Here is a 72,089-nt window from a genome sequence, read left to right as displayed (position 1 = left end):
GTTGCCGGGGATTTGTTTATAAATTTGTTTTTAGTGTTTTTTTTTTTATTTGTTCCTTTTTACGCCTTTTGGTATTTCTTGTTTGCTTTCAGATTTAGAACTGAGCTAAAGAAAAGGGGACAAAGTGCTGAAAACAAAAGCGAAGCCAAAGAAAAAAAGAAGGAGGAATCCAAAAGGAGTGAAGAAGAAATTTTTTGTATATATATATTCTATTTTTTATTTTTATTTTTTTTAGAAACTGTAATTAAGTTTTTTTTTTTTTTTTGTAAAGTTTTTTTTTGGACATTGGACATTTTTATTTTTTATTTTTGTTTAAAACCCTACGGAAGGGTACTTTTAAATAAACTGTTTGCAGAGAAGGACGACGATTACGATATCGCCTCGGCCCCTCGGGTTCGTACATGACATAGGAGTCGTGGTCCGAGTCGACTTCAACGGTTCATCCCCCATCTGCAACGGGAGGTAAGAATTCTAAACACCCGCGAATCCCCTGTCAGCAGGTTTACTGGATGATTTTGTATGCATATATGTTGAGGACCTGAAATCGGATTTTTTTCTAGTAAAGGGAAAGGCCTGGCCAAATCAAGATAAGGACTCGGATTTCATCACCGTTTACTTCTTGCCCGCTTTAGGAACACGTAACCTACGCGAACCTAAGCCTAAAATTTTGACTAGAAAGAGACCGATAGGGTAACGAGCTTAATAGGAAATTCTTTCGAGAAATATTGGTTACTCTTTTAAGCATACTTCGAAGTTCATGATGGTTTCTGTGAGTTGAATGCGTGACTGCGCCGCCTTGTAATGCGGTGAGGCCTTGGGTATCAAAGCTCCACGCAGCTTCCCTCGCCTCTATTCAACTTACTTTGACTCAGATTGATTCCAGAGGGGTTTGCTCAAATTGCAACGAATTCCCTGTCGAAGGATTAAAAGCTGGTCTAGAAACAATCTAAGTGGAGCCATCATGCTTTTTGTTTGCTAGATAAAATAGGCTTGTTGTGGTCGAGTCAGCCTTCTTTGTGTTTGTTTAGAATTCCCTTGCAGTTAGGATGTCGAACTGGTATTATAATAGCCAATACAATGAGTATCCGACTGAGCAGCTTAGACATTATCCTTTTTTATAACCATAGTGTGAATAGTTATTGGGAACGCGAAACATTTGAAGGTTATGGTCCATACCATTTTGAGCCCAATTACTATCCACATACCCACAGGTCATACGAGCAAAACAATCCTTCTATTTCTCTAGAAGAGTCTCTCAAGAGTTTCAATGAGTCAGCACGGAAGTTATTTATGAAAGATACTTATAATATTCTTCTCCCAAAAGAGTCCATAGAGCGGTCAACTAAGATATCTCTAGAAGAGACCCTCAAGCAATTTACTGAGAATACAAATAGGATTATGGAAAAACTTGCTCAGGATAGTCTTAATTTCCAGTGTAGTTTTCCCAATACCACCCTCGAAAATAAGGATAGTTTTTATTCACATAATCAAGATGACGAGGTTAGAATTGGTAACACTACTTGTTTTGATAAGGTTCGATCATTTTCATGTTATTATAGTGATGATTATGATGAGGATAGTATTGATGAAGAACATGAAATATGTAGGCATAGTGATCAGGAATTTGTTACTCCGATTGAGCTTTATAATGATAGTGTTGTTTCTAATACAAATCCAAATAATTTTAATAATTATTCACATATTCAAAAGGATGTGGATTTGACTAGAGATACCACCGTTTTAGACGGTGTAGTTCATGATCCTTTAGCCTGCAGTATGTTGGATAATCCATTATTTGATGTGCCTATCAGTGAATCGGAGGAGGTAACTATGATTAAAACCTTAGTTGATGAGCCTTTATATGAAACTTTCTCTGATAATCCTTTATATGATTGTGATGATGGTTTAGAGGAAAGAGTTTACCCTGAGAATACTGTTTTAGAATCTAGCGATTTAGAAACACTAGTCTTAGAAGATGATAAACTCGTAGAGATGAGTGAGGATGAACCAGACTTAGAAGAAGCAATTGACCATTTTCAGGAATCTGATGACCTAGAAATTAGGGAACTTGTGACTAGTCTTTCTAGAGACACAGAAAACTCTAAGTTTGGGGGTGATTATCATTCTCCGTGTGCTTTAACTCTTAGAAAGTACCCTCCTGTAGGACTTGACATGTGTGCCTCAACCATCTTACAAGATTATCTTCATACACGTTTTCCCGAACCTAATGATGTCCAAAAAGAATCTCAGTTGTTAGAAACCCATCCTCTGGTTTATGTGGTTAACCCAGGCTATGATACCAAGATTGACTTTGTTTCCCACCAAAAACTTTTCTTCCAATTGTGGGAACTTTTGATTTTAAGATGTGTCGGTTATTAAGTTTTGAGACTAAACCTAATCACTTTAGGATATTAGGGTCGACACATTTTCTTAAGGAATACCACCTCTTTCATTGTGGTCAGCTGTGTGAGTCAAATCTAATTGACTTAGAGGATCCCCAATTATTCAGGTTGTTGTTATGTGCTTCTAAGTTCTTAGTTGAGTTTTTCCAGACTCTAATACCTGAACCGGATCTTAGCTTTGAGGAAATCCAACCGATGAAAACCTGTTATCTAGACCCAGTTATAGAACCTGAACCTGAGCCACAACTAGATGTAGTTGTCTTAAACAAGGGTATGTTCGGTATCTTTTTGGTCTGTTGCAGTTTCCTCTTCTTGTGGGTAATACTTTTTGATCCAGATGACCCACAGTTATTCCGGCTACTTCTATATGATTCTATGAGGTGACTAATTCTTCAAATGTCTGGCTGAAGACTTTAAACTTAGCACTTCTTGGGAGGTAACCCAATATTCTTGCGACACGGTAATATCTTTCCTTATCTCTTTTGCTTCAAGTGGTAACAATTTCTCCTTGTTCATGCTTTTAATTTTATCTTTAGAACATTGAGGACAATGTTAGATTTAAGTTTGGGGGTATGGGAGAAATATTTTAGTCGCATTTTTGAAACTTCTAGCTTCACATAGTACCCGGTTAGCTAAGTTTACATACTGTTTCTCACCGAAAATATAGAAATTGGAATGCTAGAGATAACAACCTATTGAGACATTAGAGAAAAAGACATTGAGATCCTTGAAATTCAGGAGAGAACTTGTTCCTTTTAGAGGGTAACCGTGATGGACCTAACCATCCATGATGGAAAGGCGAGTAGGTCAGGAGGAAATGCCAGAAAGACAAAGCAACCTCACAATGTAGTCTTAGTTACTGGATTATTACGACTCTCTCTCTCAGTAGAAACTTATCATCATCAACAAGCGGAGCGACATCAAAATATATGAAGAAAGTTGAAGACGTTTAAGGTTTAGAAGTAACAATAGAAAAGAATATTTCAAAAATCAAAGTTGAAGACTTAGTTACAAAAAGTTATAAGAACAAATGATATAAGTTGTTGAAGTTCATGATACCAAGACATCACAAGTTGCGAAGATCCAAGTTCTAAATTCCTTCTCTCATGGCCATTCAAATTTTTGTCTTGTTATTTTTGTCTACAAAAAAAATGAAAAAAATGAAAAAAAAAATGAAAAAATGAAAAAATGAAAAATGAAAAATCATCGTTACGTTTTGTTCAATAAGGCCAAAGGGAAGTAGAAATTTATAAGTCAAACAAGAAATTGAAGAGAAGAGTTAATTGTCAAGGTTCTATGAGGTTCGATAGTTTATCATCAACAGTTGAAGACTGAAGAAGACGTTGTTTCTACTGAGCACTATGAGAGAGTCGAAGAAAGATACATTTGGTTGCTTTGTTAGTCCGCTTTTCATCTGGCACAAGATCTTTCCAGCACTGGTTCAACTCATCACACGTAATTAGTCCAGCTGTGTAGCAGATGTCCCTCTCATCTTTATCTCTCTCCTAATCTTATCCAGCTGTAAAGCAGCGGACGCATCTTACAATGTTTATCTAGCTGTGTAGCGGATATCTCTTTATCTAACAGTCTTGCGGATGTGTCTCCCATTTTCTTCAGTCAGCTTTAGAGCTGACACCTTTAATTTCTCTGGCATTCTAGTTACTTGGAGATAGGTTGAGAATATGTATGTCCTCGTATCTCTTTGGATACTTGTGACCAATTAGAAGTAATGGTTTTGTGGGTACACCTCTGGTAAACCCTCCCGAGATTAACTCGGTTTTATTTTTATTAGTTTTGCTCGAGGACTAGCAAATAATAAGTTTGGGGGTATTTGATAGACGCATTTATGTGTCTATTTTGTCTTCAATGTTTCGTATTGTTAGTACTCGTTTTCGTCCTTATTATGGTGTTTTGTGTGTTTGTAGGTAATTTTTGGAAATAAATATTGTTGGAAAATTCGGATCGAAAAGTTGCTCGAAGCGCCCCCGGATGACTTTTTCTATACGGGCCCCCACTTTTGCTATGTGTCACCCACGGCTATGTGTATCCCATTTGTCCACAACACCCATTTGTTATTCGGCACCCAGGACGTTAGATAAGGGCTACCCATCTTCTTCATTTTCAAATATGAGTTTTGGCGGGAATTCTAAGTCCATCAATAGCAGAACTAGGGTTGCGACTTTAAGCTTGTTGCAGTAAGACTAAAGGGCTAGAATCAATTGGGTGTGTTACTATGGGCTAGACAGGGATGGTATATGAGTTATTTTCGATCCAGTTTGGCTGGATATTCCGCGAGGAGAAATCAGGACACCGGCAAAACATGTTCATGGCAGCATAATTTAGGGTTTGCATTTTGGTTGTGAAACAAGGAGACTCAATGGATGGGATTTTCCTGGATGAATTGGACGTACCAAAAAGGACTGGTATGCCAGCCGGATTCGTCTAAATTTGGCTACAATCTCGCGTGGAAGCAAACAGAGTACACGAGTTCTCCACGGGTCTGTGTGTGTTGGAGTGTGATGAATCGAGACAGAGGCATTGAAGAGTGAAGAAAAAATAGTGTACGAATAATTGACAACTTCATATGCATGGCGCAGGCAAGAATGGAAAGAAAAAATTCTCCAGAATATTTTCATTGACTGCCGAGTTATGGCGAGATTATATGGAGTTATTAGGTCATATTCTCGGTCGAGTTGGGTATATAAAGGGTCTACGGGAGTCAGTAAGAGGGGGATGGAGAGTTAGGGGAAGAAAAGAGAGGAGTTTAATCGAGTTGCAGAGTTGGTTCTGCTGCTGCAGAAACCCTAGAACACGAAGAACAGACTGCCAAAGACAGTCGTTTTTCTACAGTGATAACGACTCACATGCGAGGGTCGTACATCGGGGCAGACTTATTTGCTACAGAGTTTGCGACACAGAGCCGTGGGTCTTAGAGAAACAGTAACACATATAACTGTTACAAAGGCCCTGTTTTATACCTTTTCTCCTTGTAAACACCTTTTTGAGCAATGAAAAATTCCTTTGAGTGTGTTTTCACCATACGGAGCTAGACCCCATCACTGGGACAACGGAGGAAGCAACTTTTCATGATTGTGGTAAATGAATTAATTCTTTTATTGACTTTTTGCATAGATTTAATTGTTTTATGATTTCTATTAACTATTTGTTATTTTTTTAGATGTCGCATGCTTAGTTTTAATTACTTTAGATGCGTCATGCTTTTAACTTACAAATAATATTTTACGAAATCTATTTTTGGCAAAGAACTAGAGTCACAACTTCTTTTGTTTGAGTTATATTGTCTAGAGTTAATGACTGAACCACAACAATATGAAAAGTAGTGAAATCCCGAGTCCCGGTCTCTCTTCATCCTGTGACAAATTTTGTATATATATTTTTCCTTATTTTATTTATTAAGTCTTCAAACAAATTCTCAAAAAATCTGAGTGAACGAATCATCTTACTACAACATCATTGAAAAATACCATCATCTTCTGAGCAAGTTTCAGCTTCCTTGCTAATCGATATGCTCTTCGTTGAAGTTTGCTGGCGTTCCTTATTTGGTGCTTGTATTTGTAACACCTTGATAGTTCGTGTCCCTTCATCGAACAAAACGAGCACGTCAAACTTGGATAGTATTCAGACATCTGAGATGTGCACGCGGACAGACATATAGTTGATCCTGAAACATCACTGATAGGGTTTCCAGTTATCGGATTCAGTGAATCTTCCAGTTTGATTGGGTTTACCTCTTCTCCGAACCCATTGAGGTTGATATATGTATTGCTACAAGTATCAAAATCGATGTTTTCACAAAGAATCCCTACACTTGATTTCCTATCTTCGTCGAAATCATAAGTTTCAGACATTTCAGCAAGTGTTACAGCTAGACCTTTGTTTCCAGTGTATTTTCTACGATTTGGGCATTCGTTAGCAAAATGGCCAAAACCGTTACACTTAAAGCACTGAGGCATGTCCTCGTCAACAGCCTCGTCAGCATCCATGTTTTTAGGAGGTACGCGACCGTGAGGTTTGTCTGATGACTTAGGTTTGTCTCTTGAAAACCGTTTACTTCTCTTCAACAGAAGATCCCTAAATTGTCTTGTGATCAAGAAAACTGATTTGTCAAGATCTTCATCCGAAAAATCATCCTCAGACTGATCGTCCTCAGAGACATGAACACTCTTACCTTTGACAAGTAATTTAGTGTTCTTTTGTTCTTTAAAGGAAACATCCTTACTGACTTTGGATGTATGCTATGGTCAAAGATCTTAGTTGTTGTTCCACGAGTTATTTATGTCGAGCATATTCAACTAAATTAATCATCTTGTTTGGTTATTTAGTTGTTGCTCTGTAAGTTTTCTTATGATGAGCATGACCAATTAAATTGATTACTTTTGTGATTAGTTTGGTTGTGTATTTCGATTAGATTAATTATGGGTTCTCTTGTGATTAATCTAATTGTATATTTTTGAGTCTCCATAAGTTCATTTATGTTGAGCATTTTCAATTGATTTAATCATGGGTTCTCTTGTGGTTAATTTAATTGAGCTTTTTGGATTCAAGTTCATACTTGTATGTGATTTGTTATGTCCAAAGAAATCCTTCTTTTCTTTCGAAATTAAGGTCGCTCTTGTTGTTCTTTCGGGAATGACATTTTATGGGGGAGAGTTCTTAATTGAACTTGTGCTTAATTGCCAAATCTTTGTGGGGAGTGCGGATGTGGAATATTATAGGGGTTATCTTGTATCTTTATAAACTCCTTGATGAATGCATTTAGTTTCGGCTATATGATTGAATCTAAATAAGATGATATGTGTTTCTTTCTTGTGGTCATGAAATGTCTCTTTCGGAAATTTCATTAGGATCCCGTTCTTGTACCTTTGCCAATTTTATTAACAAAAGGGGGAGAATTAATATGTAGTTCACACTACAAATACATATGGTTTTTGGATCATTATGTAAGGGGGAGTGGTTTCCATGTGAGATGGAGTATTGACTAAGGGGGAGTGATACATATCACCATAGTATTGTTGTTGAAGTTGTGATACAATTGAGCTTTGATGTTGTGTAATGATACTATGACAATGTATAACAATGATTGAGAAATCTTGTTTTCTCGTTGTTATAGCTACGTATTTTCAACAACGATGATGCTGAACTTACAACCTTTGGGGTCATTGGAGTACTTGGAAGTGACGAAGATTTCGAGTAATGTTGAAGATTATACATGTGGAATAGGTCCTGCAAAAGTTAATTTATCTATTTTTTGTATTGCATATGTATTGATAGTTTTATCACTAAAATTGACAAAGGGGGAGATTGTTAGAGCATTGCTCGGTCGAACTCGCATGCGTTGCTATCTCAAGCATGTTTGTCAATGTTAGTGATCAAAACTATAAGTCTTGATTTCTAGTCTACTATAGCTAAGGTCTCGTCTAGGATAGAAAGTGTAGTTGAGCTCAAGTACTCCATGGCAATCATCATACAAGACGAAGGACTACTCAAGGAACCGGTGGATCTTCATGGACTAAAAGTTATGTGGAGACTTGAACTTATCTATCACTCAAAAGTCTATTTATCTCCTATCTTGAGACAAAAGTCGTTTTGCTATATAGACTTAGATTATACACATTTGTTATTTTGAGCCGAGTTTATCTCGCCTATCTATTTCTCAAAATATGTGTTGGTAAGCTTTTTCTTTAGCCAAGTTCATCTTTACCTAGTGAAGAAAGTCATGACAAGTTTCAATCACTTTGAAAATTGCTTACTTTGACGAAAAATAGTTTGTGAATAACAACTATAGAATATCAACGTCCTCTAAGAATGTTTTAATGATTGAAATGAGAGGTTAGATTATATAACCATTGGAGGATATAAGCATTGTTGTGGAAACACATATATGTATAAGTCCTTATTCCTTGGACCGAAGATTGCGAACTTTGTTGATCAAGAGAACCGGTATGGTGGCGTGAGCCAAGTCCGCGAACTGGCGGAAGTTCTCGACCCGAGAAATTCTGCTGGAGTTTGTGAACTCCGTCCGGGAACTTAAGTCCGCGAAACCAGTCCGCGAACTTGAGTAGGTTATATCTAAAAAAGATGTTTGTGAACTTATTCTTATATAAACTAAGGAATGCAAATTGCAAACCATGACTATATAGTTCATGAACCGATTCGAGTAAATCAAATCGTTTTTGCTTCGATTGTGTCTTGTGTAGTTACATGAGATTTCCTTGCAATTGAACAACTCTCTAACTAGTTCATTTGAGTCAGTTGAACTAGTTATGGTGAAGAATAATATGGTTGGTATGAAAGTGATCATATGGCTAACCATTTGGTTGACTATTATTGAACCAACAAATGTACAAGTTTGGGTATGGTTACACAAACCTAGAAACATGCATTTCATTTGTGTGTAACAAGCTAGTTTTCGATCTAACGGTTGAAATATTTTTGCTTGAATCTAATCAGGTTTTCATCTAAAGGTGAATATTGAATGCTTTATTACCAATCTAACATTGATTGGAAACCCTGATTTGAAAGACTATATAAGGGAGAACTCTAGCAACTGGGAAAACTAATCCATACACCTTCTGTGTGATACTAGTTGTGCTAAGCTAGAGTCAATTCTCCTTTAACCTTTGGTTTCTTCTTCTAAACCAGGTTAACGACTTAAAGACTTCATTGGGATTGTGAAGCCAGACCGATACTACTATCGTACGAGTACAATTGTAATAATTGGCTTGAGATTGATATCTCCGATAGTCAAGATATAAAACAAATCACAAACACTCCGTCTCATCATTTGTGATTCCGCAATATCTTTTTTCGCTGCGTCGATTAAGATTATTGTGAGGTGATTGATAATACTATGTTGTTCTTCGGGAATATAAGTATGGTTTATCAATTGGTTCATGTTCACCTTGATTTATCAAAAGACGGAACAAAACTCGTAGGTATATTCGTGGGAGACGGATTTATCTATTACTGTAGACTTTTCTGTGTGATACAGATTTGTTTATTAAAGTCTTCAACTTTGGGTTGTAGCAACTCTTAGTTGTGGGTGAGATCAGCTGAGGGAATCAAGTACGTAGCATCCTGTTGGGATCGGAGACATAGGAGCATAACTGTACCTTGGATCAGTGTGAGATTGATTGAGGTTCAACTACAGTCCAGACCGAGGTTAATTTGGAGTAGGCTAGTGTCTGTAGCGGCTTAATAAAGTGTGTGTTCAATCTGGACTAGGTCCCGGGGTTTTTCTGCATTTGCGGTTTCCTCGTTAACAAAATTCTGGTGCCTGTGTTATTTCTTTTCCGCATTATATTTTGTTATATAATTGAAATATCACAGTTGTGCATTGTTCAATCAATTAGAATATCCGACCTTTTGGTTGTTGATTTAAATTGATTGACACTTGGATATCGGTCTTTGGTATCATCCAAGTTATCTCTCTAGTATTTGATAAAGACTCGCAGATTTCTATTTGCTTGAGTATATATCAAATCTAGAGATTGAGATATAAACTCTTTGATATACTTTTTATCTAGATTGAGTCTGACTGTCTAGTTGATTCTCTAGAAAGTATATTGGAGTTTGTCCATACAGATTGCTAAGCGAAATATTGGGTGTGGTTGTTGTACCCCCGCTTTTTCAAAAAGCCAGTGCTAGTCTCTCTCAAACAAAATTGTTAGAGAAAGAGCGTAATGTTTCTCTTGAAAAAATTCACTTCTTGGAAGAGAAACTTGTTGAATCTGATGCAAGGACTAACTCTCAACAAAAGAGTTTTGAAGAGAAAGAAGGTGTATATCTCTCACGAGAAAAACGCCTTGAGGCTGATCTAGCCGGTGCTCTTGATAAAATCAAGATGTTGGAAGAAGAAAATTTGTAACTGAAAAAAATCCAACGAAGGCTCAAACAAGTTAACTTCAATGTTAGAAGCAAGTAGAAATCATCGTGACACACGAGGATTGGTCTATAAGGGAAAAAATGTTTCAAATATTAGCAAAAAGGTAAAAAAAATTAACGCTACAAATTCTTCTCAATCAGAGGCTTCCACTAATGACAAAGATGCTCATATTTATTGTAAGGAAGAGAAGTCTGTCAAGTCTAAGAATAGTGTTCAACCAGCAGTAATCAAAGAAGGAATTTCTGCTAATGTCAAGAATGCAACAATGTTGAACAAAGAAAAGAAGAAGAAGAAGAAGAAGAAGAAGAAGAAGAAAACTCGTCGAGATCCAATGCAAGAGGATCCACAAAAAGGTAACATCAAAACTCATACTTCGTATATTTATTCTACGCATTGTTATTATTGTGGTAATAAAGGACACTTGCAATGGGGATGCAAAGTTCGTAAGATGCAAGATGCATTTTATTTTGTATCAAATGAATTGGCTAGGTTTTCTCCTCATAAGAACTCAGGTCGTTATTGTCCTAAGTTTAGGCAAAAGAATTATTATAATGATAGTTCAAATTGTGCATATCACTCGACAAGGTCATCTCATAAAAGACCCAAATATAGAAAGAGACATAGCTATGTAAATGCAAAGAGAATATATGATGTTCCAAATTGGAGAAAATGTATTTTGCAAAATACTCAAAAGGACAATGATCCTAATGGTATGAAGGAGAAGGCTGCTCCTGGAAAACCCGACTCTAAATGGGTCCCGAAGTCCTCTATAGCCAAGAAGGGACCAAAAGTTAGTCACAAGAATGACTCTCAGTTGTTAATTGTTGGTGAAAATAATTACAAGAGTCTTCTTGAAAGGCTAAAGAAAGACATTATTTCTGAAATCTCTTGTACTAGTAAAAGTTGTGATAATGACACTCTTCATCACAAGTCAAAGAAGAAAAACAAGAGATGGAACAAGAGAAAGCAAACCAAGCAAGAGGTCAATAATGATGATTCTGTCTTAGTCACTCGTGACGAACAAGACAAAGATCAACTCAACACAACCTAGTTGTGTTAGAATGTGCATACTCACCTGGGTTCTCAATTTTTTGAAAGGTGAGGAAGCACATGAAACTGAGCACATGATCTCTCGATTATTATATGACTAATTAACATCTTTAGCAGATTTCTTTTCTTCTATACCCATACTTTCTCTATTTGGGTTTTGAAAGAAACGGTAATTGTGAGTTTATGATGTTTATATCTACTGATCATATATGTGTATCTCTTGTTTTTACGGTTAAAACGAGCCAAAAATCACTGAATTCGGACATCGTATGCAAAAGTTATGTTGAAAATAGTTTAGTGTTGTGATCTGTCACAAGTAACTCTTGGGAACAGATCCTAGTACCCTGTCATAGTGAGGGAACCGATCCTAGTACCCTGTCATGGTGAGGGAACCGAGCCTAGTGAGAGGTCCCCTTACGAAGATGTGTAAAAACGTTTTTGCACATAACTTGTTCGTCCGAACTCGGAATGACCTCATTCTTTTTGCGTTGGTTTCGTAATTCAATTTCCTAAAAGATTGAGGTAATTGCAATACTTGATTTTATGTTGAATATTTATGGTGTATTGCAAATTGATTTATGGGATGTTTAATTTCGGTTTTACTACCTTAATATTCGATCTCATATGTTGTGAACCCTTATGGTTTAGGTGACTTTTTGGTTTAGCAGGATTAAGTTCTAGCCCATGTTGGTAGGCTTTATCAAAGAATCATGAGGGGTCCTGGTAGAAATTATATGTGAAAAAGTCACAATATGTTGAATCGGTTTTGGTTAGCATAAAAGCATATATGTTTCGACGGTTTTCAATTCTTGCTTGCAATTGTTAAAACCGATTTTCAACCTTTCTCTGTTAAAGGTTGAGGGTTGTTGTTATTCTCTTGTTTATGTATAAGGATGACAACATGATGATATTTCGACATCAATTCTCCCTGGACGAAGATGCAAACATACTAAAGAAGTGGATGCGAAATTTGAGGTAACAATCTTGTTAGTTAATTGTTGTCATGTTTAAGAAAAGCCTGAGTTTATATTATATATATTTGTTGCTTTTGCTTAACAAAATTTCAGTACAATTGATATTTATTCCATGATGTGTGTGTGGATGTGTGATTCAATTGGTTCCGGTTAAGAAAAGTTATTGTTATCTTGCTTTATTGTGTGGTATCAATTGTTTAGGCTTACAAAATTTCGGTACAATTGATGTTGTGTGTGATTCAATTGGTTCCGGTTAAGAAAAACTATTGTTATCTTTCTTTTGTATGGTATCAATTGTTTAGGCTTACAAAATTTCGGTGCAATTGCGGTGCTTTTAATGTCTATGTTGTTTCAATTGTTTTCGGTTGAGGTGAATAATTATGCAAGTTGATTTATTTTGGTTTGTATGAATTATTTATGGTTTAACGAAATAAAAGGTGTACGGGATGAGTTGTTTAGTCCAATTCGATTCTGGATAAGAGAAACTAAGTTAATTCTGATCTTAGTTAGACTTATCGAAGTGAGGTTTCTGTTATTCAAGTCTAATCGAATGCCTTAACAAGAAATGCTAGTTAACTAACCTAGTACTTGTCTTGTTTAAAATTGAAAGGTCTAAGTTTATGGATAATTAGAACCTGATGAGAAAAATAGAGTTTATCTTTATTTTGGTCTTATCGAATTAAACGTTGTTTTTAAACAATCGGTTAGCAAAGGGACTAAAGTGCTTAGTTGATTTTTGGTTTGCTAAACTAAATTGGAAAAATTGTTTCGGACAATTGTTTCCTTGATAACATAGCAAAATAAAACTACTTATAGTTTCGGTTTTGATATTGGTTATCAGAATATGATGTGTGGAACCCTCGTGCCTAACTCTACAGGTTTGCAAGTCTATTTTGAGATTTGTAAGATTCTTTTCGTGTTGTCCTTTATTTTTTCGTTTCTTTGTCATTTTTGTGACAAAAAGGGGGAGAAATATATGGAGTAAATAGGTGATACTGGCATTGATTTTATATTTATTGGTACCGCTAAGGAAAAGAACATTGGTGCTTGAACGTTTATCTAACGAAAGAGTGAAAGCACAGACTAAGGTAGAGTAACATGTCATATGAATTGGTATAACAAAGACGTACGGATTTAATATCTACCTATCTTCCTTAGGGGGAGTATTAGCTTTATTATTATAATGTCAACAACGACATTTTCAAGGATTGAATGTAAGCAGTTTTACTGTGCTGTTGAATCGGGAATCAAGCGGATGTGTAATGAATTGTTGTAATTTGTTTATCCATATGATGTAAGAGTTTTATCACTAAAATTGACAAAGGGGGAGATTGTTAGAGCATGGCTCGGTTGAACCCACCAAGCGTTGTTATGTCAAGTTTGGTTGTCATATTTTAGTGAATCAAAACTCATGTTAAGAGTCGCTTGATTATGTACTACAGTCAACTTCGTATAGGTTAGCTTGAAAGTATTAGGATATGAGACATTACAAGTATTGCGAAGTCTTGAAGATGTGAAGAATCAAGGAGCTACAACGACAACAATCATCCTTCCACTTGAGGTTAGTGATATTTGACTTGAACTGTTTCATTCCCTAACGTATCTTTCAAGTCGTGCATATTGAAAACATAACTGCGAAGCATATTTGAACTCTAGATAGACATAGTATTAAGGAATACAATACGAGGTTTATTGCTTAACCATTAAACTTTGTAGATAAGACATCGCCATAATCATTTGAATGATATTGTGATTATGTATGGGTATGAGGTGAGGATTTCATCCGAGGGAACAATGTTTACATGTGTTCTAAGGAAGTAAACTTGTTTGTGAACCGAAAAGGAAATTGCCAGGTGTTATTAGTTTTGTTATTCATTGCATATTTTATGAACAACCAATATGTTTGATTGAGTATAACCGCTCACAACTTGTTTGTGTTCTTGGTAGAACTATTCACAAAGGCCTGATTTATGTATTGGTATGACTTTTATTAGTGAAACTGATCTTAAGTAATCACCTGAGATGGTATGATCGAGTTTGTGTTTTGTCAGACCAAATATGGGAAAGGGGAACCGATCCTAGTAAGAGGTGCAATACATCACAAAGGGGAACCGATCCTTGTATGGGGTGCAGCAAGGTTTATATCAGAAAGGGGAACCGATCCTATGGACATGTGCAACACGTTTTTAGGAAAAGGGGAACCGATCCTATGGACATGTGCAACACATATAAGTTAGATACCATGTATATGTGGGGAACCGATCCTAGAACCTAGTCAACCGAATTTTGGAAAGCTAGCGTGACTATGCACAGTACTCACATGGAGGTAGAACCAAAACTTGTTTGGTAGAACTGTTAAACCCATGATTGTGATTGAATGTTGGTTTGATCAATCACATAGTTCTTGAAGTCAGATGAAAACTTGTTTGGAAGTGTGGAAAATCGGTTTCAAGGTTGTAAGTGTGAAAGAGAACTTACAAAGTAAGGATGTCGACATACTCTGAACAATAGATGTGAATGTTTATTTCTTTAATTGTTCAAAGATATTCCTTAACGGCTAAGGGAAGAAAAACCCAGGATCGAAACATAAGTAATTTAAGAATCTTTTAATAAGGTTATTAATTTCATTTTGTAAGCAAATTCCAGAATTAGTAATGTGCATTTACTAATTAGATTTTCCGAGAGATTTCATTATTTTTGGACAGAGCATTTCCAGAAATTAAGGAAACCGAATTTGTGCTTTAATGAATATCTTGAGAATATTTTAGGTTCTGGAAATTCCTTGGTGTCCAAACTTCCTTGTCTATAAATAATTGAAGTTTGCCTTTCTAGCAAACTAATCCTTCGTAACAACAAACTTCCTCTTTTGTTGATGTTACTGGTGTAGCCGCCTATTCGGAGAGGAGAGTAACCTAATTAGGAGAAATCTCTTACGGCCGCTCAGTTTAAAGTCTTCTTTGGGATTGAGAAGCTCTGGCGTGTACCGTTGGTGGGAAACTAGATAATTGTGGTTTATCTTTTGTTTTCGATTGATATTATTGACTAACGGTGGTTGAAATCTGATTGCACCTAGTTTGTTTATTATTGAGAATCTTCTCTTCTGATATAAGATTCACTCAAACTAGTTCAGAGTTTCGACAGGGATCTTTAGACTGTTGTGAGTTCTAAAGAAGATCTTGTGATAATCCATTGTTAACAGACTCCGTTCTGTGCGTGATTGATCACAAGAGATTCAAGTGATTGTGTGCAGGTTTTTATTGAAGATTTAAGAATATTTAAAGACAAAGAAGATATTGAAGATCTGACTTAGTTTTATAATCTTTGGTGTGCACAATACTTGTTTTGGTAAAAGAGGATCCAATTAATAATCGGTTTATCCTTGTGATAGATTGGATTGATTAATTAAGTAGATCGGATCAACACAATTCTTTGGATTAAGAGTGTTGTTGGCTTAATCTTAGATGATTACTTCAGTAATTGAACATAAGATAGATCTAAGGACCTGACAAAGGAGTTTATGTTAAGATAAACGGAAGAGCCTTTGTCCGACCCATATCACTTGGTTGAATAGAGTTGATACCAAACAGATTTGTTATTCCTTTATTATTTGGAATACGAACCAAAGGAATTGTTCCAAGTAGGTGACTTATTTATAAGTTGGAGGCGTGGGAATACATACGGAACTAGGTGAACTATAGGTTTAGTTGCTTGGTCTCAACTATACGAAGTTAGGTGTAATTTTGTGTAGCGGCTTAATCCTGAGAGTATTCAATACTGGACAAGGTCCTGGGGTTTTTTCTGCATTTGCGGTTTCCTCGTTAACAAAATCTTGTTGTGTCATTTACTTTATATTTCCGCATTATATTGATTTATTATAACTAAAGTAAATCGCACAAACGTTAATTCCTATTTACTTGATAAGCAATCCTATTGTGTTTGGTTGAGTCCGAGCCTTTGTATCAAGTAAACATACTTTGTTGTTGTATTATCTCGATCTCGTATCCATAGACGATCACACGAAGTATGAACCTATTAGTTGTATTGTCTCGACTCTGTCCATAGGCAATCACTTTCGGAGAAAGGACTTATAGGTAGGAAAAGTTTTAGCTTGAGGTATATTTGGGTACCCTCGCCTTTTCACTACCGTTGTGCCAATTCAACTGTTGGTGATTATACTTAACCATATATGCTACTTATAAAATCATAAGTTATGATTATTTTCAAATCTTTTCCATAAATCTATATTATTCATAACCAAAATATTCGATTCAAAAATAAACCATGAATCTACGTTTCACGATTCAACATACGATTTGATTCGTAAAAATAGAAAAACGATTCACGTTTCGATTCACGATTTAAAAACCTTGCTTGCAGTTTTATAATTAATAATTTTTATAAATTAAACTAATGTTCATTAATAACCTAAAAAGAAATTACAACAGATTATTCGATTAAAAGCGTGTACCGCTTTGCCCTCGTTTCTTAACATGGTGGATGATAGGTCTGAACACATTAAATGTTATTATTTTTCCTGGTGTGAGATTCAATGATCACTGTCGTTTCGAAATGATAAAACTACTCTCCTCTCCAAGCTTTATATACATCTTGTGCAGCGAACATGTCCCCTCTGTACCTGTCGAGAAACTCATTGTACTTGATGCATAATTTCCTAACTTGACTTGTCCTGGAACAAATGTAGGATGGTTCATAATCAAAGCGTGGTTTCTTGCCTGTCTGTTAAATGAAAAGATCCCAACCAACATCAATCCAAAATATAGTATGATCATTAGAATCTTCAGGAAGATCATCCTTGAGAAGGTAAAAGTTTCAAATCCATTCCGTCTCTTCTTCAACATCCTTTAACCTTGCCTTTAGTTGGAATTGTTCTTGACCTCGTTTCTTTTATTTGAGTTTTTCTTCATATTCTGTCGCAGCCGATGATGAATCTTTGGTTTCTTTTGTGGATTTTGGTTTGCTTAACACTTCATCCATCACATTAGTTAATTTGGTAGGTGATGAAGACGTTGTTGCGTTCGTAGTAGCTTGATCTCCTCTTTTCCATATCTCTTTTTCCATTGCAGCAATTGATTGAGTGGTTCGCTTGCATCTTCTAAGAATATCTGAGACTGAGTTAGTAGTTGTTGATTGATTTGCCATTGAATAGATATTTAGCTTTGATTTTCACCTCAAAGATTGATAGTGCAAATAAGAATGGGTAGATTGATGCTGCAAAGAAGAATAGGTAGATTGATGTTGCAAAGAAAAATGGGTTATCTTCCTTATACAGGATTCGTTCCCAACGGCCATATTTCTTAGAACTCGTTCGCAACAGATCTATTTATTAGAACTCGTTCCCAACAGCTATATTTCTTAGAACTCGTGTCCAACGGCTCTATTTCTTAGAACTCGTTCCCAACAGCAATATATTTCTTTCTATAAATATAGGACATTTTTTCTAACCAACAACAATCTCAATTCATTCTCAAATATAAACCTTAATCATGTATTCTAACAGTTCGAGTAGAAATGGAAAACAAATAGTATGTGTGGAAACAAAAGAGGTTTGTCCATGTTGTTTCATGGATAATCATAGTCTGCTTCAATGCCCATGGCTATATACAAAATGTCCACAACGAGGTTTCACCGGCACTAGGAAGGTAAAAGAGTCGATACCGGAGAAGATAAGGTATTTGGAATGTGAGTATGCTAAATGTTCGGGAGAAGCACAATGCTTGGAGGATGCAATGAAAGATGCAATCAAACAAGAAAAAGTTGACGAAATCTGCAATAACTTGAAACTAAAAGGAAATGTGGAGTTTGAATGCACCATGGGGATTCCCTATGAAACTGAGGGTTGTAATTTTTTATGGAAATGCATCGGTCAAGTGCAAAGAAAACATATGGAAAACGGTGGCTGATAGACACATTTTTGTGTCTTGTATAATCTCAATTGTATATATTATTAGTGCTCGATTTTATATTTATTATGGCTTTTTATGTCTCTTTGTAGGTGTTTTTGGAGAAATAAGCTTTTGCGGCGAAATTGGCTCGAAAAGTTGTTAAAGGCACCTGGGAGGACATTTGCTATTCGGACTCTCACTTTGGATAAGGGGTAACCTAATTACTAAGGGGTAACCTATTTACAGGCAGCTGCTAAAGGGAGAACAGCACAGGATAGGGGGAATTCCTTCTTCACGTTTCAAATTAGAAAATTGGCAAGAAAAAATGAGTTCACGCCTGGCAAATTTGGACTCGATTTTTGGAGCTGTTTCAGGGAGATTCAACACTGGAAATTGATTGGGATGGACTTGATATGACTTAACAAGTTCATTAGAAGCAATTGGACCGATCGAATTGGGCTGGAATTTCCGGAAAAAGGAAACAGAGAAAATAAGGAAACAATTCCCTGTCGAGTTTGTTTTTGGACATTCAGAGAGATTAAAGGCAAGAAATTCGTTCCAAAGATACATGCTCTATCTAAGGAAGAGTTTGATATAATTGGGAGAGCTCAGAAACGCGTGAAACGAATTAGGGAAGAGATTATTGCCGTGACTGCCAAGGAAGGAAAGAAGAGATTTCGAAGCGATTTGGGAAAGATTCAATGACCCTTTTGTGTATAAATAGGATTCTTAGGTCCCCTAGAAGGATGACGAAGTTTTTGGAGTAGTTTAGAGCACTCAGGAGGCGAGAATCAGAGTTGCAGGAAGTTACGTGTTTCTGCTGCTGCTGAAGAACAAACGTTGCAAGGAAGAACAGCGTCTCAAATTCGCAACATCACTTCTCTGTAACAGCTGAATTGTCCGTTACCTTTTCTTTCACTGTAACAATTGAACAGCGCCTTTGCATCAGTTATTTCTGTTGCAATTTTTCTGTTTTATTGTTTCACCTCTTGTAAACACTTTTTGAGCTATAAACATATATTTGAGCAAGTGATTAATATGAGGAGCTAAACCCCATTGCTGAGGCGATAGAGGAAGCTATTTTTCCAACAAGAAGTGGTATATTCTATTTTATTTATTTATTTGCAATTATTTTATGATTATTTTCCTTGGTTGAAAATTGTTTGAATGATCCTTGTTAAGCAATTGTGATTTCTTTTGATAGAACATACTTGGACCTAGGTTTTGATGTTCTATGCTTCGGATTTACACTTGTTATTTTGAGAATCTACTAGTTGCAATAAGTTAGAATCAACTTGAACGAGAAAATTGCATAAATATAAATATTGGGATTAAATCAGTTTGAACTTGGAAAATAGTGGAATCTTAGCCTCAGTGTTCTTTTAATACTGATATCATCTTTGATTGAGTTTGTGACAATTTTTAGTTTGTTTTCTATTTTAGTTTTAGAATTTAAGTCTATATTTTATCCTTCGCAAGTCTGAGAATCGAACCACTTTTACCACTATCTCAAAACTACATCAATTTTTGGCGCCGCTGCCGGGGATTTGTATTAGGTTTTAGGTTTTAGATTTATTTTATTTCTTTTAGAATTTTTGTTCTCTTTTACGCCTTTGGTATTTTTCGATTCTTTTCAGATTTGGAGCGAAGCTACAAGGGAAGAAAAAGTGTTATAGAAGGAAAGCATCGCCAAAGAAGGAAAGAAAAGAGGAATCCGAAAGGAATGAAGAAGAAGATTTTGTATATAGTTATTTTGTTTTATTTTTAGAAACTGTAAATAGGGTATTATTTTTGTAATTTTTCTTTTCCTTTTTGGACATTTTTATTTTTGGAATTTTTGGACATTCTTGGACATTATTTTTAAACCCTAAGGAAGGGTTAAGATTAAATATAAACTGTTTGCAGGGAAGGACGACATTTACGATACTGTCTCGGCCCCTCGGGTTCGTACACTGACATCGGAGTCAGTGGCCTGAGTCGACTTCAACGGTTCATCGCCCGTCTGGTACGGGAGGTAAGACTATATCCACCCACGAAACCCCTGTCAGTGGGTTTATTTTGTGTGACAACTCACACCCCTGCAATAAAATGTCGAACTGGTATCACAATAGCCAATACAACGAATATCCTACTGAGTTTCAAAATGGACGTTACAATTTTAACCATAGTGTGAATAGTGATTGGGAACATCAACCTTTTCAAGGTTACGGCTCATAACATGGTGAGCCCAATTACTATACACACACACAGCGGTCATACGAGCAATAAAATAAGGATTATTATAGTATTAGTTTCTCTTCTTTGGACAATATAATGAAAATGTTGAAAACTAGTCCCTATTATGATCCTTCTGAACCTGTTCTTCCTCTAGAAGAGTCTCTCAAACAATTAACTGAGAATACAAATAGGTCTGTGTTAGAAATGAATAAACAAAATGCACCTTCTATACACGATACCATAAGGAAGTCATGTGAGTCGACTCAAAAAATGTTGTTAGAGGCCCAGAACAGAACTGCTCAAGATAGTCTTAATTTCCAATATAGTGTTTCCAATAGTACCCTTGAAAATGAGGATAGTTATTTGCATAATCCATATGCCGAGGTTAGAATTGGTAACACTACTTTTTTAGATGAGGTTCAACCATTTTCATGATATTATGATGATTATGACGAGGATAGTGTTGAGGAAGAATTTGAAATATGTAGGCATAGTGATCAGGAATTTGTTACTCCAAATGAACTTTATGATGATAGTGTTATTTATGGTTCAGATCCCGATAATTTTAATGATTATTCACCTATTCAAAAGGACGAGGATTTGACTAGAGATACCCCCGTTTTAGACGATGTAGTATTTCCTTTTGACTACGAAGCCGATAATGGTTTGGAGGAACGAGTTTTTTCTGAGAATATTTTTTTAGAGTCTAGCGATTTAGAAACATTAGTCTTAGACAAAGAAAGTGAACTCGTAGAGATGAGTGAGGATGAACCATACTTAGAAGAATCAATTGACCATTTTCAGGAATCTAATGACCTTGAAATTAGGGACATTGTGACTAGTCTTTCTAGAGACACTGAAAACTCTAAGTTTGGGGGTGATTATCATTCTCCATGTGCTTTAACTATTAGAAAGGTCTCTCACTTGGGACTTGACATATGTGCCTCAACCATTTTACAAGATTATCTTCATACACGTTTTCCTAAACCTAGTGATGTCCATAAGGAAGTTCAGTTGTTAGAAACCCATCCTCTGGTTGATGAGGTTAGACCAGGCTATGATACTAAGATCGACTTTGTTTTCCCACAAAATACTTTTCTTCCAAATGTGGGAATGAATGATTTTCAAATGTGTCGAATATTAAGTTTTGAGACTAAGCCTAAGTACTTTAGGAAATTAGAACTGACACATTTGCTTAAGATAGACCACCACTCTCATTGTGGTCTGCTGTGTGAGTCAAAACTGATTGACTTTAAGGATCCACAATTATTCAGGTTATTATTATATGCTTTTAAATTTTCACTTGAGTTTCTTCAGACTCTAATACCTGAACCGGATCTTAGCTTTGAGGAATTCCAACCCATGAAAATATTTTATTTGGACCCAGTTATAGAACCTGAACCTGAACCACAGCTAGATGTAGTTGTCTTAAACAGGAAACTAGACAAGGGTGTGCTTTATTTGTTTATTTTCTTGACATGTTGCAGATTCCTTTTATTTGTGATAGCTCTATTTGGTTTTGATGACCCACAAAAATTTCGGCTATTACTGTATGATTCTATGAGGTGACTAATCCTTTCTTAGTCTGGCTGAAGACTTTAAACTTAGCACTTCTTGGGAGGTAACCCAATCTCATGCGACACGGTAATATCTTTCCTTATCTCTTTTGCTTCAAAATGGTAACAGTTTCTCCTTGTTCGTGCTTTTAATTTATCTTTAGAACATTGAGGAAAATGTTAGATTTAAGTTTGGGGTTAGGGGAGAAACTTTTTAGTTGCATTAATAAACTCCAGAGCCTAGAAATTTATGTTTATTAAGGATGGCACTAACCAATCTAAGTGGATGGAAGCATTTTGGTTGTAGGAGTTGAGGAACCAATCTGATTAGATGGAAACATCTAAAGAGTCTATTCATAAAAGCACAGAGCTCAGGTGTTAGAAATAACATGATAGTTTCACCATATCTCGTTGAGTCCTTTTCACTTCTATTTTTATTTTGTTTTTAAACTATGTTTCTCTAAGTGATTAGGTGGGGCTCACGATTCAAGTTGTTACTAATGCTAGGGTGAATTAGAGTGATTGAGATACCAAAAAAAAAAAATGGTAGTTACCAAAAAGTTGAAAAAAAAAATTGAGACCAGACCATTTGACCAAAAGGAATAAATTCAATAAAGTCGACCACTGGTACCCTTGTATATGCCAGTTGTGTTGACCTAGAGTTAGGTTATCGACCACTGGTTCCCTTGTATATGCCAGTGTGTTGATATTAGTCAGACTAGTATCTCAATCCATTAGGATAGGTTCATTTTGGCGGAGGCCTTCAGACAGATATGGGAAACGCCGTTCACTTAGTAAACATCAACACCATCTATGTTTTTCTATATCCATCTTCTTGATCTATCCATGTGATTAGTTTTGACTCCGAATATGATGTCCATAGTGCAACTATCTGAGTAGAGCTCTGTCACTTTATATGAATTTTAGTATGCTTGAGTGCAAACTCGTGTACAACAATTGGAATTTCGCATCAGGGTACTTCTTCCTGTAGTCAATAAGTATGCCAACCAAGGAGATTCTTTAGTGCCTTCCAAGGTTCCGCGTAGATAGCTAGGGTCTGGAGTATTAAGGTTTTGTGGGTATATCTCTTATAAGCCCTCCCGAGACTATAACTCGGCCACTAGGGACACCTAGGGGTTTAAAGTCTTATTGCATACGCTAAATGCAATCGACGATGCCTGCGACAGTGAGTTAGGATTTTATTTTCTATTTAATTTGCTCGACGACTAACAAATAATAAGTTTGGGGGTATTCGATAGGCACATTTTTGTGTCTTATATAATCTCAATTGTATATATTATTAGTGCTCGATTTTATATTTATTATGGCTTTTTATGTCTCTTTGTAGGTGTTTTTGGAGAAATAAGATTTTGCGGCGAAATTGGCTCGAAAAGTTGTTAAAGGCACCTGGGAGGACATTTGCTATTCGGACTCTCACTTTGGATAAGGGGTAACCTAATTACTAAGGGGTAACTTATTTACAGGCAGCTGCTAAAGGGAGAACAGCACAGGATAGGGGGAATTCCTTCTTCACGTTTCAAATTAGAAAATTGGCAGGAAAAAATGAGTTCACGCCTGGCAAATTTGGACTCGATTTTTGGAGCTGTTTCAGGGAGATTCAACACTGGAAATTGATTGGACTGGACTTGATATGACTTAACAAGTTCATTAGAAGCAATTGGACCGATCGAATTGGGCTGGAATTGCCGGAAAAAGGAAACAGAGCAAATAAGGAAACAAGTCCCTGTCGAGTTTGTTTTTGGACATTCAGAGAGATTAAAGGCAAGAAATTCGTTCCAAAGATGCATATTCTATCTAAGGAAGAGTTTGATATAATTGGGAGAGCTCAGAAACGCGTGAAACGAATTAGGCAAGAGATTATTGCCGTGACTGCCAAGGAAGGAAAGAAGAGATTTCGAAGCGATTTGGGAAAGATTCAATGACCCTTTTGTGTATAAATAGGATTCTTAGGTCCCCTAGAAGGATGACGAAGTTTTTGGAGTAGTTTAGAGCACTCAGGAGGCGATAATCAGAGTTGCAGGAAGTTACGTGTTTCTGCTGCTGCTGAAGAACAAACGTTGCAAGGAAGAACAACGTCTCAAATTCGCAACATCACTTCTCTGTAACAGCTGAACTGTCTGTCACCTTTTCTTTCACTGTAACAATTGAACAGCGCCTTTGCATCAGTTATTTCTGTTGCAATTTTTCTGTTTTATTGTTTCACCTCTTGTAAACACTTTTTGAGCTATAAACATATATTTTGAGCAAGTGATTAATATGAGGAGCTAAACCCCATTGCTGAGGCGATAGAGGAAGCTATTTTTCCAACAAGAAGTGGTATATTCTATTTTATTTATTTATTTGCAATTATTTTATGATTATTTGCCTTGGTTGAAAATTGTTTGAATGATCCTTGTTAAGCAATTGTGATTTCTTTTGATAGAACATACTTGGACCTAGGTTTTTGATGTTCTATGCTTCGGATTTACACTTGTTATTTTGAGAATCTACTAGTTGCAATAAGTTAGAATCAACTTGAACGAGAAAATTGCATAAATATAAATATTGGGATTAAATCAGTTTGAACTTGGAAAATAGTGGAATCTTAGCCTCAGTGTTCTTTTAATACTGATATCATCTTTGATTGAGTTTGTGACAATTTTTAGTTTTTTTTCTATTTTAGTTTTAGAATTTTAGTCTATATTTTATCCTTCGCAAGTCTGAGAATCGAACCACTTTTACCACTATCTCAAAACTACATCAGTGGCATGGGCTGAATAAGTGTTGTGATGTTTTAGTTTAATCAAGAGTTTGAATATCAATTGATGTAATGTGCTTTTTTATAATTAGTATGTGTTGTTGTAAGAGTTTAAATATGATGAACATGATGTAGTGTGCTTCTACAATAAATAATAATAGTTATTTTCATATTCATATGATTAACGATTACATTAAGCACGTGCAACCAGCCTTTAAACCAATAGGCGACCCTATTGGACGAGTTATGTCTTGTGAGAGTTTACAGAGAGATATACCCACAAAACCTATCATTATTTAAATTATTTAATCTCCATCAGATGATTCAGAGGATGAATCTTCAAAGGGGGGAGAGTTATACTCTGAGAAACTGTTTTTCAAAATCACATAGCAGTTAAAATATCTAAAAGGTTTCCCCTTCTTTTTTTCGTAACTCTCCAAAGCAAGTTGCTCCTACAACAACAACAAAAAAAAACAATATCAATTTACAATTAAATTATCCAACAATTCAGTACGGATATACACAAAAATTTGTTGGATAGGTAACTGGTAAGTTTCTTACGATTTCCGAAGGTACTGGAGCCCTCCATAGATATAATGATCTCTGTGTCGATACATATACTTTCAAGTCTGAAGTGATAACGTTTAACCTTGTTTTCAGATACTTAACCGTTCGTTCATTCGGATTCCCGTTATGTGTATTCAACCTTTGCAGCAACTGCTCCAAAAGGTTTGTGTTATTTAGTTGTTCATCTTCTTCTTCATTCTCTAGATGAACATTAACCCATAAACTAACTATCAGTTTGTCTTCCTCCAGAATATAACCCACCATAATTAAGAGAGAAAAGTGTTGTAGATAATAATTTGGACAAAAATAAGTGTTTATTTTTGAAGATGGAGAACAGAGTTGGTCGAACTAATGTGTTCATTGGTGAAGAGAATGTGAATCCTGTATACATGGTCAGTATACATATCCATACACTGTACAAAGATATTTCACGGATAAGCATACTAATCCATATATTGTACAAAGAGATTTCACGGATATGTATACATATCCATATACTGTACAAGGAGATTTAAATGATTTCACGGATTATCCTAATTGTAAACCATATGCCATCAAATATAAAATTATTCATTTGCACACATAATTGAAGCCCAAAAATAATTTAAAATATGTAATACATATGCATGTAACATTCGAAATCTTAAAACACAACAGTGAAATTATGCCTCAACATCATCATCATCATACATACCCGCATCATCGTATTAGAATCCTCATCATCGTCATCGTCATAATCCTCTTCATCTTCAGAATCCTCATCGTCATCTCCATCATGTTCATATTCGTCTCCCACATGTCCGTCTCCATATACATGTTCAACTTCATGTTTAAAGTCATCTGGGATTTGATCATTATAATCTCCATAATAATCAAATGCTCCTCCTCATTTTGACCAGGAACTACTTCTTCTTCTAAGTATGTATCATCATAATGTCCTTATGATGATGGAAGTACCATGTATTCCATATCTGAATCCTCCAAACTAGACAAGTCCGCTGCCTGGCCTCCTTTACCAGGACGCTCAGCAATGTGCTTGAAATGATTCGTTCTTAGTTGTAGATGCATTTCTAGGTTTTTCAGAGATGACATAAATACACGACTATTACTGGTAGGTTCCGGAATCGGAACAGGAACAACTCTTCCCCAATCCGTATCCCGACGTTCATGCTCGATAATCATGTTGTGTAAAATAAGACAAAATTTCATAATTGGGTTCAAGTCAAATTGTTGCCAATACTTACATGGTGATCCGATAATTCTGAATTTATCCTGAAGCACTCCAAAATCACACTCGACATCCTTTATTTTATCCATTTGATACTTATTGAATCTCACATACTCGGGAATGACCAATGTCTGAGTGAAAGCTTGTACAATTGGAGTCAACTTTGGATAGATACCATTGGCTAAGAAATAACCCATATGGTATTGGTGACCATTGATGACATAATTGCATGGAGGTGCTACACACTTTAACATGTTATCAAAAAGGGGTGAGTGCGCCAACACATTCAAATCGTTGTTTGATCCAGGCATTCCAAAAAAAAGCATGCAAAAACCACAAATCATATGATGCCACCGCCTCTAATACCAAACTACTATGTTTATCTTTACCCCGGTGAGTTCCTTTCCAAGCTGTCGTACAATTCTTCCATGGCCATTGCATACAATCAACACTACCAAGCATTCCAGGAAAACCTCGTTCCGCATTTTCAGCTAGCAACCTCTCAACATCTTCAAGAGTGGGTTCACGCAAATATCTTTCTCCAAAAGACATGCAAATGGTGTGGGAAAATCTTTCTAGATACTTGTATATTGTAGTTTCACCCATACGAGTGTAATCATCAACACTATCAGCTGCCGTACTTTTGCATAAACATTTCGTCACGGCAACTAATTTCATATCCGGAGAATGCCCCATAGTACCGGTTGCATTTGGACGTTGTTGTCATTCCTGATCAATTTCAAGTAATTTTCCTAAAAATTTCTCGAATAAGTCTTCCCTCATGCCTAGACGTTGTTTAAATTATCTTGAGGTATAACCAGTTCCAGGCGTAAAATAATCATTCATCATTTTGGCATCATGCCACACTCGATCACGCGTTATTACACTACGTGTCGGTACCTCCCTGGGTACCGGTTGTCTAATAATACACAATCGTTCATCCAAACATAGTTGTGTAAACATTAGCAAAACTTTATCTTCTTCATCACTAGAGGTATCCAAATGGATTCCATATTTAACTCCCACATAAGCACGCATTAGACTCATTATGTACCTTTGCAAATAACAAACACAATATCAATTTGTGTATGCCATACATAAATTCAAGTCAATCAATTTTATACATCGATATGGTAGTTTACAAACATTTCATACAACATAAATCAAGACACACAACAACTAATCATGGATTTTTCACTAAATATATATTTTAATTATGTTATTGAATTGCATACTACATACCTAACCAACTTAATATCAACAATTTCATCAAAATCAAATTAATTTGAAACCCTAAAATTAGAATCACTCACCTTAGATGATTTTTTGGATGAAATTCGAAATTGAAGAAAGGATTTGTTTCACCTTGGAGTAATGATCAAACCCTTTTAATTTAAGCCAACGAATCGCAATGAATCAATATGAAAATCGAAAGGGGATAAAAGTGGTGTGATAGGGTTTTGAGAGGACGAAAAACTAGAGAAGAAGAAGAAGTGGCAAATCCGAGCGTGTGTCTGATGACTAAAACCTATAACACGGCTACTCAATAGCCGTATTGGTCAAGTCAACAAGTTGATTTATACCGCTACTCAGTTGTCGTTTGGCACTATTCACACGGTTGCTCAGTAGCGTATCGTGTAGGGAAGGAAAAAGAGGGAACCATAGTGAGGTTTCCTTCCTTGTGCTATCCCTTTCCTTTATTTGAGGGATAGGGAAGGGATGCCCTCTCCCATACTGCTTGGTCTTAATGATTCAGATTAAGTTAGTTTAAACTGTTATTTAATTAGTTATAATTTTAATTAGTTTAAAAGGTAAATTAGACATCTCCACCTTTTAGGACACCCAATAGGGTAGGTGACTTAATAAAATCACGGTCCAAAAAAAAGAAGAAAAAAAGAACACGGTACCTAAAAATCGTTCCTTACACTCTAGAGAATTTGAGCATCACAGTGGTGCTCTTTTCTACGTTTCTGCTGCCAATTACATTTCATTTCCTTCAAACTTTTTGCACCTTTGACAAAGTTAAGGATGCTAATGGGTATACGGTGTACCGAATTGTTACGGAGGATACCAATTTTTCAGAACATCCCATTAGCAATGTTACAAAGTAGAAGTCCATCCTGAATCAGGTGCTTGTTTGGACTGTAGTGGAAAGGGAACCAAGGTCGCTTTCTATACAGAACAAACAGAAGTCCAGGTGACTGACTCGTGCAAGAATAGAAACCATATTTATCATAGACCAGTCTCCAGTCATTTTAGTCTTTCATTGCAAACTAGAATACATGACTTTCAACTTTTAAAACAAAAGCAGACTAGTAAGGATAGGCATAAAATTCGTAGTCGAGGAGATGAGGAGACGAGAAAGAGATTTGCTTTATGTACACTGAGAACTCAAAAGTTCAAGCCTGACTGTAAGTTAAACACGGAAACATAGTTCATTTAAAACTGCTAATACATCCTATACATATTATATAGCTTTGAGTACTACGAATGGCTTACAAAGTAAACCAACCCAAAAAGGCCAACATATGCTATTTGTACCTTATGTATCGTTCATGCCTACCTAACTTGATCTGTGTTTAAGGTTCTTAAATGTTTAGGTTTGAAAATAATAGTTCGGGATATTTGGACTACATGGTACACATACCATGTATGCATAACATCATTTAAAATCAAAATCCAGGGGTTTAAGTACGCATACCCGTTTGCATACTGGTCCAGGATACGAAAATTCGTTTGCAAACCCGTATGCATACTTGACGTCGATATTCGGTAAATTTGTTGTGGCCGTAACTTCTTCATCCGAAATCGGAATGACCTCATTATTTTTGCATTCTCTTCCTCTTGAATTCTCTTCAAATTAGAGATAAGAATTCCTGAATTTGGATGAGTTAACATTGGCATTTGTCCTGTCCCTTGTTTTTGAGTGTTTTGCTCCGGGTTTTTGCACTTGTTCCACTTCTCTTTGACTTGGGCACTTGAATTCATGGAGTACTACTCTTATAAAGTCATTTGTAGCTTTTAAAAGAATGTTGTTAGTGAATCACAAAGAAGGAAGTTCAAGAATGGGCAATAGTACGCATTACTATGGGATTCTTGAATGTTCACAATCATTTTACGTGAACTATGGTGCATAGTCGTTAATGACTTTGTATGTTCTTCTTTGTTAAGAAAATCTTTTTATACGCCTTTGGTAGCTTTTCTTGGTATAAATCCGGGCGAAAAAGATTGATTCTACCCTCTAAGGACAAATCATCCTAGATGTGCATTACGAGTTTGTCTTGATGCCTAGGAAACTTCTTATGAGAATTTATTCTTGTTTTTGAGAAGGATTACTAGACTTTGCAATAACAATTACTGTGATTACACATAGATATGTCACATACTTGTTGAATCTCACATACTCGGGAATGACCAATGTCTGAGTGAAAGCTTGTACAATTGTAGTCAACTTTGGATAGATATCATTGGCTAAGAAATAACCCATATGGTATTGGTGACCATTGATGACATAATTGCGTGGAGGTGCTACACTCTTTAGCATGTTATCAAAAAGGGGTGAGTGCGCCAACACATTCAAATCGTTTTTTGATCCAGGCATTCCAAAAAAAGCATGCAAAAACCACAAATCGTATGATGCCACCGCCTCTAATACCAAACTACTATGTTTATATTTACCCCGGTAAGTTCCTTGCCAAGATACCGGACAATTCTTCCATGGCCATTGCATACAATCAACACTACCAAGCATTCCAGGAAAACCTCGTTCCGCATTCTCAGCTAGCAACCTCTCAACATCTTCAGGAGTGGGTTCACGCAAATATCTTTCTCCAAAAGTCATGCAAATGGTGTGGCAAAATATTTTTAGATACTTGTATATTGTAGTTGCACCCATACGAGTGTAATCATCAACACTATCAGATGCCGTACTTTTGCATAAACATTTCGTCACGGCAACTAATTTCATATGCGGAGAATGCCCCATAGTACCAGTTGCATCTGGACGTTGTTGTCATTCCTGATCAACTTCAAGTAATTTTCCTAACAATTTCTCGAATAAGTCTCCCCTCATGCCTAGACGTTGTTTAAATTATCTTGAGGTATAACCAGTTCCAGGCGTAAAATAATCATTCATCATTTTGGCATCATGCCACACTCGCTCACGCGTTATTACACTACGTGTCGGTACCTCCCTGGGTACCGGTTGTCTAATAATACACAATCGTTCATCCAAACATAGTTGTGTAAACATTAGCAAAACTTTCTCTTCTTCATCACTAGAGGTATCCAAATGTATTCCATATGTAACTCCCACATAAGCACGTGTTAGACTCATTATGTACCTTTTCAAATAACAAACACGGTATCAATTTGTGCATGCCATACATAAATACAAGTCAATCAATTTTATACATCGATACGGTAGTTTACAAACATTTCATACAACAAAAATCAAGAAACACAACAACTAATCATGGATTTTTCACTAAATATATATTTTAATTATATTATTGAATTGCATACTATATACTGATGCAGCGGATATTAGAGAAACTAGAGAAAAGAGAAGCGTTGTTCAGACTTCAAATATTCCTAGGAATATCGACTATGAACATTGATTAATATCTAGACTTCGGTTTCCCAACTTTAGATAAAAATCGATTAAACTTGAACAAAGTTTGATAAAGAAGATATATATTCCAAAAAAAAAGTTGCCCTAAACAATTTATGATGGACTCTTTTATAGACTTGGGGAAAAACCCTAACTTGCTAGTCAAGAAAGGATGAAAAAACCCCATAAACCGACTCAGACCCTAATTTGCTATTTTTGGCAAATTTTGGTCGACCTAAAATAATGAAAGTACTCATAAAATAAAATAATTCGCCTCAAACGGCGGCCCAAACAGACTCCTAACGAAAGATTTATTAACAAAATAAAAACTTTCCTAAAATAGCAAAAACGTATGTTTGATGCCCTAAACGATGGAATTTGGCTAAATTCTGAAGACCAAGGAAATCGAAGATCACCTTGTCCTGTTCTTTGGCTTGTTTCCCATCGAAATGGACCCCTAAGGATCTAAATTACGACACTTGGATTTTTAGCCTCCAAATAGGCTATAGCCTGCTCATCTGCATCATTCTCTCGGGATTGGGAAAAATTCGCCCTCGAATTTGTCGTATCATCATCAGAATTATCACCACAAAAAGGCACTAAGTGTTTGACATTAAAAACATCAGAAGTACGGATGTGACTTGGAAGCTTCAACTTGTATGCATTGGAATTAATCTTTGCGACAATTTCCAAGGGACCAATCTTGCGCGCCTTCAGTTTGTTGTACTCGCCAACTGGAAAACGATCCTTTGTCAATATTGCCCAGACAAAATCCCCTACTTCAAACTCGACAACTCTGCGTTTCTTATCTGCCGCCTCCTTGTACCTTTCATTAGCTCGAAGCAACTGTTCTTCGGCCAACTTGTGAACTTGCTGCAGCTGTTGGATACGTTCTTCAGCACGAACTTCAATTCTCTTCAAATCAGGAACACGAGCTAAATCTATTGGTGCTCGTGGATTGTATCCATAAACAACCTCGAACGGACTCATACCCAGGCTACGGTTGACTGAACGATTAAATGCAAATTCAGCTTGGCAAAGTTTCTGGTCCCAACTTTTCGGATTGTCTCCAACCATACACCGTAGTATATCACCCAAAGAAAGATTCACAACTTCTGTTTGGCCATCACTTTGAGGATGATACGCACTACTGAAATTAAGTCTTGTATTAGCCAATTTCCACAAGGTTTTCCAGAAATAACTAAGGAATATTGTGTCTCGATCACTGACTATTGAACAGGGCAATCCATGTAGACGATACACTTCTTGGAAGAACAATTCAGCTACCTTCAGTGCATTAGTAGTCTTCTTGCAAGCAATAAAGTGAGACATTTTTGAAAAACGGTCGACAACAACAAATACTGAATCATGCCCCCTCTGAGTTCTAGGTAAACCCAATACGAAATCCATGCTCAAATCTGACCATGGTTGGCTTGGAACTTTTAGTGGTATATATAACCCTGCATTGGTTGCTTTTCCTTTTGAAACTTGACAGATTCGACATCTGTCCACGAATTTAGCAACTTCACGCCTCATTGTTGGCCAGTAATATGATTTTGAAACAAGCTGGAAAGTCTTATCTCTACCCATGTGCCCCTCGTCATGTAACTCCTTAATAATCTTCAATCGAAGACTAGAATCGGGAATACACAATTGGTTACCTTTAAAGAGAAATCCTTCATGCATAAGGTAATCACTTCGTTTTCCTAGACTGATATTATCCACAATCTCCAAAAAGTGTGGATCGGTTAGAATATGTTCAGAATACGAATCAAAATCTATTACCTCAGTTCGCATGGTGTTGAGTAACATACTTCGACGGCTTAAAGCATCAGCAACTTGATTCTGCGACCCAGCTTTGTGCTTCAGTACAAAAGTGAACTCTTGCAAATAAGAAGCCCACTTACCATGTCTAGATGAAAGCTTCTCTTGCCTATTGATATGCCTTAAAGAATCATGGTCAGAAAACATAATGAATTCGTTATGAATTAGATAGTGTCGCCAATGCTTCAAGGCTTGAACTATGGCATAAAACTCCACATCATAAGTACTGTAGTTGGTCTTAGCACCATTCAACTTCTCACTAAAATATGCTACAGGTCGTCCTTCCTGACTCAAAACAGCTCCAATTCCCACCTTCGATGCATCACAGTGTAATTCAAATGGCTTGCTGAAATCAGGTAACACCAATAGTGGTGCGGTTATTAGTTTTGTCTTGACTGCTTCAAAGGCTTTGTCAGCTTCCTCAGACCATGAGAACTTTCCTACTTTCATGCATTCAGTAATGGGTGCCATAATGGTGCTGAAGTGATGAATAAAACGCCGGTAAAAAGAAGCGAAACCATGAAAACTCCTTACCTCGTGCAGTGTAGGGTGTGGTCCAATTTCTTACAGCTTCAACCTTGGAATCATCTACCTTTATTCCATCCTTGGTTACGACATAGCCGAGAAATAGAATTTGGTCAGTCATGAATGAACACTTCTTGATGGCTGCAAATAATTTTTCCCGACGTAGAGTTGAAAGCACTTCTCGAAGATGTTGAAAATGCATGTTCATATCAACACTATAAATAAGAATATCGTCGAAATAAACGACCACAAAAGTACCGATAAAGGGCCTGAGAACTTGATTCATTATACGCATGAATGTACTAGGCGCATTGGACAATCCAAACGGCATAACCATCCACTCATATAACCCTTCTCGAGTCTTAAAAGCTGTTTTCCACTCATCACCTTCTCGAATTCTGATCTGATGGTACCCACTCTTCAAGTCGAGTTTGCTAAACACCTTCGCTCCACACAACTGATCTAGCAGGTCATCCAATCTAGGAATTGGAAAACGGTATTTTACTGTGATTTTGTTGATGGCTCGACTGTCAACACACATTCTCCACGTTCCATCTTTCTTTGGAATCAACAAGGCCGGTACAGCACAAGGACTTAGGCTCTGTCGGATCAAACCTTTCTGTAACAACTCTTCCACTTGACGACGAAGTTCTTCATGCTCCTTAGGACTCATTCTATAATGCGCTTTGTTTGGCAAGCTTGATCCAGGGATGAGATCAATATGGTGTTGTATATCCCGGAGAGGTGGTAGCTCGTCTGGCAACTCGTTAGGGAAAACATCAATAAATTCCTTAATTAAAGGTTGAGCTGCAATAGGGATACTACTTTCATCCGGCTGTTGGTCTTTGCTAATCAACACATACAGTTCTCCTGCATCTTCTGCCTCAACTTCAAACTGCTTAAACGACAAGAGATTGGTAGTTTGTCCGGTAGATGGTTTAGGTGCAATTTCTTTGCTGGGTACAAGTACTATACGTACGTCGTTCCATAAAAAGCTGTAGGTATTTTTATGCCCGTCATGACTAGTTTTCCTGTCAAACTCCCATGGTCGACCCAACAACAAGTGACAAGCATCCATACTAGTAATGTCACACCATATTTTATCTTTATATTTGTTACCAATCGAAAAAGAAACCAAGCAACGTTTGTTTACTTTCACCTCATTCCCTTTCTTAAGCCAAGAAAGTTTATATGGATGCGGATGTGCCTTGGTTTCCAGCCTAAACCGTTTCACGACCTCTTCGTCAATAATATTCTCGCAACTTCCAGGATCAATAACTAAACGACAAACTTTTCCCTCGATCGTACATGTCGACTGGAATATATTATTACGTAACCAGTTGTCGTCCTCATCTGTACGTGGAGTGAGAAAACTTCTTCTTGCTACAAAGTTCACTCCTGTATCTCCTGTAACTACTTCATCACTAGGTTCAGAGTCATCCTCTGGATCATCATATTCAGGTACCCAATCATCTTCTTCACGATTGTCTTCATTGAAAAGAACCTTGTTCACACGTTCTACTTTGCGACAGTCAGTGCCTTTGTGCCCAGTTTCACCGCACTTATTACACTTGCCTCCAAAATAGCTGATTGGAGTTTTACTTGGGTCGAAACCGAATTAGGTTTGTTAACAGTACTAGTTGTTGACGTACTACGATTACTTGTTGGGGAAGATGCTACATTGTTACCCCAATTTGAACTTCTACGCCCCACTTGTTTCTCTACCTGCCTTGCTCTATGATGTGCATCCGATATAGAACAACAGTCAAACATGTTAAGTGTATCTGATATTGCTGAGGAAGACCACCTACATAACGTGCGACTCTTTGCTCATCTGACTCCGACAAATCGTTAAGAGAAAGTAATCGATAAAATTCCTTCGTGTACTCGTCTATAGAACGTGTTCCCTTGCGTAGGTTTTGTAGTTGCTGGTACATCAAGCTGATATAGTTGTGTGGTAAAAATTCTGCTCTCATATGTTTCTTCATCTTCTCCCACGAGACTAACTTCTGCTTCCCTTTACGAGAGCGTTGTAGTTTGTGTTGTTGCCACCACGAATTAGCTCTTCCCCGAAACATAGTTGCTACCAGCTGAACTCGTTTGTTATCTGGTACATCCTTAAATTCCAATACTTCCTCAGCTGTGTTCAACCACGAAAGAAACTCCTCCGGTTCTAAACCTCCATAGAATTCTGGAACCTCCACTTTTATTCCGGCCTTCCAGCGCTCAGAATCGTCACGTTGGATTATCCTACCTTCACGGCGTCCTCTACCAAAAGGGTTGGTATAATCCCCTTCTTCGTTGGTATTATCCCCTTCTTCCTCGTCTCCTTCTTCATGATGAATGTTATTCTGACCCATCATCACTCGGATTTCATTCAATAATTCTTCCTTCATCGTATTATAATCAATTGGATCAACTTCTTGGCCTCGAACACGACCTCGACCACGACCTCGACCAACTGGTAACCTTGGCATATTACTAACCCTGGAATCGAACTGGCTCTGATGCCAACTGATGCAGAGGATATTAGAGAGAGAAACTAGAGAAAGAGAGTTGTTCAGACTTCAAATATTCCTAGGAATATCGACTATGAACGTTGATTAATATCTAGACTTCGGTTTCCCAACTTTAGATAAAAATCGATTAAACTTGAACAAAGTTTGATAAAGAAGATCTATATTCCAAAAAAAAAGTTGCCCTAAACAATTTATGATGGACTCTTTTATAGACTTGGGGAAAAACCCTAACTTGCTAGTCAAGAAAGTACTCAAATTTTAGCCTCCAAATAGGCTATAGCCTGCTCATCTGCATCATATACCTAACCAACTTGATATCAACAATTTCATCAAAATCAAATTAATTTGAAACCTTAAAATTAGAATCACTCACCTTAGATGATTTTTTGGATGAAATTCGAAATTGAAGAAAGGATTTGTTTCACCTTGGAGTAATGATCAAACCCTTTTAATTTAAGCCAACGAATCGCAATGAATCAATATGAAAATCGAAAGGGGATAAAAGGGGTGTGATAGGGTTTTGAGGGGACGAAAAACTAAAGAAGAAGAAGTGGGAAATTCGAGCGTATTTCTGATGACTAAAACCAATAACACGGCTACTCAGTAGCTGTATTTGTCAAGTCAACAAGTTGACTTATACGGATACTCAGTTGCGGTTTGGCACTATTCACACGGCTGCTCAGTAGCCGTATCGTATAGGGAAAAGAGGGCACCATAGTGAGGTTTTCTTCCTTGTGCCATCCCTTCCCTTTATTTGAGAGATTGGGAAGGGATGACCTCTCCCATACAACTTGGTCTTAATGATTCAGATTAAGTTAGTTTAAACGGTTATTAAATTAGTTTAAAAGGTAAATTAGTCATCTCCATCTTTTAGGAAAACTTTATAGCAGTAGGGTAGGTGACTTAATAAAATCACAGTCCCAAAAAAAAGAAGAAAAAAAGATCACGGTACCCAAAAAATCGTTCCTTACACTCTAGAGAATTTGAGCATCACAGTGGTGCTATTTTCTACGTTTCTGCTGCCAATTCCATTTTATTTCCTTCAAACTTTTTGCACCTTTGACAAAGTTAAGGATGCTAATGGGTGTACGGTGTACCGGATTGTTACGGAGGATACCAATTTTTCAGAACATCCCATTAGCAATGTTGTAAAGTAGAAACCCATCCTAAATCGGGTGCTTGTTTGGTCTGTAGTGGAAAGGGAACCAAGGTCGCTTTCCATGCAGAACAAACAGAAGTCCAGGTGACTGACTCGTGCAAGAATAGACACCATCTTTATCATACTCCAGTCTCCAGTCATTTTAGTCTTTCATTGCAAATTAGAATACGCGACTTTCAACTTTTAAAACAAAAGCAGACTAGTAAGGATAGGCATAAAAGTCGTAGTCGAGGAGATGAGAAGACGAGAAAGAGATTTGCTTTATGTACACTGAGAACTCAAAAGTTCTAGCCTGACTGTAAGTTAAACACGGAAACATAGTTCACTTAAAACTCCTAATACATCCTATACATATTATATAGCTTCGACTACTATGAATGCCTTACAAAGAAAACCAACCCAAAAAGGCCAGTATATGCTATTTGTACCTTATGTATCGTTCATGCCTACCTAACTTGATCTGTGTTTAAGGTTCTTAAATGTTTAAGTTTGAAAATAATAGTTCTGGATGTTTGGACTACATGGCACACATACCGGGTATGCATAACATCATTTAAAATCAAAATCCAGGGTTTTAAGTACGCATACCCGTTTGCATATTGCTCCAGGATACGAAAATTCGTTTGTAAACCCGTATGCATACTTGACGTCGAAATTCGGTAAATTTGTTGTGGTCGTAACTTCTTCGTCCGAACTCGGAATGACCTCATTCTTTTTGCATTCTCTTCCTCTTGAATTCTCTTCAAATTGGAGATAAGAATTCCTGAATTTGGATGAGTTAAGATTGGAATTTGTCCTGTCCCTTGTTTTTGAGTGTTTTGCTCCGTTTTTTCGCACTTGTTCCACTTCTCTTGGACTTGGGAACTTGGATTCATGGAGTACTACTCTTCTAAGCTCATTTTTAGCTTTTACAAGAATGTTGTTGGCGAATCACAAAGAAGGAAGTTCAAGAATGGGCAATAGTACGCATTACTATGGGATTCTTGAATGTTCACAATCATTTTATGTGAACTATGGTACATAGTCGTTAATGACTTTGTATGTTCTTCTTTGTGAAGAAAATATTTTTTTACGCCGTTGGTAGCTATTCTTGGTATAAATACGGGCGAAAAAGATTGATTCTACCCTCTAAGGACAAATCATCTTAGATGTGCATTACGAGTTTGTCTTGATGCCTAGCAGACTTCTTATGAGAATTTATTCTTGTTTTTGAGAAGGATTACTAGAGTTTGGAATAGCAATTACTGTAATTACACATAGCTATGTCACATACTTGTTGAATCTCACATACTCGGGAATGACCAATGTCTGAGTGAAAGCTTGTACAATTGTAGTCAACTTTGGATAGATATCATTGGCTAAGAAATAACCCATATGGTATTGGTGACCATTGATGACATAATTGCGTGGAGGTGCTACACTCTTTAGCATGTTATCAAAAAGGGGTGAGTGCGCCAACACATTCAAATCGTTTTTTGATCCAGGCATTCCAAAAAAAGAATGCAAAAACCACAAATCGTATGATGCCACCGCCTCTAATACCAAACTACTATGTTTATCTTTACCCCGGTAAGTTCCTTGCCAAGCTACCGGACAATTCTTCCATGGCCATTGCATACAATCAACACTACCAAGCATTCCAGGAAAACCTCGTTCCGCATTCTCAGCTAGCAACCTCTCAACATCTTCAGGAGTGGGTTCACGCAAATATCTTTCTCCAAAAGTCATGCAAATGGTGTGGCAAAATCTTTTTAGATACTTGTATATTGTAGTTGCACCCATACGAGTGTAATCATCAACACTATCAGTTGCCGCACTTTTGCATAAACATTTCGTCACGGCAACTAATTTCATATGCGGATAATGCCCCATAGTACCAGTTGCATCTGGACGTTGTTGTCATTCCTGATCAACTTCATGCAATTTTCCTAACAATTTCTCGAATAAGTCTTCGCTCATGCCCAGACGTTGTTTAAATTATCTTGAGGTATAACCAGTTCCAGGCGTAAAATAATCATTCATCATTTTGGCATCATGCCACACTCGATCACGCGTTATTACACTACGTGTCGGTACCTCCCTGGGTACCGGTTGTCTAATAATACACAATCGTTCATCCAAACATAGTTGTGCAAACATTAGCAAAACTTTCTCTTCTTCATCACTAGAGGTATCCAAATGGATTCCATATTTAACTCCCACATAAGCACGCATTAGACTCATTATGTACCTTTGCAAACAACAAACACGGTATCAATTTGTGTATGCCATACATAAATACAAGTTAATTAATTTTATACATCGATATGGTAGTTTACAAACATTTCATACAACATAAATCAAGTCACACAACAACTAATCATGGATTTTTCACTAAATATATATTTTAATTATATTATTGAATTGCATACTGCATACCTAACCAACTTAATATTAACAATTTCATCAAAATCGAAATCAAATTAATTTGAAACCCTAAAATTAGAATCACTCACCTTAGATGATTTTTTGGATGAAATTCAAAATTGAAGAAAGGATTTGTTTCACCATGGAGTAATGAGCAAACCCTTTTAATTTAAGCCAAAGGAATCACTATGAATCAATATGAAAATCGAAATGGGATAAAAGGGGTGTGATAGGGTTTTGAGAGGATGAAAAACTAGAGAAGAAGAAGAAGAAGTGGGAAATCCGAGCGTGTTTCTGATGACTAAAACCTATAACACGGCTACTCAGTAGCCGTATTAGTCAAATCAACAAGTTGACTTATACGGCTACTCAGTTACCGTTTGGCACTATTCATACGGCTGCTCAGTAGCCGTATCGTGCAGGGAAGGGGAAAGAGGGCACCATAGTGAGGTTGCCTTCCTTGTGCTATCGCTTCCCTTTATTTAAGGGATAGGGAAGCGATGCCCTCCCCCATACTGCTTGGTCTTAATGATTCAGATTAAGTTAGTTTAAACGGTTATTTGTTATAGGGCTTGTAGCCCATGGATATGCGGCCCAATATAGTATCTAGGGTTCTCTTCCTACTTGTATATAAAACATAGTATGCTATGTAATGTTGTTGTTGGTATCAATAAGAATCCTCTTACTGTTTCTCATACTCTTCCTCTTTTCCTAAATTCCCCTAAAACACGTTATCATGCCCGATGCTATACCGCAGAGCGATTGATTATTATTTTATTTTTTACATGAATGATAGAAACAAGTTGTTCGGAGAAAAAAGTGGTGTTCGGATTTACATCGTGGCAGTTAATCATACCAAGATAAGTGTTTCTCTTCCTTTGATTTGATTTGGAGAATTTGATTTAATTTGGTAGATTTGATTTGATTTAATTTATGGGTTTAAAGGAGATGCCGATTTGATTAATGGGGACCTTAATTTGTATTTAGGGATTCAGGATAAATTCGTGAAAAACAAAAAGGAAAAATCCTCACGTGGGAAGGAAAGAGTTCTTATGGACGATCCTGCCAGTTCGCGGAGGAAGGAAAATCTCCGATTCAGTCCATTATCTAGGGAAGCTCAATTATAGTTTCGATTGGGTACTTTCTTTCCTCTCTGTTCTTTCAATTGAGAAGGTATATTTAAGCCTAGATCTTTATTTCATTTTTATGTTTTTAATTTGATGTGATCTGCCATAAGATGTTTACCATGTTTTGACGTGACAGCTTGTATTATTTGTAGGCTATCATCCACTCATCACTATATATATATATGTATGATTCGTAGGTTGTCCATGTCATTTTACCATGATAATTGTTTCATGTAGCTACATGAATTTTAGTGGTTTTTACTGTCACGGGAGCATATTTCTTCTTTCAATATTTTATCGATTTTTTTTTGGTAAGTGGGGTGATTGTGGTTGTACGTTTGCTCTGTTCACAATAGGACTCTGTCATATTAGAACATAATGTCCGTTTTTTTTTTGTTATACGTTTCTTTCTCTTTTACCTCGCGCTTTTAGGGGCCACCCGAAAGGATTTAGGGGCCATCAATTTATACCCAGCCAAAGACTCTAGTTAAGGGGTACCCTATATGATATTGAAGTTACATAAATGCCCTTCTGGTAAAACTGAATAAAAACCAAATCAAAAAAAATTCTACTCATTTCAACTCTTCTTCTTCCAGTTTCATATTATCTTCCGATTGTGGAAGAAAAAAAACTTTCCCTCGTTCAACCGAAACATCGTCGCGAATCGTAAAATCAAAACATCGTCGATTCGTTTATAAAACAATGGATAAGGGAAATGAAACCCACAGACCTAGAACCAAAAACGTTGCTCGGGGTATCGATCCAAAGATTGGGATTTTAGCAAGAAATAAAGAAATTGTTGCTGCAAATGAAGAAGAACGCGAAGAACAAGTACCCGTCGATGTAGTCGGTGGTGGCGATTCCGATAGTCAAACACTTCGTCAACTTCAAATGTCCCCAATTAGGTAAGAATCTATCATTTTGGGGGTTTATTTCGCTTTAATTCGACGAATCGAGAAAAAGAATTTCAAGGGTTTTCGGTTATTTATCCAGATTCTTGCGATATTCATGCTCATTTACTTCCGAATGTAGTCGTGTTCTTCATTTCTCAAGAATATCGACAGTATTCGGGAGAAATATTTGATGGTTATCGGCCGAATATTATTGGTCATATCTTCCTGGATACAAACTGGTAATAATCGGTAGTTTAATGAATTTGTTGGCTTCCGAATATATTTAAGTATACACACAGTATTCGGAAGTACAGTCACTACCGAATATATATATATATATATTGAAAAAATCTCAAAATTTCTGATATAGGAAAAATCCCATTTTGGGGCCAGTATTTATTCGGAAGACAATATAATGTTTTATACCTCCGATTGTGTAGGATAAAATTTTAGAGTTTCTGAACTCCAGTTGATGAATATTCGGTTGTAAACATGTTTAGTTATATTCCGATTGTTTTTCATTCAGGAAAAATATGTGTCTTCTTACTTCCGAATTTGTTCATTCGGGTTATAGTTGTGTACTTTGTCTTCCGATTGTGTAGGATGAAAAATTTAGAGCTTCTGAACTCCAATTGATGCATATTCGGTTGTAAATATGTTTAGTTAGCTTTCGATTGTTATGTATTCGGGAACAATATGTGTCTTTTTACGTCCGAATGTGTACATTCGGGTTACATTTCCATACTTTGTCTTCTGATTGTATAGTTTGTAAATATTGTTCCTTTCTTTGTTGTTTAGACAAAGTCGGGAAAGGAGGAAGAAAGTGACAGCTAGTGCTAGGAGGGAAAGGAGTGCCAAAGATAATTCAAGTGCTCAACAAATCTTACAAGAACAAAGCAGTCAACAAGGAGTACAACCAAGTGTTGAACAAAGTGTATAACAACAAGGCAGTGAACAAGGGGTGCGACCAAGTGTTGAACAAGCCTCTCAACAAAGTGCAGAACCAAGTGTTGAACCAGTTGATCCAGTGCCAAGAGTAGAAGAAGAAGGACAACCAAGTGGTACCCAAAAAGCCAAAAAAGGAAAAGATGGTGTAAAGAAGGATATTGCTAAGAAAGCATCACATCTTGTCCCTCAGCACTTGAAGAAGAAGGGTATTCCAGCAGGCACAATCCTTGGGCTACCATCGGATGGAGGAAAATTGCTATTTGGATACAAAGACTCATGGGCCAGAGAAATATACGAAACCGAGGTAATAAAATTATTATTTTTTATTAATGTATTGTCTATGTGTTATATCGTAATATTTGTATTAAGGATTTTTTTATGTACTTTAATAGGATCATCAAGATGCGGTCCGTCTACTCAAACCTACCGCCGCACCGAAAAAAATGCTTGCGTGGCCTTTATCCGGTGAATGTGAAAGGTTCAAGTCAATTGTTGCCAACTCGGGGTTAGCTAATGCCGCCGAGAATTCATTGTTGGAACATGATCGGGTGGCCATATCGGCGTTCGTGGAGAGAATGTATCCTGAGACCGATACTTTCCATATGCCGTTTGGGGAGATGACGATTACCCCGATTCTGATTTTTGGGCCATCGTACATTCGGGACTTTACAAAAAACATTATCCTCCGAATATTACAAGTTCAAAACAAACCATGCCATGGCTCTAGGTGGTTCCAAGGGCCAATATAGAAGGTTAGACAGCCCATATTCGGAAGTTTTGGTAACTAAGTTAACTTCCGATTATTTCAAGTTCAAAATTTGAAAAGTATCAGTTTTTTTCCAAATTCTGATTTTTGGGCCATCGTACATTCGGGACTTTACAAAAAACATTATCCTCCGAATATTACAAGTTCAAAACAAACCATGCCATGCCTCTAGGTGGTTCCAAGGGCCAATATAGAAGGTTAGACAGCCCATATTCGGAAGTTTTGGTAACTAAGTTAACTTCCGATTATTTCAAGTTCAAAATTTGAAAAGTATCAGTTTTTTCCCAAATTCTGATTTTTGGGCCATCGTACATTCGGGACTTTACAAAAAACATTATTTCAACTCCGCTAACCACTCCGATTGTTGCATGACCGTTCTACAATCCCATTCAGTCCTTTTGATCGTAGGTAGGGCCGACTTAATTGTAGACAAAGAAGACAAGTTGTTGGGGTCGTCCGCCTTTATTTTAATTAAGATCGCACTCGCTTTTTGGATCCGCATAGACCTCACCGTCTGCATTTGATGTGGTTTTAACTTGGCAACCATTACATGTCCAATTAAATCCAACGGATCATCATGGTTGTGACAACCGTTATCAACTTTATACATTTTATACTCTTTACCTTTAATACCATCGGTCTTATAGAAGACAATCTTAAATGGGCATCCTATCTTCTTGGTATTGCTTCGGTATTTCCTATTCGTCTTCCGTACGTACTTACTATTCTTTCCCTCGTGACTCTTTCGCGTCCCACCTCGCTCACAAATCATTTCAAATCGAGTGTCACTAACATGATTATTTTGAACTACCACGCACATGTTATCTTTTGCCTTGTTCATAAGTCATTCCTTTGCCTCCTTCTTACTTCCAACTGTCTAAACGTGCATAAAACAAAACAAATCTAATAAGCATAACCATTTAACATATAAATTTTGAAAAAAAAAAGTAGTAATGAGTATACCAAATCGTTTGCATAGTATAGGGAAGTGTCGGGCCTCAAATAGAAATCATCAACAAACTCTTCAACAACCTGCATATGAAAGCAACAAATTATTATACAATAATCGGAGGTTATTAAATAAGTCAAACTGCCGAATATACTATATTCGGAATCCTATCGGTTATCCAAAACACCTGATTTATGCAAATGAATGTACACAGTTTACTGAGTGTAAAAAATGATATAATCGGAAGCTAAAATATATAGTAAAACAGTCGAATATAAATAACCGGGAGATAACTTTAATCGATAAACATCCGATTTTCAAGTTTTCGGAAATTTTATTTTGAGGCCACTGTTATATTCGGCAGTCAAATAATGTTAAACTATTACCGATTGTAAAGGATAAGAATACTGAGTTTTGAAATTTTTTGAGGAATTCGTTTTTGGGGCCATTCGGGGGTAAATAACTCTACATAACCACCGAATGTAGATTTTTTTGGAAAACCAGTTTGGGGTTTTTTCTCATATTCGGCAGTAAACTATTATCTTGGAACTACCGAATATACATATTTGGTACTCAGTGTGTTATATTCGTAAGTTTATTCGAGAAATTATCTACCGAATCTGGGTAGTTCATGGCATTCAATGCATGCAATAATCGGTTTTTCTTGTTTACAAAAGCACACAAACGCATGCAAATCGAGTATTTGAGATTCTTAACACAATACTTGTGTTTTACATGCATCGTTAGCTTCAATATCAGGCGATTCTCCATTTTCTTCCATGAAAGGGTCGTCTAGGTTTTCCTCTCCACAAAATTTTGGATCATTCAACATATACCCCAAATCGTTTTCTCTAAACGGTCGTGAACCCTCAACATTTTGTTCTTCGCTATGATTCTCACCTTCTTGTTCATATCCATCCATTTTTGTAGTGATAAAATGGGTTTTCCCTTTTTTCCTTCACCTTCTTCTCTATAACTCTAACAACTCAAAAATGAAAAAGAAATGGAAAAAATGAAACAGAAATCATTCTAATATTGCACCGACTACAATCGGAAGTCTGGGTAATATTTTGGCTTCCGATTGCAATCGGAGGATAACAATGTTATCATATCCTCCGAATATATAAGGGTAATTTCGCCATTACGAATTACGCGAGATAAGGGCTGGCTACATTTTCCCTTTGGGTGACCTTTTTGTTTTATTGTTGGCCCCTAAATCCTTTTGAGTGGCCCCTAAAAACGCGAGGCTCTTTTACTGTTCAATCTTTATTAATCATTAATCACCCATATTTTATTTCAATGTATTTATTTTATAATAAATTTATTATTAATTATGTGTACGTTTTTTTTTCCCTCGAATCCGACAATACTAATCCGCCGCATTTAATCTTTCTGAGAATTCGAGGAAAAGGAAAAGACGATCTGATCTGAAAGGGAAGTGAAGTCCAAAGCGGTCCAACCCAACCCGGCCCGATCAAAATCGGTCTAACGTAACCCGACCTATCCATGTTCCAGCAGCCTATCCTGTTCCAGTTCTGGGATGTGTGTGATCAAGTCCATCCTGGTTCTGTCTATGCACAGGTAGAACCAAAGCATGAGGTATGTAACTAATGTTAATCTGAGATTTAACATAGAAGACTTACCGGGCTTATTTTTTAGAACACGCCTAGTTCTTTATTATTAATATTTTTTTAAGATAATCCCATATCATATTAACGGTCAATTTAAATTCTGAATGTTGACCTCTTTCATTAAGAGTTTTGGCTTTAGTGTTATTTTATTCTCTTGAATATGATATTGGCTATAGTTGAATGGTATCTTTTGTTTAATTCTTCCCAAATTTGAAATGTTTCGTGGGATGCAATCCACTGGCTCGACTATTAAGAGCCGATATTTTCAAAAGATACGTTGCAAATAAAATCACATGTATTCCAAATTTTGTGGAAGAACTCACAAAAGATGATATGAGTCAGAAACTTTTCATTTCTCTACTTCATTCATAATACTAACGAACCGTTATATGTTAAAGTATGCAAACAAGAGATCCTCTTTTTTTTTAAGCTATTCAACCTAAAGAGTGGTTGACATGCAAAATGGGATTCTCTTGAACCGTTGAGATAAATAAATTTCTCAAGTTAAGCTAACGGTAGAAAAATTGAAAATTCAAATAACCCCTAAGTAATGAGGGTTAAACCTACAGACTCATATAAAGCATGTGAAAAGGGACATATATATCATGGGATGAAGCTAAAATGTAACTCTAGCTTCCATCATAAATGAAAGAGTTGGAAATGCACCTGGTTATAGGTGTTGGTATATACAATGTAATGCGTGTAACATAATAGCAACTAATTTTCACATCAACTTTAATGGAAACAAGAACTTTTCCTAGCCAATTGACTATTTAATTGAACTAAATCAAATATCCGCGCTTATGGAATGGAAAGTATATCATTCCCACGAGACATAAATTCTCTAAAGCACTTGGGATATATCTGGGTGAAATGTAACATATATTCATTCTAAAGTAATTGAGTTGAATCTGACTTTTGTTACATAATAAGACCACACCACTTATAAATCTCTCAAGACTCAATGTCTAAGATCTGTATGTACTAAAGGATAATCACATCTTGTTAAGTGCAAAGGGTGTTCATGCGTGAACTATTACCTACCTTTTTGAAAACTAAGAATGGAGTTGATTGCATCTATAAATTATTTCTATTAAATGTGGAAGGAAGTATATTTTTAGAAAATTAATGTGTCAATCTAGTGAAATGAAAATCACCGGACTTGAATTACTGAATCAATTTTAACCCAACAATGAATCGATTGGGATTGATTCATAAAGACTTTGACATAACCATAAGGCACATTGGTTGTGACACGATATTTTATTTTGAAAGTACTAACACGGGCATCACTTCATTTGAGTGTACAAGACAATGAACTAGTAGAATGTGAAGTTACGACATCTATCACAATCAGTGATTTCTAAAGTTACTAGATTTGCACTGCCTCTCCCCATTATGCTTTAAAGTAAGAAAGCACGTCACTCATCTTACAAAGTCTTTCTTTAGTAAAACACGATTGAGACCATCCTGTTTTACTTAGATGCAAATGGAAAATAACTCATTCTTCAAAGAAATAAAGTGTTGTTAGTGAACATATATCCAAGCAGAATGCGGACCATTCAAGTAATTTATGGCTCTGGTGAATGACTCGACGCGTTGAATCAATTATTACTCACAACAAACGATGCCTTTAATTTTTGTAAAAACTCCAAGCACATATTACACAACGCAAAGCGCAAAGGTTCACCACCCTTGTTAATGCTAGAGAATTTACATCAAAAGGAATTGATGAATATTGCATATTTAATAGGATCAATATAGAGCATCTTATACCCAATGGTCTTGCGGAGTCTACCATCAAAGGTTACATATGGTGTCTAAGGAATAGGTTATGCGTACAAACCTACCTTTAAATACTTGGGGAATATGCAATACTAACGCATCTTTACTTAATTCGTTTTAGAACCCAATATTAGTCATCCTTTTCTGCGTACCAGTTGGTAACTAGATTTAAGCCTGACATTCATGTTCTTACACATTTTTGGTTGCAGATATATGTGCCATTACGACTCCACATCGTTCTATAATGGGTCTTCAAAACTGTTAAGTAGTTATGTTGGAAATGAGTTCCCAACAATTATCCGCATTTTTATAACCTTTTGCAGGAGATCTCTTACCGCTAGATTTGCTGGTTGTCATTTTAATGAGACAGTCTTCCCATCGTTAGGGGGAGATAAGAAAACGTATTTTATAAGGGAACGACATGAATTGTCGTGGTGTGTTCCCACTGTGTCTTATATTGATCCTTGTACTCCACAAATGTAAATATGAAGTGACAAAGAATAATCGATTTTAATAATGTACACTGATGTCGCTAAAGTGACAAGATCACACGTACCAGCTGCAAATATTCCTGCAAGGTTAGAAATCCTCAGTATGGGGTACACCATAGATTAAGGTGTTGCAACTACACTTGTTGGAAGTGTAGTTGAGGCCGTGGCTCCATAAAGGAAGATGGAGGGACCACCGGGTTCGATCAATGCTCACCTAGAAAGGAAGTAGATGAGTAAGGCACAACCTAATTTGTATCATTAATGAAATCATCTCATTTGATTGTCTCTGACTATGTCCACGAATCAATATTTGAGGACGCTCCAAAGTTTAATGATTCCAGAGAACAATGAAATCCTAAAGGATTATGAAAACACACACGAGTCAACGGAAAGATCGTGCGATCATATTAATGATTATTTTTTTATATAGTTGCTCAAGCAAATAGAGCACGATGAGATCGAACCATGCTTCTTATTGTTCAATTCAATAAATAGCATATTTGGCCTACACAATCCAGGTAGAACTTAGTTCTTTGGCAAATATACGGGTATTTGGTGTGGTAGTGCTAACCAACCAAGTGTAAAGACTATTGGACATACATAATAGATTTGTCACAAAGCATAATGAGAAGAAAGTAGTCTTAAAGTACAAAGACTCGCCTTGTGGCGCGAGGTTTCTCACAAAGCCCTGGAATTGTTCTATTGTAATGAACGTTATAAAGTTCCGCTACTTAGTTAACTTGGTAATTTCAAAAGGACTTGAAATGCAGCATATGTATGTGGTTGTTACATATCTCTGAATAAATCAAGAGATAGAAGATATTTACAAAAGTACTTGATAGAATTTTGTTTCCCAAATCAAGTAACTCTAAACAACAGAGTGCGTTAACAATTAAATTGAAACGCTCACTTTACGGATTAGAGCAATCCGGGCGGATGTGATATACCCGTCTAAGTGATTATTTGATTGGGAAGGGATATACAAATATTGAGTTACGCCCCTGCGTATTTATAAAGAAAACGAGTTCTGGATGTGCAATTATAGTTGTTTATGTTGATGATATGAACATAATAGGTACTCTTGATGAAATAGGAGAAATCTCAAGCTACTTGAAATCTGAATTTGAGATGAAAGATCTTGGGAAAACTCGGTTTTGTCTAGGACTTGAGCTAGAACACCGATCCTGTGGAATACTAATCCACCAGTCTGCATATGTCCATAAGATACTCAGGAAATTCAATATGGACAAGGTGCATCCTGCTAGCACTCCCATGATTGGTCGAAGTTTAGATGTACAAAAAGATCCATTTCGTCCAAAGGAAGATGGAGAAGAGGTATTGGGAGCTGAAATTCCCTATCTCCAAGTGCAATAGGCGCATTATTGTACTTAGCATAATGTACTCGACCAAATGTTACATCCTCAGTGAATTTGTTAGCTAGATATAGCTCAGCGCCAACGCAACGTCATTGGAATGGTATAATGAACGTAATCATATACTTAAAAGCAACCATTGACATGAGTTTGTTTTATCCCTGCAAAGACATAAAAAGGAATGCTAATGAAAGTGCAATCCAAAAGTTGTTGATTATGAAGTAAAAATAATATCTTATCCAATGGAAGTAATTATGGGGGAGATACGGTAGACTATTTTCTAGGTCATTACCGATATTCAGTTTCAAAAAGTACATGACTGAAGGAACTTTCTGGTACAACTCTGAAAGTAATCAGGGGGAAAATGCCAACATCAGGGGGAGGATCCAAGGATATGATGTCGACATATTTTACTTCGAAATTGAAGCTGTGTTGTACGCTTTTTCCCGTCGATCGAGAATAGTTTTTCCCAAAGGGTTTTGTTTCTCGACAAGGTTTTTAGCGAGGCAACACTATAAACATCAAGTATGTTGAACGTTGAAGACATAAACATCGCCGTTGATATTACTGAAAATATCTGAATCAAAGAAATGAAACGCGATAGTTTGTTAAGCAATGTAACATCCGAAATCAACAACATGGTCTTATAAACATTCAAATCACCAAAGTAATGTGTGATAAACTCCTTTTGACTGCATTAGACTAATGAAAATTGTCTGACATCAGGGGGAGCATCTAATGGTGTGTTGAACTCTTTTCCTTCACCGAGGTTACTTTTTCCCACAGGGTTTTGTTACTCGGCAAGTTTTTTAATGAGACAATAATAAATACCGGAAATGTAATTTCCCAGCTAAGGCCCACGAGGATTTTCTTCCTTAAGAGTTGTGAAACAACTAGTCAACTTCCACGGAGCAAAGTGATCATATGCAACGAATCACCTTTACTTGCATCTGTCGCGTTGTACTCTTTTTCCTTCATCAAGGTTTTATCCCATTGGAGTTTTTCTTGCCAAGATTTTTAATGAGGCAACATATTCGAATCCAACTATGTTCTAAGTTTACTTAATATTGTGCTCTTTTTCGTTAGTTCAGGTTTTGTCCCCCTGGGTTATCCTGGCGAAGTTTTAACGAAACAATTAACTTAGACTCGGTAATCTTTGAATATCGTATTGCATGTGATGAACTACATGTAAATTATTGGACAACATGTAAAGTACTACATGTGAAGAGTTGTATCAAGGTTTTTATCCCACTGGGTTTTTCCTTATCAAAGTTTTAGTTAGGCAATTGATTTCGGCACAAGTCATCAAGGAGAGAACGACATTTGAAGAACTACATTCAAAGCACTATATGTGAAGCACTATGTATAAAATTTTGTTATTGAACCGCACAAGGGGGAGTGTTGTAGGGCTTGTAGCCCATGGATGTGCGGCCAAATATAGTATTTAGGGTTCTCTTCCTACTTGTATATAAAGCATACTATGCTATGTAATGTAATGTTGTTGTTGCTATCAATAAGAACCTTATTACTATTTCCCATATTCTTCCTCTTCTCCTAAATTCCCCTAAAACATTATTAAATTAGTTTAAAAGATAAATTAGTCATCTTCGCCTTTTAAGACACCCTTATAGCAGTAGGGTAGGTGACTTAATAAAATCACGGTCTCAAAAAAGAAGAAAAAAGGAACACGGGTTCCTTACACTCTAGAGAATTTGAACATCACAGTGGTGCTCTTTTCTACGTTTCTGCTGCCAATTCCATTTCATTTCTTTCAAACTTTTTGCACCTTTGACAAAGTTAAGGCTGCTAATGGGTATTCATTTCTTTCAAACTTTTTGCACCTTTGACAAAGTTAAGGCTGCTAATGGGTATACGGTGTACCGGATTGTTACGGAGGATACCAATTTTTCAGAACATCCCATTAGCAATGTTGCAAAGTAGAAGCCCATCCTGAATAGGGTGCTTGTTTGGTCTGTAGTGGAAAGGGAACCACGGTCGCTTTCCATTCAGAACAAACAGAAGTCCAGGTGACTGACTCGTGCAAGAATAGAAACCATCTTTATCATACTCCAGTCTCCAGTCATTTTAGTCTTTCATTGCAAACTAGAATACGTGACTTTCAACTTTTAAAACAAAAGCAGACTAGTAAGGATAGGCATAAAAGTCGTAGTCGAGGAGATGAGGAGACGAGAAAGAGATTTGCTTTATGTACACTGAGAACTCAAAAGTTCTAGCCTGACTGTAAGTTAAACACGGAAACATAGTTCACTTAAAACTGCTAATACATCCTATACATGTTATATAGCTTCGACTACTACGAATGGCTTACAAAGAAAACCAACCCAAAAAGGCCAACAAATGCTATTTGATAATTATCTCTCTGCTTCAGTAACACGGCTAAGGAGCTAGCAATTCCGGAGACTAGTTGCAGAAGAACGAACATCTTTTGTTTCATTTGCAGCAGCAGCAACTTTTTCTTCTTCAACCACTTGGCTCTCTTCTTCTATTCTCGGGCTCAAAGTCCCGCCAGAGTTCATCCTCTGAACCTCATCTCTAGTATAAATGCAGATTTTGCGAACCATACTACAAAATTCCCTGTTTCACAAGAAGAGTCATGGGAACATTCAGAACAACTAAAAAGGGCAAATGGAACCGTCAAACGAAGCATATCTCATGAAAAAACAAGAGCACTTACTGCCATGGATCATCTCCAACAAGCATCATATCACCCTCATTGTCGGTATATACCACTTGCCAATTTTTGTTCGTAGCCATCAACCCACCATTAAAATCAAACATCTGATCTAACTCGGCAATTAGTTCATCATAGCCATTGAACTTAGTGAGATCCACAGACCTCCCAAGAGCAATTCCCTGCTTCTGAACCTACAAAAACCAAATATAAAATACTTCAGCTCTTCTATGGACCTAGACTACATAACTCACTATTACGAAACATGTACAAGAGGAAAACCTTAGTGCAGCTCCTTGTTGTACCACCCTTATGGTTGCTCGGCGCATTTTCAGGCTGCTGACAAGTTCGAGGAAGTTTTTCCTGCTGATCAGACTGTTGGTCAGGAGGTGAAGCTTGTAAGTGAGACAATAGAGGGTGCATATGACCTCCTGTCTCGTCCATCTTATCTGAACTCGATTTTGGTGCCTCCAGTCCAACAGGACTGCTGAATAGTGAAATACCAAAAAGTTTGTAGTCGCTGTCGCCTTTGGCTCTAACAGACTCATAGTGCTCGTGTACGGCAAGATTTGGTGTTACCTCCGTTGAGTGTAGTGGATCCTTTGAGCCAGACTGTGGCAGTAAAGACATCAACCAATTTCCTGGTTGTTGCTCAACTCTGGGACTCCGCATCTCGGGGAACCAACTCAAGCCTGTATATCTGGCACTCCCTGTCTGAGATTGTACATTGCCATCTTGTGTAAGCAGTTTCCTGCCGGATTCCATCACGTCTAGTGAAGAGCTCATTGGCTGTGAGCAGGGGAGCAAGTTAAACTGCCCTTCCTTGTCTTGAAAATGCTTCTTCAAAGAGTTAGCATTACCCAAATTTCGGTCTACAAAACGAGGATGAAACCCAGGATGAGAATCTTTGGTGCCAAGGAAACCAGACAAGAGATCCGTATATGGTGATTCATATTTCATTTGAGGTGATGAGATGTCTAATTGTATTCTTCTCTGAATTGTCTTCCCATCATCTGGAAGAAGAACACACACACAAGAGGCTTAGCAGTTAGCATCAATATCTGACTCCAGAATTTCAGCAAAAGTGCCACTCAAGGTTGAAAACATCCCAGACCTTGCAAGACCCTTGATAACCCATTTATTAGTGAAAGGTCTAGGGACTTTGGACAAACCCTACTGAACATGGATTCAGAGTGATTTACTCCCTCAAATGCTATTAGAGAGTGAATGCACAATCAAGAGATGCAGTGCTGATCATTACCTTCTCTTGTAAGAACGGGAGAGTCGGGAGATGAGGGCACTATGTTTGTGCGCGGCCTCTTTGACCTGGGTACTGGAAGGGGATTCAATGCAGGGGGAGACAAGGCAGGTTCAATTTTCCATGGAGACACTCGTTCAGGACGAGGAACGGAAGAAGTTTCATCCCAGCGAACCTAAAAAATGAAACAGAACAAGCATCTTTAGTGCTAAAGTCTTGTTACAATCAGAACAATAAGCCAAAAGAATATTTATATACTACCTTGAGGCATCTCCATTTTGATCCACTCCACCTGTTTGGATCAGCATCACCAGTTCCAATTATAGTGCCTGTAAACCTGTTGTGTATGAAAAATAGATATGCATCAGAAATAGAGAAGATTGGTAAAAGTGATCTGTCAGGCTGAAGATAAGTAAGTATATAAGTATATAGACAAAAAAAAATGCACCTCTGCTCTGGAGCTTCTTCTCCTTCGAATCTCATTTTGAACCTCATTCCAATCGAGTGGCTGTTCTTCACGGACTCCATGTATCGACCATATGGAACAATAAACTCTTCGGGGCTTGTCCTGTAACAGAGATTGGAGGAATATCTTATATTTAGTATGTAAACACAAAAGGAATGTACAATGTAATTATTTGTTATTTCGCTAACTAGAATAGGATAAATGTGTTATCCAAACTACACACCTAGGTTTGTAATAGACAGTGAACATGGTTCCTGTCGAGACAGCATGCCATGCGGTTGCAAGAACACCAAGGTGCATGCTGTGGCTAGATATGACTGAAGATGGAATGTTACTCTGTTGTCGCATTGCACGGCGTACGCCAACACGAAGTTCCCCATTTTCACCTCTGGAAACAGCACATTAGCTCTCTAACACAGTAGAGAAAACAAAGATGGTTTGAAGATAGGAAATTGAGGTCATCAACAAGATAAGATACCTTAGAAATATAAATGCATCCCCAGCAACAAGCCTTTTGGAGCTAACAAAGACACTCCAACCACTCTGGAGCAGATGCCTTCTAGGTTGACCTGGCCATTTCAAGATGATAATTAACTATGGAAAGGGAACCATGTTGATAAGTAGAGAGACCAGTTTCATCAACGCAATCAACTTAAACAAAATGCAACAGAGATCATATAATATTCGGACCAAAATAACAGCTGTCGATAAATATCCAACTGTATTGAAACCTAACACAAACATAAATCCACTAATGGCTAATGGAATTCTGCAGCATTTATATATAGCTGATTCTAGCCATACGAACAAGTAGAGCACTTTTTACCCCTAAAGATGTGGCGAAACCTCCATTCATTTCCATGCAAATCCTTAGCAATCAATTCTTGAGTAGGAGGTTGCCGGCTCATATCCTTCGAAAAATTGAAAAAAACAAAATCAAAGGCTCTCAAACAACGAATAGTCAAATACTCATTAGAAGCAGCAACACAATCACTAGGTTTAATAGTAAATCCTTACCAGTGGAGGCAGACATTCATCTGCATGCCGTCTCAAAACAGAAAAACCTCCATGTGTGCTTGTATCAGAAGCAGTCAAAGTCTTACAAAATGAATGCACGAGCGGACGAGGAGAGGATTGCGGAACAGTTTCCTTCTCCATCAAATTTTCATCTTGCTGGTAGTGAAGAGAAACACATCACATAAAATGGATTTCCTAATTTAAAACATTCTTTCAACCAAAACCTAATAACAAAAGAGAGAATACTTACATTTCCCTCTGGCAACAAAGTCACTTGTGCAAAAACCTCATCAGTATCTGCCTCAGCCTAAAGACACAAAAGTCAAAAATTGAAAATCATCAGCACCATGAAAGAACACCCCCTAAAACCCTAATTACACGTCATGAATTGAGATTTTACCTTCAACTGTACATTGATTACGCGACAAAGGATCTTCGCTGGAAGATCATAAACCGGCATCTGCTGATCAGCTACTTGATTCGTCGACGCTTCAACCTAAATTTCATAATGAATCAGATCTTCCACTAATTTCTCATCAACAAATTCTAAATCAAAGGAATTATGAAGAAAAATTTAGCTAAAAATATTGAAGTAGAAAGAAGTAATAACCTGTTCAATATGACCTTGAGGAAAATAGAAAACTAGGTCACCTTCACGAGGAACAGTGACTAACGGACCGGCACAAGCATGCCATAGCTCTGAGTATAGTGCATCTTCATCACAATCTGTAAAACACATCAAACAAAAAATATCAAAAAAGAAAAAAAAAAACATAAAAAAAAAATAAAAATCAGTCAATCCTGAGAAATTTGAAAGCAAAACTAACCTAACTTTCTTTTACAAACACTTGTCGGAGGTTCTAAAAGACTAACACCGCCATTTCTGATAATTCCACCACCAACAACAACATCCTTAGGTTCAGTAGTACAATTTGCTGAAGAAAAACTCTCAACTCCAATATTATTATAATTTCCTTCACTAGAAACTTCAGGTGATGTCATTTTATGGTTTAACACAGATCTTCTTCTTCTTCTCTTCTCATAATCAAACTGTTGAAAAATAATTGATGTTGATGAAATGAAATGAAATTTGTTTCTTCTTCTTCTTCTTAAGTGTAGTATAATGATGGTGATGACAGTAATAAGTGATTGTGTTTTGTTGATTTAACAATTTTGATTTCTTCCTCTCATCACTTTGGAGTTTCTCTTTCTCTATAGCTTTTATGTTTCTCTTTCTTTTCTTTTCCTCTAGTTGTGTGTGTGTGTGTCTGGTACAGGCTACTGCTTCTGCTGGTGTCATAAAAACTGAGTACTACAACTCTCTCTACAGTTATTATCATCTCCACACTGTTGAGAGTGTGTTTGTGGCCCATTCATGAATGTGTGTGTATCCATGTACTTTTTTACCCCTCATAGTCATTCAAATTGCGGTCAAACTTCTGCCGATCAATTCCATTTTCTATTTCTTATTATAAACCACGTTTAAAATTTTATAGTCGAAGAGACAAATTAGAAACTTCCGCCGATATGTTCTTGTTACTTTGTATTCTCTTATTTTCGATCTTAAACTCATTATAACATTGAAATCCCATTAATGAAAAGGTTCCTTGTTTATCAAAAAAAAAAGAAAAAAAAAATCTATAAAATGAGGTAGGATCCATGGACACTCTTAAATGAACAAGGTCAGATAAGATGGGCTTTTTAATAAAGTGATCACCTTTTTTAACTATATTTAAGAAAGTGGCCGTTATTTTGAATCTTTATATAAAGTGGCCGATATTGACTTTTTTCATCCCGTTTTTTTCAAAAAACGGGTAACGGCAGTTATTGCCTATGTGTCAGTTATCCAGCCCATTCAAAAGACACTTAAGTCCCTCAAATCGTATCACTTGTGAGTTATCAAGTTCATCTTCTTCACGTCTGATTCAATTCCTAGGATTACAGTGATTCATTAACAAATTTATATGAAAACAAGTATATATTCATGATCTCCAAATTACAAATCAAAAAATTGAACCAGTTATTAGATAAGACCTTATAATGTTGATGATGATCATGGTGATGGTAGAATTGTTGGTGTTCATGGTACCTAATTCTTCTCAAATAACCTCAAGAACCATGGTTAGCCAACGAAATGGACTTGGTTCAAAAACTGGTGACAACGAAACTTAATTTTTTAATGAATTACACTGTCAGTCCTTTTCACAAACACCTTGTGTGTGTCTCGTTGCTGAAGTAGGAATTAGTTTATTGTGCTCGGTAAGCTCTGTGGTATCTTCTTCATCGCTGTAATTTCATATTCCGTCGACAACCGAAAAAATTGATGATACACAAACACTGAAACCACCACATTAAGAAACTGAAACAATCCCTTGTTGATTAACGTAAAGTACTCATCTCTGCAACCCATTCAGCCTACTGCAGCAATTACACCCTTACCTGCATATTTCAGCTGCAATATCATCTCATCTTATTACCTCTTCTCATTTTCACGACATTTAATCTTAATTCCTTCCTCTGCATCGATAGCAACAAACACAAACTCATAAGTCATTCAGTATTCAACCTTCTCCATACCAGCAACACTAGAGTACCTACAACATCACCTCTTCAACAGCAGCTGCAATAAGTCCTCACCTCCAATATCTTCATAAACCGTATATACCAGACCCCATGTTGACTTCAAATGCTCATCTGTAGCTGAACCCATACAACTGCATCTGTAACTTAACCACCATCTCAATTTCTACAACTCCTTCCAACCCAGAAACCACCTACAACTCTAGGTGCAATTCCACTAGAACAACAGCAGCATAGCTACTCTGTAAAACAAATATCTTCAACACAAGCCCATACATAACTGAGTCTCTTCATCTCTTCCTTGTTCAGTTCAACAGACCTATCTGATATCAGTTTCTCATCTAACCATCAAACTAACAACACCATTTCTTATTTCTGCTATTGCTCTTCTCATTGAAGTCATATCATCTCCCTGTAATTTCTCAATTCCGGCACACCCTTATCTCACACTGAACATCAGATCTTCAACCAACCTTCCAATTGATCAAACAAAGCAAAAAGGAGAAAGAGCCCCAAACCCTAGAATTCAAATCAACGGAAATCAATCGATTTCACCATCTAAACATGAGTTTTCGTCAAATACTAAGTTAATTAATGCTTGGGTTCTAAAAATCTTACTAGGATTCGTATTTCTTCATCCCCGATTTGTATTTCACCTTCCTGCATCCAACGAAACCCTAAAACTTCAAAATTTCCAAATATCACTAACATCACACATAGTCACCTTCATCACTGATTACTTATTTTTCATCAATAACTTGAATTTCTAACCCTAGTTTCAAAGAAAAGGATCGTGGAGGGAGAGACAGAAACGAGAAGAAGAAGAAAGAAATAAAGATGAAAAGAAGTGTCTGAATCGCAAGGTTATAAGGATGGGGATATGGTGGTAATTTTAAGCCTGAGAATTGACTAAGTCAGCTTGGTGGACTGTTTTGGTGGGACCAGGTGTTATATCTAACAGAAAGGCCACTTTATAGAAGAATTTGAAATCTTGGCCGGTTTATTAATTATATGGTTTGAAGCAGGACACTTTATTAATTTGCCCAGATAAGATTTGTGTCGTTTTCTCCGCAAAATAAAAACCGCAATGAATTTAAGTGTAATATTTTGATGATATGTTCCTTTTATAATATTCTACATTCCTACAAAAAAATGCAATTCGAGTTAGCAAACCTCACCATCTACCAATCTTAATTTCAACTGTTAAATTTAAACGGTTGATATTCAAAGGGGTAGATGGTCGTTTTATACATCTCGAATTGTGTTCATTTTCTGTAGGAATGTAGAGTCTTATAAGAGGAACATATCATCAAAATATTACACTTAAATTCATTGTCGTTTGGATTTTGCGGAAAAAATGGCGCAAATCTTGTCTGACCTTGTCTATCTAAGAGTGTCCATGGATCCTCCCTCTAAGTGTGTACAACTATATAAATGCATGAGTCTAAATCATAAAGAGATATACAATTTCTAATTTAGCTAACTCGAAAGAAAATTATTATATTATCATAATTAACAAAAAAAGGGATTTATCCATAAATGTAGTCACAACTTGACAAACCACGTTAAATTCTTTGTTTCCTTTATTTATCTCTAATTTGTTTTCTGGTCCTACTTTACATCATCATCATCATCAAATCGATCGTGTTTATTGCCTAAAGTAATTTTTGGTACAAACAGAGATATTTTGAAGTAATATTAAAAGCCCTTTTTTGAAGGCCGAATTACTTTTGAAATCGGCATTGTTAGAAATTGAGTCGACAATGTCGGTTGTTAGTATTTTGACACTAGGGATTTGGTAAAACTGTCCGTATGGCATTCATTGGTAACAGTTGACATGATATTCATCATCCAATCAATGCCAAGTGTTATTCTGTAACTGAAATTCTTACTATAATTTTTTATTTCATCCTGAAAGATAGAGTTCAAATGAACCTGGACACTAGAAAAACAAATGGAAATCACTTATCTTCTCATCGGTTTAAAATATGATAAAGAAAAAAAATCGTGATAGGGTGGAGGAGAATGAAAATGAGAATGATACATTTTAGTTTTGTTTTAAACATTTAATTAAGAGAAAAAGATAAACAGTAATTTAGTATTTTCATCACTCAAAACCTCCCGTTATGACAAAACCCAACTCCATTTAAAGCTGAGTATCCCTAAATTTGTGGGGTATCCCCAAATTTGGCTTTTTTTATTATGGTCAGTCACTTTATTTTATTTTATTTTTGACATTTCAACTATAAATGGAAATTCAAGGTAAGTTCAAGACCAAAAATAAGAGAATACGAAGGAATACAAAGTATCGTACAAGCACAATAGTGGGAAATCCGACAAAATATGAAGAAGGATTATCAGAGTAAAACAAATACAAGTATTAATAAGAACCGAATAGATTGAAAAAGTAATGGTTTTTCTCATAATTAAATTATAAAGAATCCAAGAGTTATGGATTCCATTAGCCCCTTGTCGAGTGGCACACAGAATATGCAGCAACACTACACCCACAATGGTGCAACGTTAAGCAAAGGCAAATAATGTCATTGACACATGCGAAATTGATAGCATAATGTTACATGTCCAAGAATTCACCATTGCCCCTGCTCAAGAAAAGATTCAAGGACATTAAATAGGTCATGCAATGATATATATGCTGGTCCAAGGCGTGACCAATGCATGGACAGTGCAAGAAGGTTAATGGCACATCTCAGATCTGCCGCTATGGTCGATTATTTAATGGAAAAATTTTGTTACGGCACTGCGTGAGCCTTTTTGATCTAGAATATTCACATCCTTTAGATTCAGTAAGATGTGACGGTATCTGGTTATCAGTTTACTCCATCAGTTACCCACCAGATATTTGACTTATCCGATATATTACACGGATAATTCGTTTAGTTTTCTTCCCTTGCTAAACACAATAGTATTTCAGCGGTCCATACTTATTTGGTGTCGCCATGAGATTACAAATGTATAACTTTTGGGATCCTAAAAATTACTCTACCAAAGTGGAAAAATCTTCGCAGGAGTGAAGACGAAAAGCTTGATATTGTTAGATGGTTATCGCTCTAATTGTATTGAACCTATTGATATTAGTATTAATAGTGATGATGATAACTATCGAATGATGATGAAGGCATAGATGAAATAATGAACACTCTATGTTCTGACGTGCACCTTGATTAACTTAACCATGATATATCGAAGGCCTGGATGATGAACTTTGTTCTTGGTTGGTGGGAAATGCATGTCATAGTAATTTCAAGTTGAATAGTAGTCTACCAGACATGGGAGGTATTTAACAGCAGAGACCGTTTTCAAAAAATGAGCAAGAACATTGAGATGGAAGGCGTTGTTGAGAAAGCAAATTAAGGAATTTTAGTAGATTGCTTTGTTTAATGACGACAAAGAAATATTGATGATTATGATGGTCGCCATTCTATGAATCTGTCAAAACAGGTAGCCATAAATTGCCCAACTATCTATTATGAGTGGAAGAGTTTTCAGTTTAACCAATTTTTCGCGGAGATAATCGGGCTTAACTAGTTCAAATATGCTATTTCAATTTTACTCACAGTTTAATGGTATATATCTTCCAAGATTCAAAGGATTCAAAAGGCTGTGAATATGCTAGTTCAAATATGCTCCTGCAGTGCGAGAGCAAAAAAAAAAAATCCTATTTAACTAAGTAAAGTGCATGATACTTGGAGTAAATCGTTCAACATTTTGGGACAGTTATTGGCCTAGATTTATTCCATCTTCAAGTGTCATAAAGAGTAGGATCATGTCAGGGGCGGAGCCAAGGGTTGACTAACCGTGGCTCTAGCCCCCTAAAATCACCAAAATCATAAAGTAATCCTTAAATTTATATCAGATTTTATATTTAGTCCACTTAGTGTAGTTGCATGAAATCCTACACTACACCCCTCATATGATTTCATCATTAATCAACTCATTTTTAGGTTTACACTCTTAATTTTATTGATCAATCTTTGAATATTCTTACAAGAAAAGATAAAGAAATCAAGAATGATCTCTGCTCTAGATTTTCTCTCTCCTATTTACTTGTTTCTTACTCAAAAAAGATCTCTTCCATTCTTTACAACTTGAACGACTATTTATAGGGAAATACATAGTGGATGACAGCTAATCTGTCCTTTATTTTTGGGTATGATCTGCGACATTCTCGCAACCTTACAAATATTAATTTCGCAAGCTCTCTAATTTTCGCATGACTATCACATCTTTTTCGTGATCTTAGCTGACGTCATTTATTATATTCTTCCTGAAATTGTTCTGCGACGCTGTTGTATTGTGTTGTTGATAATTTCGCTGAAATATTGTCGTTGCGAGATTCTGATCCTACATCTTGCCTCTTCTCATATCTTTTCTGCGAAGTAGAGAATGATGTGAGAAATGTCGCAGCTGTTCTCCTCTTCATATTCTGCATTTATCACACGTATTCTTTCTTCCATCTATTTCTCGACACGTCTTTTGTAACCGTTGCTTTTTAACCGCTTATATCTTTCCGTATTAATCGTGTTTATTTTCTCGAGGAAAAATTCCCTCTATATATATTCCTTCTCACTCTCTTTTTCTTTCTTTTTATTTTCTTTGCAACTTCATCGTTCTTCTGCAAATTCCATTATTGCAACTTTTCTTCTTTCTTCTTCAATCTTTTTAAGTTCTTCTTCATCTTCATACTATTTCTTCTGCAGATCTTCATAGTTCGTAATTTTCTTCAAAACAATCTCCCTGCTATTGCTTTCCATGGATTCATCAAGGTTAGTTTTCTTTTTTCTTCTTTATGAGATTTGCTGAAATTGATCTTGTTTATTACCTTATTTGATGTTGTTTATGTGATTCTCATACTCTTGTTATTTCAGCAAAAGCGCCTCCAACACTAGATTTACAGTTCAGAACCCTAACATTCCAAAATCGCAGCATAAGGTTGTTGCGCATAAAAGAAAGTCTGTGAATGAGAAGGTAGTAAGAAACACTATCCTTTTCTAATAACAATATTGTTGCCTCTGTTTCTTATCTGGATTGTAATTCGCAGGGTGACAAAGATGTTAATAAACCTTTCAAGAAATCTCGCCACCTTAAAACTGTTCCAACTTCTGTTCCCTTCCACTTACTCATCTTTTCTAAATCTCCCGCGACATCTTCGCAAGATAAACCTTTATCTCCAATTCGCGAAAAAGCTGCCTCAGACTTCATTTCTTCAGCTGACCTTTCAATGATTGAAACCCCCCTTGTTGATCCTTATGTGAATGAAACCTCTTCTCTTCCCATTGCGAATGTTTCTCAACCTTCTATCTCTACCAGTTCTCTATCTAAGTTTCTTCCGCTTTTGAAAGAAACTGTGGAAGGGATAGATATTGCCTTCAAAGTTTTATCAGAAGTTCTGGATGATGTTAAGAAGTCTTCTATTGATCCTATCAATTCTAATGTTTGCGAAATTCTGAGCAAGCATTTGGGTTCTGACAGAGCTGCTTCGCAGACAGCTTTGGAAAAAGAATGTGATGCTCTTCGTCTCGAAAATCAAAAGCTTCAGAATGTTTTGCTGGATCGTGACAATCTTCGCAAGAAGAATGATGAATTGAGAGGTATAATTTTCTTATCTGTGTCTTTAATTTGCCTTTTTAATGGTGTTATCCTTCCCATGTTTAATTATCCTTGAAATCCCTCTTTCGCATGTTAAGCTTTAAACCAGAAACGAATAATGGAGAGATATAAATTTGAATCTGCTGTTGAAGAAGCCCGTGTTGATAAAGAAATCTTGATGGATCAATATAACCAATTAGATAACCTCTATTCATATTCTCTTGATCATATAAATAATCTTACCAATGAAAACACCCAATTAGTTCAAAGACAATATTTATTAAGTAATGAAGTATCTCGTCTTTCTTATTCTTTAACTAAAGCTAATTTAGGGATGAAAACTTTATCAGATGAGAATAAAACCTTATCTCGAGAGAAGTGAACTTATTTAAACAAGATGGCGATATCTTCGCAGCAACTTAGTATTCTTCAAAAAGTATGTGATGACCAAGAGCAATCTCTTCACTCTTTGAGAAATGAACTTAAAGAAGTAACAGAGTCATCTATCGCTGAAAGAGATACACTCATTCAAGGTAGAATAGCTTTAAGTGTAAAGGCGAATCAGCTTAAAGAACAATATTCCAAATTAGAAGAATCTTATTCTTCTCTTGCGAAGAAAAATGCCTTTCTTATTTCTAAAGAGAAAAATCTTCAGTCTCGACTTAAAGGTTTAGTTGGGGATAAATTTGATGACGCAATGGACCGTTGGGAGAATAGTTGTCTGTCCTTGATTCAACACCTTATTTCGCAAAAGGAAGGTAGTCATAATAGTTTGACTGCCTTAATTATCTTTTCTTTGTCATATCTTTCTGAATTCTTCATTTTAATGAAATTTTGTATTCTATCTTTCGCAGAGCCTGAGAAGAATCTTCACTCTTCCATTTATGTTTTGGAGGATAAATATTCCAAAGTTCGCAAAGAAAATGCATTGCTCGTCTCTGCCCTAACTGGTTCTCGCGACCGAGCAGAAAGAAGACTTGATTATCTTGCTTATTTTAAGGATATTCAAGATAGGAATCATCAGAGAGCACTTCTTCGCCAAGTTCATCTCCGGGCAGAAGTCCTTGTAAATGACATTTTATTGTCCAAATCTCTTCCTCCTACATCAATTGATCCTTTAGAAGTAGATGATGATGAAGTTCCTCTTCCTGCTGATAGTGATTATGATTACGAAAGCGGTGCAGAGGATAATTTCTTGGAAGATGAAGAAGGGATTCCTTCTAAAGAAGCATTTGCTGGTGTTAATCAAAATGAGAAAGAAATTTCTTCTGAAGAAGTAATTGTTGGCGATAACCAAGATGCTAGTCAAGGCGAAGATCAAAACCGAAATGAAGGAGAGGCTTGCGAGAATATTGGCGAAGAATTTATGTTATCTTCTGCTACTGAAATTAATATTGAAGCTTGAGCTTCTTATCTAGCTTTGTCTTCTTGAACTGTCTTATTTTTATCACTTTTGCGAGTTACATTTTTCAACCAACTTTGGAATCAACTTTTCCTTTTAATATTTTGTTGATGAGAAAGATAATGCTTCTTTTGTATTGATTCCCATACTTGCCTCTCATTATCTTTCTTGCAAAAAATAATCTGTTACGAATACTTATAAATATTTTGTTTTATCATGTGGTCTTATTTTGCCTTCCTAATTAAAGGTCTTATTATGCCACCTCTTATCATTGCGACAAAATCGCAGGACGTCCTTGGACTTTCATGCAAAAACCCATTGATCTTGCCTTAACTTTTTTTTTTTGTATTATGGCCTCTTCAGGAATGTTGCGACAATATGACATGCCTAAATATTCTTGCGAAAATAAAGCCCCATGATATTGCCGTCTTGCGACGAAATCGCAGGACGTCTTCGCACTTTCATGCGAAAACCCATTGATCTCGTCTTATCTTTTTCTTTTGTATTATTTCCTCTTCAGGATTGTTGCACAAATATGACAAGCCTTAATATTCTTGCGAATAGAAATCCTCATGACATTTGCGTCTTAAGACACTTATCAGCTCCCTAATGGAGGGTGCCGCCCTTATTTTCCCCCTGGTTGCCCCTTCAAGGAGGCGTACTTCTATCATACAAGGTTAGCTCCTCCCATCCAGTCTTAACAACAACCAGTTGTTTTCGCAGCCTCTTATCCCTTTTACCTATAGGGTTTATGGTTACGAGACTGCACCCTAAGTGGGGTTTTCTTCGGTCCGAGTGCAGTATAAGCCAAGACTTGTCAAGAATGGCAAGGTACGCTTCAAACGTCCCTGGCACTCTTGACTCAACCGTGTACCTCGGCGCCTTGATCAGATCTGCACTCCTTGGGAGAGTCCTTATTACCTTAGTCGCCCAACCCAAGTCATATGCTTAAGCTAAGAATCCAAGGTGCCTCTCCCGTATGGGATTTATTGACCCCAAATCTCCATGACTCAGGTTCCGGTGGCGGTGTAGCCTTTCCCTGAGCCATGCAACAGGTACCCCCTAATATGACGTATTTTAGGTCTTACATTTGCCTCTTGCGAAATTTTATTCGCGAACTAGGGTGTACGCCATAAAGGTTCGCCCCTTTCTTTTATGTCATTGTTCTGTGATTATCTCTGCGAAAATTTTGCACATCATGATCTTGTTTTGATATGAGTAATCTTGCAATTATTCTTTCAGAATCCATAACTTCTTAAAGCTTCTTACGGATAATATCTTTTTAAGTACAATTTGTTCCATGGTCTATCTAATCTATGACCAACATCTTTTCCTTCTGAATCCATTAATCTATAAGCTCCTGTTCCAACTATCTCCTTAATGATGTAAGTTCCATCCCATTTTTTCGCTAATTTTCCACCATTTTCTCGCTGATATATTGTTGTTTCTCGCAGAACTAAATCTCCTGGTTGAAATTCACGTATTTTGACACGTTTATTATATTCTCTGGCTAATCTTCGCTGATAATTCTCCATATGTTGTAAAGATTTTTCTCTTCTTTCTTCTAATTCATCAAGTTTATTTAAAATCAAGCCCGCACTAAGATTTTTCTCCCAAGCTTCTCTTTTTGTTGTCGGAATAACAACTTCTGTTGGTAACACCGCTTCAACTCCGTATGTTAAACAAAAAGGTGACATTCCAGTAGCTTCTCTTCTAGTTGTATTATAAGCCCATACTGCATTATGTACTTGTTCGCACCATGCTCTGTGATGTCCTTCCAATTTCTTCTTTAATATATCTGCAGTTGTTTTGTTTGTTGCTTCTACCTGCCCATTAGCTTGTGGATACAAAGGAATAGACTTTCCACATTTTATCTTGAATGCGTTAAGTAGCATTTCTATATTCTGTCCTTCAAATTGTTTCCCATTATCAGATACCAACTGTGCAGGAATTCTGAATCTGCAAATGATATTTTCGAATATGAATGTAAAGATATCTTTGTCGCGAATATGTTGTACTGCCTTCACTTCTGTCCATTTTGTGAAATAATCTGTTGCGACTATTAAATATCTTCTTTGTCCAGAACCTGGTAAAAATTGTCCCACAATATCTAAGCCCCACTTTCCAAAAGGCCACACACTGGTTGAAGATGATAGTGGTGCTCCAGGTGCATGTATTTTCTTTCCATGCCGCTGACAATCTTCGCAACGTCGTGATATTCGTTTTGCATCTTCGTGCATGTATGGCCAGTAATAACCTTGCGTTTTTGCTCTATGTGCCAAAGATCTTCCTCCGCCATGATTGCCAGCATCCCCACTATGTAACATTTTTAGCACTTTTTCTCCTTCCTTTCGTGTCAAACATCTGAGTGATGGTCCGTTAAAGGATTTTCGGTATAGCAACCCATCTCTTAATTCATAATGCACAGCTTTTTAATTTGTGTGTTTCCCATACTCTTTTTAAAAGTTTAGCCCACCTAGTACACACATTTTATAAAAAAGAAATTTAGTCCCCCTCATTCACAAAGTCTGGCTCCGCCACTCACTACACCAAAACCAGGATTTTGTAACAGTGCAACCTGTCACAGTTTATTTTTCAGTCATAGATACACCTGTAATAAGTCCTGCAACAGTTTTAACTGTTATTAAATTTTGTATTCGTGATAATAATTAGGAATATTAAATTCTTTTATTAGTCATAATAATATTTGTTGACAATTTTACAGACAATCACAATTATAATTCAAAGTGATGATTCCACCCAAATATTTCACCACATCTAAAACAACCCCAAAATTATAACACGTTGAATTTTACTTGTCACTAATTTTCCCACATTTGTACAAACTAACAATTATATTTCATTTCTATAAATCAAAATACATTTTTCTTTTTCTTTTTAATTTTCTTAATATTAGAAAACAGGATCAAGACCAAGTCAACAAGTCATGACTTTATAGAAATTTGACTTTGACATATCTGCTTCTTCCGAAGACGGTGAAAATTACCAGACTACCCTTATCGGAATAAGTGCAATAAAATTTTTGAAGATTGTGAAAATGACCAGACTACCCTTATCGGAAATAAGTAAAGTAAATATTACAGAATGTTAAAATGATCATATTACCCTTAATGGAAAAAGTGCAACAAAATATTATGCAGTCTGTGACTACCCTTATCAGAAATAAGTGAAGTAAATATTACAGACTGTGAAAATGACCATATTACCCGTAATGGAAATTAGTGCAATAAATATTACGGAAACTGTGAAAATGACCAGACTACCCTTATCGGAAATAAGTAAAGTAAATATTACAGACTGTGAAAATAACCATACAACCCATACAAGAAATAAGTAAAGAAAATATCACAGACTATGAAAATGACCATTTTACCCTTACTAGAAATAAGTGCAATAAATATTATGGAGACTATGAAAATGACCAGACTACCCTTATCGGAAATAAAGGAAATATTACACATTTTGAAAACGACCATATTACCCTTACCGTGAAAATAACCATATCACCCTTACTAGAAATAAGTGCAATAAATATCATGGAGACTATGAAAATGACTATATTACCCTTACTAGAAATAAGTGCATTAAATATCGTGGAGACTATGAAAATGACCAAACTACCCTTGTCAGAAATAAGAAAAGTAAATATTACATACTATGAAAATGACTATTTTACCCTTACTGTAAATAAGTGTAATAAATATTCTGGAGACTATGAAAATGACCAGACTACCCTTATCAGAAATAAGTAAAGTAAACATTATAGACTGTGAAAGTGACCATATTACCCTTACTAGAAATAAATGCAATAAATATTATGGGAACTATGAAAATGACCAAACTACCCTTATCAAAAATAAGTAAAGTAGATATTACAGACTGAAAATGACCATATTATCCTTAATGGAAATAAGTGCAATAAATATCATGGAGACTATGAAAATTACCAAACTACCCTCATCAAAAAAAATAAGTAAAGTAAATATTATAGACTATGAAAATGACCACTTTACCCTTATTGGAAACATATGCACTAAATATTATGGAGATTGTGAAAATTACCAGACTACCCTTATTGGAAATAAGTAAAGTAAATATTACAGATTGTGAAAATGACCATATTACCCTTACTGGAAGTTAGTAAAATAAATATTATTGAGAGTGTGAAAATGACCAGACTACCGTTATTAAAAATAAGTAAAGTTAATATTCCAGACTATGAAAATTACCATATTACCCTTATTAGAAATTAATACAATAAACATCATGGAGACTATAAAATGACCAAACTGCCCTTATCAAAAATAAGTCAAGTAAATTTTATAGCTTGTGAAAATTACCATTTTACCCTGACTGGAAATAAGGTAATAAATTTTAAGGAGACTGTGAAAATGACCAAACTACCCTTATCGGAAATAAGTAAAGTAAATATTACAAACTATGAAAATGACCATATTACCCTTAATGGAAATTAGTACAATAAATATTATGGAGACGGGGAAATGACTAGACTATCCTTATCGGAAATAAGTAAGTAAATATTACAAACTGTGAAAATGACCATATTACCCTTAATAGAAATTAGTGCAACATTGTGAAAATGATCAGACTACCCTTTTTTAAATTAAGTAAAGTTAATATTTCAGACTGTGAAAATGATCATATTACCCTTACTAGAAATTATTGCAACAAATATCATGGAGACTATTAAAATGACTGAACTGTCCTTATCAAAAATAAGTAAAGTAAATATTATACTTTGTGAAAATGACCATTTTACCTTAGTGGAAATAAGTGCAATAAATGTTATGGAGACTGTGAAAATGACTAGACTACCCTTATCGAAAATAAGTAAAATAAATATTACAAACTGTGAAAAATGACCATATTACCCTTAATGGAAATTAGTGCAATAAATATTATGGAGACTGTGAAAATGACTAGACTCTTTATCGCAAATAAGTAAAGTAAATATATTACAGATTGTGAAAATGACCATATTACCCTTATTGGAAATAAGTGCAGTAAATATTATGGAGACTGTGGCGTAAGGGTAAAATGGTCATTTGCGTAATCTATAATATTTATTTAACTTATTTTCGATAAGGGTAGTCTGGTCATTTTCTTTGTCACCATGATATTTATTGCACTAATTTCTAATAAGGTTAATTTGGGCATTTTCACTATCAGTGATATTTACTTTACTTATTTCCGATAAGTGTAGTCTGGTCATTTTCACACTCTCCATAACATTTATTGCACTTATTTACCCTAAGGGAAAAATGGTCATTTTCACATACTGTAATATTTACTTTACTCATATTCGAAAAGGGTGGTCTGGTCATTTTCACAGTCTCCATAATATTTATTGCACTTATTTCCAGTAAGGGGAGTAGGGTCATTTTCACGGTTTATAATATTCTCTTTACTTATTTCCGATAAGGATAGTCTGGTCATTTTGACAGTCACCATAATATTTATTGCACTTATTTTCAGTAAGGGTAAAATAGTCATTTTCACAATCTGTAATATTTACTTTACTTATTTTTGATAAGGATAGTCTGGTCATTTTCACAATCTCCATAATATTTATTTCACTAATTTCCAATAAGGGCAGTATGGTCATTTTCACCGTCTGTGTGATATTTATTGCACTTATTTCTAATAAGGGTAGTTTGGTAATTTTCATAGTCCCCAAACATTTATTGAACTTATTTCCCCTAAGGGTAAAATGGTCATTTTAGCAGACTGTAATATTTACTTTACTCATATCCGATAAGGGTGGTCTGGTCATTTTCACAATCTCCATAATATTTATTGCACTTATTTCCAGTAAGGGTAGTATGGTCATTTTCACTGTCTGTAATATTTACATTACTTATTTCCGATAAGGATAGTCGGGCCATTTTGACAGTCGCCGTAATATTCATTGACTTATTTCTAGTAAAGGTAATATGGTCATTTTTACAATCTGTTATATTTACTTTACTTATTTCCGATAAGGGTAGTATGGTCATTTTAACTGTCTCCATGATATTTATTGCACTAATTCTTAGTAAGGGTAATATGGTCATTTTCACTGTCTGTGTGATATTCATTACACTTATTTCTAGTAAGGGTAATATGGTCATTTTTACAATCTGTAAAATTTATTTCACTTATTTCCAATAAGGATAGTATGGTCATTTTCACTATCTCCATGATATTTATTACACTAATTTCTAGTAAGGGTAATATGGTCATTTTCACTGTTTATACTATTTACTTATTTCCGATAAGGGTAATATGGTCATTTCGTTTGATATATTTCGTCTTCAGTTCATCCAAACTAGAGCTGTCAATTTATAACCCGGCTTGTTTCAACCCGGCCCGGCTTGGCTTGTTGTCTAAACGGGCCGGGTTAGGGTTGGCATATACAACCCTACTAGAAAACAAGCCGGGCTAGGGCCAACCCGCGGGTTACCCGTCAACTCGTCAAAATTAATAAATATATCCCTCAATCCCACCAACTCTTTAAAATCCATGATTTGCAAACATATATTAGAATTAGTTAATTTTAAATCAATAAATAAAGCTAATTTTGGATCTACCCAAACAAATATAACAATTTTTAGATTTTAAATAATCAATCAATAAATTAAATTACAACTTAGATTCATCAATCACATATTTATTCGGGATGTCCTAAATTGATAAAAGGACTAGCATAATTTAAACAGTGAGTTAGTCTTACTCACATTAATTTAAACTTATAAAATGATAAAAACAAAAGTAAAATGCTTAGTTGATGTTAGGGTTCTCTGCCTAAAAAAGCTAAAGCGCCGTAACCGGCTATATCGTTGATTAAGTGGCAATAAAAACGTCCACTTTACAACTTAGTGGTGGGGCTTCTAGTTAAACACTAAATTGACCTAGGTTCGACCTTTATTAAATGAATAATCCTAAACAATCATAAATTTTAAATTTAATTTTTAAATTGATAACATTAACAAGCCAACCCGTCTAGGGCTAGGGTTGGGGTTTTGAGCTTGTTCGTGAATAGTATTAGGGCTAGGGTTTACCCTAACCCTAGTACGGGTCGGCAAGCTAGGGCCGGGTTGACCCTAGCTTGCCCGTTTGACAACTCTAATCCAAACGAGAAACTCGGGTCTAACTCTAGTAATCTTTGAACCTGTGATGTTTTATTCTGATATATTTCGTCTTCAGTTCATCCTAACGAGAAACTCAAGTCTAACTCTAGTAATCTTTGAACCTGTGATGTTCGATTATGATATATTTCGTCTTCAGTTCATCCGAACGAGAAATTCAAGTCTAACTCTAGTAATCTTTGAACCTTTGATGTTCGGATCTGGTTTATTTTGTCTTCAGTTCATCCTAGCGAGAAACTCAAGTCTAACTCTAGTAATCTTTGAATTTGTGATGTTCGATTATGATATATTTCGTCTTCAGTTCATCCGAACGAGAAACTCAGGTC

General features: G+C 36.3%; 4 protein-coding genes across 4 annotated transcripts; all 4 read right to left on the bottom strand.

Annotated features, from left to right (window-relative positions):
- Nucleotides 1-28,960: 28,960 nt before the first annotated feature.
- On the bottom strand, nt 28,961-30,546 carry LOC113278938. Its single transcript, XM_026527659.1, has 2 exons — nt 29,948-30,546; nt 28,961-28,970 (listed from the first exon to the last, which is right to left on the bottom strand). The coding sequence occupies exons 1-2, from the start codon at nt 30,544-30,546 to the stop codon at nt 28,961-28,963; spliced, it is 609 nt and encodes a 202-aa protein (XP_026383444.1).
- Nucleotides 30,547-33,535: 2,989 nt separating this feature from the next.
- On the bottom strand, nt 33,536-35,999 carry LOC113278937 (the record flags this gene model as incomplete). The annotated part of the gene is made up of 2 exons (XM_026527658.1): nt 35,248-35,999; nt 33,536-35,108 (listed from the first exon to the last, which is right to left on the bottom strand). Coding segments are annotated over exons 1-2 (2,325 nt in total), but the record flags the coding sequence as incomplete, so codon positions are not given.
- A 2,461-nt stretch (nt 36,000-38,460) lies between these two features.
- Nucleotides 38,461-39,072, bottom strand: LOC113278936. The gene has a single exon (XM_026527657.1). The coding sequence runs from the start codon at nt 39,070-39,072 to the stop codon at nt 38,461-38,463; it is 612 nt and encodes a 203-aa protein (XP_026383442.1).
- Nucleotides 39,073-51,748: 12,676 nt separating this feature from the next.
- Nucleotides 51,749-56,323, bottom strand: LOC113281353 (auxin response factor 2A-like). The gene is made up of 14 exons (XM_026530070.1): nt 55,830-56,323; nt 55,613-55,728; nt 55,403-55,498; nt 55,253-55,309; nt 55,003-55,158; nt 54,812-54,896; nt 54,464-54,554; nt 54,209-54,373; nt 53,968-54,087; nt 53,781-53,856; nt 53,523-53,694; nt 52,544-53,274; nt 52,265-52,455; nt 51,749-52,164 (listed from the first exon to the last, which is right to left on the bottom strand). The coding sequence occupies exons 1-14, from the start codon at nt 56,002-56,004 to the stop codon at nt 51,975-51,977; spliced, it is 2,421 nt and encodes an 806-aa protein (XP_026385855.1). The 5' UTR covers nt 56,005-56,323; the 3' UTR covers nt 51,749-51,974.
- Between the last annotated feature and the right edge of the window lie 15,766 nt (nt 56,324-72,089).

Source organism: Papaver somniferum, chromosome 5, assembly GCF_003573695.1.
Source record: "Papaver somniferum cultivar HN1 chromosome 5, ASM357369v1, whole genome shotgun sequence".
In the NCBI taxonomy this organism is placed as follows: domain Eukaryota; kingdom Viridiplantae; phylum Streptophyta; class Magnoliopsida; order Ranunculales; family Papaveraceae; genus Papaver; species Papaver somniferum.
This window is presented reverse-complemented; position numbering and strand designations above follow the sequence as displayed.

Excerpts from the sequence above, each read along its gene's own strand:
- LOC113278938 (XM_026527659.1), bottom strand. The coding sequence starts at position 30,546 with ATGGGGCATTCTCCGCATATGAAATTAGTTGCCGTGACGAAATGTTTA.
- LOC113278936 (XM_026527657.1), bottom strand. The coding sequence starts at position 39,072 with ATGGGGCATTATCCGCATATGAAATTAGTTGCCGTGACGAAATGTTTA.
- LOC113281353 (XM_026530070.1), bottom strand. The coding sequence starts at position 56,004 with ATGACATCACCTGAAGTTTCTAGTGAAGGAAATTATAATAATATTGGA. Across the intron at positions 55,499-55,612 it reads CTCAAGGTCATATTGAACAG|GTTGAAGCGTCGACGAATCA; the intron begins GTTATTACTTCT and ends TATGAAATTTAG. Across the intron at positions 54,088-54,208 it reads ACTGTCTATTACAAACCTAG|GACAAGCCCCGAAGAGTTTA; the intron begins GTGTGTAGTTTG and ends TCTCTGTTACAG.